The 72,089-nt window shown below is 36.5% G+C and overlaps 1 protein-coding gene and 1 non-coding gene across 2 annotated transcripts; both read right to left on the bottom strand.

Moving 5' to 3' along the window:
• Positions 1-41,021: 41,021 nt before the first annotated feature.
• LOC149822597 (small nucleolar RNA Z122) lies at positions 41,022-41,113 on the bottom strand. Its single transcript, XR_016426261.1, has one exon. It is a non-coding gene; the product is annotated as a small nucleolar RNA Z122 (small nucleolar RNA).
• A 191-nt stretch (positions 41,114-41,304) lies between these two features.
• On the bottom strand, positions 41,305-42,835 carry LOC149822596 (uncharacterized). Its single transcript, XM_089981155.1, has one exon. It carries the CDS (start codon positions 42,682-42,684, stop codon positions 41,422-41,424), a length of 1,263 nt encoding a protein of 420 aa, XP_089837281.1. The 5' UTR covers positions 42,685-42,835; the 3' UTR covers positions 41,305-41,421.
• Positions 42,836-72,089: the final 29,254 nt, after the last annotated feature.

The raw sequence follows: 72,089 nt of genomic DNA, 5'->3' as shown, positions 1-72,089 counted from the left end.
ATCGGAGTAAAAAGTTATAGTCAAAACAATGTGACTTGTTTATTAAGAAAAACCTATTTTTTAGGTAGGTCCCAATTTGAGTGCAATTTTAACCACCAAAATCATCTAATATGATTTTGTACTTCCAATATGAATTAAAGTTGATAATGTTAGCTCTTAAACACAACAAAAATTACCTCAAATAGACACTCAAATAGAAACTTATAGGAAAAGAAAGTTAGCCTATCAGGCCAATTTTACCCGATTCCACTGACGACAACTCAAAATTTATGAATTGTTGTTAGGTCTTTTGACCAGAACCACTGACAACAATTTATGTTCCAACAATTTTCATTAGTGGACTTTCGATTGTCATCAAGATTTTTTTTTCAAGAATTATCGTTAGTGGACCTTAAATTATTGTGAGGACTTTTTTTTTATCAAAATTGTCATTAGCTTAGTTATCATTAACACTAATTATTGTTAATGCACCGCCGCCCTTTTTCAGCGTGCCTCATGAGCGGGATTCACCCTCTTAGCCTTCAACACTCGAAAATGGAAGGTCACCCATTCCCAAAAACCTCTTTTGTTTTAAAAAACACTCATTCAAGGCAACAAACTTTGGACAAATCTCAACTTTTAATTCAAACATATTCATCCAACAATCGTTCATCTAGATAGATTCCGGATACACAAATAATATATATATATATATATATATGGATTTGCTTAAAAAACTATAAATAGGGGTGCTCCCTAACTCCTATTTCAGATCTTGTCTTTGTCACTGCTGGAATCTTGAAAGACCCAAACCTAGCCTAGCTGATTAATGTAGCTCACTTGGCATAGCCAACTAGCGTAGTCTAAGTCTCCACCATACTTAGTCTAGGACCTAGATCCACCAAGTTTCTTATCTTTGGAATTTGTGCCAAGCTCGCGCTGCTTTTGTTCTCATGCTCGCCAACATCGTAGAAAGGGTTATCTAAGCTCAAGGTGAGACTTCAAGTTTTTTTTTCATATTTTATGTATTTTATATATATTTTTTAAGTTTTGATTGATCTAATGTTTTTATATTTGTCATTTTTTTGTGATTTTCTCTAGTTTGGATGGCTCTAGCAGTAGAACTCAAATTTTTTTAGGTCTATACTACAAAGATACACAACTTTCTTCAACATTGTCGCCCAAAATAAAGTTCATGGATTCCTGATTCGGCTGATCCCTACTCTCGAAGGAGAAAATACTCTTTACCTCGAAGAACAATCGATCGATTAACGATTACAATGAGACTGTTCGCTCAATCCAATATCAGAGTTTTTGAAAAAACAACATTGTGTTTTGTAGTTTTTTTTCTTGTTTTTTGGATCTGGATTCACCTTGAATCCAAATTCTATTTTTCTGCATTATGTCATAGCATTTTAAGTTTGTTTTTCATGTTCTTAAGCTCATTAAAAAGTTGGTGTGCACTTTTTTGCAAAGAGGAGGAGATGACAAGTCAGCTATTCGTAAAATGCATGTCTGGTAGCCAATCATGGTTGGAGGAAAACGCTAGAACTATTTGGCAAAAATGAAAGGGTGGAAAGAACCTAAACCAGGTGCTAAGGTGGTGGTATAATGAAAAGATGGATACTACTCAGGTAACAAAAAACTAGAAAGGTGCATGGTAGATCCTATTGTGGAAAATATGGAATATAAGAAATCCAGGCACAGACACTGAAAGAGGAGAGACCATCATCTCAGAGACCGTTCTCGAGGTTAGAGTTCATGTGCTTAAGATGCTAGGACCCTCCAATAACTAGGTTGCTATTAAATGGAGGGAACTTGATTGGTGAAAACCCTCGAAATTAAGCTACATCAAAATCAATATTGTGGGCATCTACCCGCAAGTTTGGCATCTGGGAAGGGTGTTGTGTGTTCTCTCTGAAACACCAATTCGCGTGTTCTGGTGTGTACAGAGAAATATCTTGAGACCCACAATAATTCATATGCCAATGTTGCCCATGATGACTTTATAATAAAATAACATATAAAAAAGGTAGATATGTTTTTGACTGAAATGTCCTATCGTAAGATAGATATGCATTGGACAAAAATTTCATCCCGCTCCTTGTAAATAGATTTGCATGTTCCACCTTTGTTTTTAGCTTGTGCTACAACACATGGTTGCCTTCTCGTTCATGCCTTGTGTTAGATAGAAAACTTTTTCGGGTTTGTTCCTACCTCGTAAAGATAACTATAAATCGAACGATTGGTTCGATCATTGGTGGGCGTCATAGGGGGATTTGTCGGCCATCTCTTTTTACAGTCTTCTCTTCTTCTTCGTTTACGTTAGGCAGTATGAAAAAAAGCAATGATGCACAAACATTTCAACAAGTGCCATTAAAGCGTGGTGAGTACCTTTCCATGTCATCATGCTATTGTTGAAGAACATATAACAGTGTGAGTGTCATTAAAGCATTGTTTTGTTATTGCATGTAGATTTTATCATTTTGACGGTTGAAAACTTGAAGATATTTGTAAAGCGGTGAGATCTGTTGACAAGAATGCTTGGTTATAAATGCGTGCAAGGGCCTCTACCCCATTCGGTATCGTCCATTCATTCAATATATGCAATGTAATGCAAATTTCGGTTGTAGTAACATGTATATCGATTTGTGAGATATTGTTTTGTTGTTAATATCGATTTGTAATATATTATGCTGAATTCTCGTATATCGATTTGTAAGACATTATGTGTTTTCTAGTGTCAATTTGTAAGATATTATTTTGTTTGTTAATATCGATTTGTAATATATTATATTGAATTGTCATATATCGATTTGTAAGATATTATGTGTTTTCTAGTGTAAGATATTATGTGTTTGAATTGTCATATATCGATTTGTAAGATATTATCGTCCATTCACTCAGTATATGCAATGTAATGCAAATTTCGGTTGTAGTAACATGTATATCGATTTGTGAGATATTGTTTTGTTGTTAATATCGATTTGTAATATATTATGTTGAATTCTCGTATATCGATTTGTAAGACATTATGTGTTTTCTAGTGTCAATTTGTAAGATATTATTTTGTTTGTTAATATCGATTTGTAATATATTATATTGAATTGTCATATATCGATTTGTAAGATATTATGTGTTTTCTAGTGTCGATTTATGAGATATTGTTTTGTTTGTTAATATCGATTTGTAATATATTATGCTGAATTGCCGTATATCGATTTGTAAGATATTATGTATTTTCTAGTGTCAATTTGAGAGATATTGTTTTGTTTGTTAATATCGATTTGTAATATATTATGTTGAATTGTCGTATATCAATTTTTAAGATAATATGTGTTTTCTAGTGTCGATTTGTGAGATATTGTTTTGTTTGTTAATATCGATTTGTAATATATTATGCTAAATTATCGTACATCGATTTGTAAGATATTATGTGTTTTCTAGTGTCGATTTGTGAGATATTGTTTTGGCTTTAATATCGATTTATAATATATTATGCAGAATTCTCGTATATCAATTTGTAAGATATTATGTGTTTTCTAGTCTCTATTTGTGAGATATTATTTTGGGTGTTAATATCGATTTGTAATAATATTATGTTGAATTGCAATATATCAATTTGTAAGATATTTTGCTGAATTGCCTTATATCAATTTGTAATATATTATGCTGAATTATCGTATATCGATTTGTGAGATATTATGCATTTTCTAGTGTCGATTTGTGAGATATGGTTTTGTTTGTTAATATCGATTTGTAAGATATTATGTTGAATCTTTAATACTTTGATTCATTCAATCGTTTCTTTGACTTGCTTAACTAATCGGTAGCCGTTTTTATATATATCTTGAATAAATCCTAGTAAACGTATGTGTTGGCTAACCCAAATTAATATTTTGCTTGTGACAGTGTTGAGCATATCAACTAGTTGCAGTGAAGATGATGTATCTTAATCATTGGAAAGTCATGGAGCAACGGACAGACGTACTATCGACGCACCTGAAGAAGTGAATATGTGCACTAATGATGCACATGATAAGAAGGGTGCATGCATTGGATTCATTCTTGACTTGAATATTCTAGCAGATGAAATGCAATTCAATAATAAGGTAGACGATGATGACAGTGCACTTGACAAAGGTGTAAGCACCTCAAGTCTACATGATAGTACACTTGACTATGTTCCCGTAGGATAATGCAATTTAATAATTTGGAAGCTGCATACAAATTTTACAATTATTGTGCCTTAAAACTTGGCTTCAGTGTTAGAAGGTGTTCTTGGGCAAAAAATGCATAGGGTGTCGTGGTGAGAAAGGCATATGTTTGTTCTAAGCAAGATTGGAAGAAGTCAAGTGAAAATCCAACAAGGAGCAAGCCAGATTCAAGATGTGGTTGTCCAGCGAGAATGGTGTTAAGAAGACTTCCGAATGAGAAATATATAGTTCGTACTTTAATCAATGATCATAACCATGAATTAGTCGCTTCATTTATGACTCCTATGTTAAGGTCACATCGTAAAGTAATTGAAGTGCATGCTGCAATTGCTGATAGCACCGACATTGCACCAAGGAAGGCATATAATTTATGCACGCACATAGATGGTGGTCGCAAGAATATGCCATTCACACCTATAGATCTAAGAAACCACTTGAGAAGGAAGAGGTCAGACAACATGAAGAATGAAGGAATATGTTCTTTGGTTGGTTACCTTTTCTTTAGTGCAATGCAACTGTATGTTTTGGGCATATTCAAAGTCAAGAGTAGATTATGAATGCTTTAATGATGTGCTTGTTTTTTATATGACAGTGAAGATTAATACGGAACAATGGTCATTTGCATAGTTTGTCAGAGTGAATCATCACTCACGAAGTTCAATATTAGGCGACACTTTTTTGTATGACCAGACCAAGAAAACCTTTGAGTGGTTGTTCAGAGTATTTATACAGGCAATGAATGGAAAGCACCCTGGAGCTATACTTACAAATGATGATCATGCAATTGCGATTGCAGTGTCTCATGTATGGCCATATGCACATCATCACCTATGTTTGTGGCATATCTTTCAAAATGCAGCAAAGAACATAGGACACATTTTTAATAAGAAGACAGGGTTTGATAAAAAGTTTAGACAATGTGTACTTGAGAGCATAGACGAGGTCATCTTTATGTCTGATTAGAAGCAAATGATTCAGATGTACAACCTTGAAGACTATGTGTGGTTACAACATTTATATGCAGACAAAGAGAAGTGGGCATTGGCATATGAAAGACAATACTTTTGTGCAGGTATGATAAGCACACAAAGAGTTGAATCTATGCATGCCATACTGAAAAAAAATCTTGTATTCATGTTTAACAATGTTTCGCTTCATAGAACAGTATGAATTATTTGTAGATGGTCTTAGACAGAATGAGCTTGAACAAGATGTGAAATGCTTCAACACCCGCCTTGTAACTTTGGGCATGAAAATATTGATGTGACCTGCAGATCTGTATACACTAACTGTATTTGAATGGACTAAGAAGGAGGTTATACATGTCATGAATTGCAACATAGAAGGATGTATACAATATGGGAATATGCATAAATATCATGTTGTATGGGAGGGTGAAGAGCATCCAAAAAAGCAAGAAGCACATGTTATGTATAATATTGACAACGAAACAGTTAAATGTACATACAAAATATTTGAATTTAAAGGTATTTTATGTCGTCATGCATTAAAGGCACCTAATCAAGAGAAAATATAAGAAATACATGAGTCATATATAATGTGAAGATGGATGAGACAAGCAAAGATTGAACTGCTGGATACAAATAATGTCAGTTCATCAAGTGTTGATGAGAAGTACCACATAGCCTCCCATTACTAACAACTATATAAGTCACTTATGCATGTTGTAGATTTGGCATCGAAAAGCGAAGAAGCCTATGTATGTATGAAAAAAGTGTCAAGAAAATTACTTGAAAAAGTGCAGTTAATTCACCATGAGTCTGTTGCAGCTCGTGAAGACCAATCAAATAAAACAGGATCGAATAGCGTAGGTGAAAATCACGCTTCTCTTGACCCTTGCGAGAAGTTGTGTCGAAGTGTAAACATTATCTTCGACAACTCAGGCATAAACATTGTAGATTATGATGGAAATATTCACCTAGCGAAGAGTATAAAAAAGAAACATGTCTCTGATCGCAATCGTCAGAGGACAAAGGGTGCACTGAAATTGGTTGGCAAGAAAATGTCTAAGAAACAACCAACCCCTAAGCAACCAAGCCCTTCGCATGAACATATATGTAATATACTATATTGCTTCCGATGTAAATTATATTAGGTGTAACCTATCAATATCTAACTTGTGTAATTTCCAACATGCATCAATACCATACAGACATGCACTACAATGTTAGAACCTGCAATCCACCCGACCTATTTGAGTGGAACGATGGCATGAGTTTGACAAGTCTTTTGGTATGTAACAATTTTGGGAGGATGTTTGCATTTCTTGTTGAACTTAATGTAGTGCCTGATATTGTTCTGTTTCATGACAGACTCAGTTCAATTCAAAAGTGAGCAACGCAACACAAGAATTGCGTGTAGATTCTTCAGCTACAAAATAGTTGTAGCATTTAACTCTCATTAGTGTAAATCATTGTAATGTTTAGCATTATATAATTCTTTGTTGTAAATCGATAATTCTTTGTTGTAATTCTAAAATTTTTTGTTGTAAATCGATAATTCTTTGTTGTAATGTTATAATTCTTTATTGTAATTCTCCAATAAAAATCATACTACAAATATCATAAAAATTGATACTAAAAAACACATAATATCTTACAAATCAATACACAACAATTGAGCATAATATATTACAAATCAATATGGCAATTCAACATAATACATTACAAAACGATATTAACAAACAAAACCATATCTCACAAATCGACACTAGAAAATACATATTATCTTACAAATCGATATATGACAATTCAACATAGTATATTACAAATCGATATTAAACAATTCAGCATAATATCTTATAAATCAATATATGACAATTCAGCATAATATATTACAAATCGATATTAACAACCAAAACAATATCTCACAAATTGATACTAGAAAACACATATTATCTTACAAATTGATATACGATAATTCAGCATAATATATTACAAATCGGTATACATCAATTCAGCATAATATCCTACATATCGATATACGACAATTTAGCATAATATATTATAAATCGATATTAACGAATAAAATAATATCTCGCAAATCGATACTAGAAAATACATAATATCTTACAAATCGATATATGACAATTCAGCATAATATATTACAAATCGGTATACGCCAATTCAGCATAATATCCTATAAATCAATATACGGTAATTCAATATAATATATTACAAATCGATATTAACAACCAAAACAATATCTCACAAATCGATAGTAAAAAACACATAACATCTTATAAATCGATATATGACAATTCAACATAATATATTACAAATCGATATTAACAACCAAAACAATATCTCACAAATCGACACTAGAAAACACATAATATCTTACAAATCGATATACGAAAATTCAACATAATATATTATAAATCGATATTAACAAACAAAACAATATCTCACAGATTGACACTAGAAAATACATAATATCTTACAAATCGATATGCAGCAATTCAGCATAATATATTACAAGTCGATATTAACAAACAAAATAATATCTCACAAAAATCGATATAATATCCTATAAATTTATAGTAGACATCGTGTTAGGAAGCAATATTTGTAAATCGATGGGAGGGAAATTTCAATTAATAGCTTAGAAATAGATATTAAGAATAAGCATACAAATCGATATTAAAAATCGGTTTGTAATATATTATGCAATATTATATCGATTTATAAGATGTGTCGATTTGCAAGATATTTGTATTATGATTTTGAAACGTGTGCCTGCAGAATTTACATTGTGGCGATTTGCGTATTCAACACACGTGTGCCAGGTTCATAATTTTGGTTTATAGATCAATGTGAATTTTGTACACAGTCTTACAAAATTTGTATACATAGTCTACAAAATCTGTTACAAATGTTTGTACACAAAAAATTTGGAAATTGAAAGTTAAACAAAAAATTACTATCTCTCTCTCTCTCAGTAGTAAAACGTAACCCTCTTCACGTTATCCTTGAGAACAGGTAGACGTTGAAAAGGACTTCCACTTACTTCTGAGGGCCTCGCGTCCTTCATAGCTCTCTAGGTAATCTTGCAGTCTGGGTTTTTGTATCTTCTGCAACTAGAAAATCCATAATTTTTTCGCATAGTTTTGTGCGGAATCCACGTATATCATCATGAAAAAAAACCCGATAGTCAGACCAATATAGAAATGTAGTCACCAATAATATAGGATAATAAAATATTTTTAAGTGTACAACATATAGCGGTGAATTCTGGTGCTCGTCCATAGTATATTGCTTCAATATACTTTTTTACAAAGATGCCACAACCGACGCCATTATTTTGTAAATGAGCATTCTCTGCGACGTGAAGCCTCCACGGGATAATGTTGACACCCAACATGTCTTTGAAAAATCCAACCTGCAGTTTATGCAAAAGCAAGTAAATTCTGGGCCATGATAGAAGATGCAGTAATCTTATAGATAGAAATTTACTAAATGCACAATGTCACAGTCTACACCAATGTTATAGTCCAAGGAGTTGTATAACCATATTTTTTATTTTCGTACATCCAACACACATAAGACCCAATGCTTTTCCGATTGCCACAATATAGGAATCAATAACTGCAAATCAATTATAAAATATCTTAAAAAATAGATATAGAAATGCGTATTGATACAATAAAAATCGATGTTAAGAATTAGTATATAAATCAATATTAAGAATCAAAACAATATCTTAAATCGATATTAGGAATCAGCATAGAAATCAATATTAAGAATCAGAACATCTTAAATCGATATGAAAATTCCTATTGATAGCTTAAAAATAGATATTAAGAATCAACATAAAAATCGATATTAAGAATCAAAACAATACCTTAAATCGATATTAAGAATCAACATAAAAATCGATATTAAGAATCAAAACAATATCTTAAATCGATATGGAAATTCCTATTGATAGCTTAAAATAGGTATTAAGAATCAGCATAAAAATCGATATTAAGAATCAAAACAATATCTTAAATCGATTTGAAAATTCCTATTGATATATTAAAAATCAATATTTAGAATCGGCATAGAAATCGTTATTAAGAATCAAAACAATATCTTAAATATATATGCAAATTCCTATTGATAGCTTAGAAATCGATATTAAGAATCAAAACAAGATCTTAAATAGATTTAACATCTTACAAATTGATATGTCACAAACCTTTTCACTTGAACAAAAGTCTGCCATTTGGTCATCGTTATCCCAGTATTGTAGTCCGTCTAGAAATTCAGCCGCGTATGGCATTCGGCAAACAATACTCTGTTGAACGGAACAGTAATAATAGTAAGTTTAAAACACGAAGGTACATTAGTAAATCAAAAAAGAAAATAAACATATAAGATAACCGATATACTATAAGATAAGGGATGACGACGCAGACCAACATGGTTGTTCCCTTACTTTGAATATACATGACGAAATCATGTACAGTCTGTTTACAACAAATATGCACTTGTTAATATACATACCTATGACATACGTAAATGTATAACTGATAGTGGTTTCATACGTACAAAATTATTGATAGTATGTCCTTCTGCAAATTCATTTCGCATCCGGTCGATGTTCTCTTCGAGCACTTTGTTGAGTTTTCTGGCACCTGATTTTATGGATGTTGCACTGAAATTAGCTGAATATTCAGTAAATGAACTATAGCATTATATTCAGTAAACGAATTGTAAACGACATAAAAAAGATGAAGCAGGTTAAAGGAATCAAAGGTACCCTTTTTGTGGATGTTTGACTGAATCGCAGCGTCCTTCGACATCGATACAGCTTTTGCGATGAAGGAGGTTAAAGGAAACGTTGGGTTTTCTGTTATTTGCTCACGAAGTAGGTTATAGGCAAGACTCATTTTCTTCTTTAAATGAAATGTCGCTTGTTCCATGCTCTTAAAGGAAACGTCTTGTGTTCCTTATGGAACACACTACTGAAGTTATGTGACGCTTCATTCATTTATTCTTCATGTCATTTAATGTCCCGCCAGTTTTCAAAAATCACTCCCAAAGAATATTAACAAATAAATAAATTACATTAAGCATTAATTAAAAGACGTCATTTCATTTGCTAGTATCATCGAAACGACGTTAGTACATGTAAATGAATGACACGTCGCATAACATCAGTAGCGTGTCAGATGGCATTTTCCTAAACTCTAGACCCTAAACCCTAAACTAATGTTATGTGGCGTTCCTTGCACCTAAAGGAAATGCTATAAATAATAAACCCTAAATCAGTAATTGTTTAACGATTGAACAAACCTAAGTACAAATCGTGGTAACTTTATAATCACTATACCTAGTAATCGTTATTATAGGAATCGCTATACAAAATAAACTCAAAACTAGTAATCGCTATAGGATTTAGCAAACGTAAGTACAAATTATGGTAACTTCATAATCGTTATACCTATTAATCGCTATACTAAGTAATCACTATCACAGGAAACACTGTAAGTAATAAACCTTAAATCGGTAATCGCTATACAATTTAGCAAAAGTAAGTATAAATCATGGTAACTTCATAGTCGCTATACTGAGTAATCGCTATTACAGAAATCACTATACATATAAACTCAAAACTAGTAATCACTATACGATTTAGCAAACGTAAGTACAAATCACGATAACTTCATAATTACTACACATATTAATCACTAAACTAAGTAATCGCTATCACAGGAAATACTATAAATAATAAACTCTAAACCAGTAATCGCTATACGATTTAGCAAATGTAAGTACAAAGCATGGTATCTTCATAATCTCTATACTGAGTAATCGACATATTAATTAATCGCTATCACAGGAAATGCTATAAGTAATAAACCCTAAACTAGTAATCGCTATACGAATTAGCAAATGTAAGTAAAAATTATGGTTACTTCATAATCGCTATATTGAGTAATCAACATATTAAGTAATCGCTATCACAGGAAATGCTATAAGTAATAAACCTTAAACTTGTAATCGCTATACAATTTAGCAAACATAAGTACAAATCGTGGTAACTTCATAATCACTATATAGAGTAATCGCTATCACAGAAATCGCGATACATAATAAATCCTATGTTACGACAATGAAGCCATACATGATACTTCAAGTACAAGGTTTTGATGATGAGCAAGTAGAATCAACTGCATTTCAGCTAAGGCTATGAAGAAATTGAAGAATTCGGTGAAGAATCCTTGAAGACTAGTGTGCAAATGTTTAATTCATTAAAAGTCTTAGATTCTTGTAAGAGCCTTACTTAGAGTGTATATTTAGGTTGCATTTCACCTTAAAAGTCTTTAGAAAAACTTTTCTAAAAGAAACTCTTTTGAAAATCTTTTTAGAAAACTCTTTTCTTAAATTTTCATGTTTATTAGTCGACCAATAGACTTATCAGTCGACTAATCCTTTCACGCCATATTTTCTAAAAAGTCATTTTTATCAAATTAGTCGACCGAAGGTTTTATCAGTCGACTGGACAGAATGTCTGTTTTCTAGAAAATTAGCAGCAGTCGACTAATGGTTTTATCAGTCAACTGAATAGAACATGTGTTTTCTGAAAAATTTAGCAGCAGTCGACTAATGCTTTTTATCAGTCGACCGAACAGAATGTTTGTTTTTCAGAAGTTTTTAGCAGCAGTGGACTAAAAGATTTTTCAGTCTACTGATGATATTATCAGTCGACTAACTTTTCTCAAGTCGACTAAGTTTCAAAAGTTCAGATTTTCAAACGGCTCGATTAACAGATCAGTCGACCGACGATAACTGTCAGTCTACTAATAACTAACTATTAGTCGACTAACTGATGTTTCAGTCGACTAATTTTGCCGTTTTTCTGAAACTTCAAAAAGGCGTGTCTTTTCATTTTTCAAACGTTTTGATCGTTCAAAATGGACAGTTTTGACACCCTTTCATACTCTCAACGTATGGAATATTTTAACTATAAATATGAGTGCATTCTACACTAAAAAAAAAAACAATCAAATTCAATAGAATTATATTAAATTACTTCTTGCTTTTCACTCCTATTCATTCAAGTATTTGTTTTCTCACTCACGTGATATTTTCACTTCAGTTTTTCACTCAAATCACTTTGAGAGATAGTGAATTCATGAGTAGAGTGTTTCAACAACCTCAAAAGCCAATTGCATCTCATTTGCATTCAAAAGGAAGGCTCATAGGTTGTATTGTAAGTTGTTATTTCTTTTGTGTAAAAAGAAGGACTCCTTGGTGTAAAGGAGTTGTTTGCTTTTAGTAGGATTGTTACTGAAAGTGGGACCGGTTATGGTCTGTGTGATCTTGTAGTTTACAAGGTTGATAGTGGAAAATCTCAAGCGGGTTTTGCTTGGGGACTGGATGTAGGTCGGGTTTGACCGAACCAGGATAAAATCTCGTGTTCTTTGTGTGTTTGCTTTGAGATTTGCAAAATCATTCAATATTCCGCAGAATTTTTTTTAAAAGCACTATTCACCCCCCTCTAGTGCTCATTGCCTCGATCCTAGTGCACTTTCATTTGGTATCAAAGCACAGGTTTGCTATTACTTTGATTTGACCATCATCTAGCATGACAACTACAACATCTCAGCACAAAGAAGGAAGCTTCTCTGTTCGTCCTCCTCTCTTCGACGGAACAAACTATGGATACTGGAAAGTAAGAATGACAATATTCCTGCAATCCATGGATCTCGATATCTGGAGAGTTGTTTCAGAAAAGTACCAAACTCCATCAACTGATTTCAGCCGATGGACCGATGATGAAAAGAAGACTGCTTCACTTAATGCCAAGGCAATGAATGCCTTATATTGTGGCGTTGACAAGGTAGAGTTCAATCGCATCTCTCAATGCTCTACAGCTAATGAAATCTGGCATACTCTTCTCGTGACACACAAAGGTACGTCAAAGGTAGAAGAATCAAATGAAGAAGTCGCCAACATGTGTTTTGTAGCACAAGAAGATTCGGTAAGTCAATTTGACTATGATGAGTTATTTGAAGCATTTAATGATTAATATGCTAAATTTAAGAGTCATAGTTCTAAAAATAAAGAGTTAAAATCTGAAAATTTAACTCTTGACTCGCAAAATAAAGTGTTACTTCAAGAAATAGAAGATCTCAAGAAGGAAAATTCTTGCCAAGCACTTGAGATAAAAGAAATTGCAGTTAGAACCAATCTCTTACAAAAGGAAATATCTAGTCTTAAAGAAAAGTCAAATGATCTTCTTTCTATAGTGACCAAATTCACAAATGGTCAAGAGAATCTAGAAAAACTTTTTGGTTCTCAAAGATGCTCGGTTAATAAAATCGGATTGGGATATAGCTTCTTTGATACTCAAAATAGACCAAACTATGTGGTGAAAAATCAAAGACATTATTCTCAACCTTTTGTTCATAAAACTAAACTTTCTAGTTCTAATAGAAATGCATCTAGAAATGATTATTCTAGAAATGTTTATTCTAAATCCTTTTATAGAAAGAATATTTATTATCAAAGGAAACCAAAATCCAAATAGATATGGGTTCCTAAGACTAACTCTCATGGACCCAAAAATAGAAAGGGGTCAAATGCTCTGTTTTCTGATTTTGTTGTAGGTACACAACATAAGGAGCAAATGGATATTGGACAGCGGTTGTTCCAAACATATGACTGGAAGGCCGGAGTTATTTTCTACCCTCCAAAATAAGGATGGAGGAACCGTCACCTTTGGTGACAGTAACAAGGGAAAAGTGATAGGTATTGGTAATATTGGTAATCCAAAATTTCCCTTGATAGAAAATGTTCTTTTAGTGGATGGTTTAATGCATAATTTAATATCTATTAGTCAATTATGTGATAAAGGTTTTCATGTTTCTTTTGAAAATGATTTATGCTTAATTTCTGATTTTCAATCTAAAAAGATCATTTTTAAAGATAAAAGAAGAAACAATGTGTATGAACTATATCTAGATGAATTACCCTTTTTTAATGAAAAATGTCTTATTGTTTCAAATGAAATTCAATGGTTATGGCACAAGAGACTTGGACATGTTAATTTTAAAATTATTTCAAAATTATCCAAGAATGATCTTGTAAGAGGCCTACCTAGAATACCATATAAAAAGGATCACTTATGTGATGCTTGTTAAAGGGGTAAACAAATCAAGAGTTCTTTTAAAGCTAAAGATATAGTTTCAACAAAACGTCCTCTTGAACTTTTACATTTAGATCTATTTGTTCCATCTAGAATTCAAAGTTTGAATGGTAGCAAGTATGCTTTTGTTATAGTAGATGATTATTCTCGGTTTACATGGGTGATTTTTCTAAAGAGCAAAAATGATGCTTTTTCAGAATTTTCTAAACTTTGTAGAAGAATTACAAATGAAAAATCTACATTTATTATTAAAATTCGTAGTGATCATGGTGGTGAATTTGAAAATGAATCTTTTCTAAAGTTTTGTGATTTACATGGTATATCTCACAACTTTGCTTTTCCTAGAGCGGCTCCACAAAATGGAGTTGTTGAAAGAAAGAATAGAACTTTGCAAGAATGTGCTAGAACCATGCTTCAAGATAAAAATTTACCAAAATATTTTTGGGCTGAAGCAATTAATACAGCATGTTATGTCTTAAATCGTGTTCTTATTCGACCAATTTTACATAAAACATGTTTTGAATTGTATTATGATCGTATACCAAAGATCTCATATTTCAAAATTTTTTGTAGTAAATGTTTCTTGTTAAATACCAAAGATAATCTTGATAAGTTTGATTCAAAATCAGATGAATCAATATTTCTTGGATATTCTTCTAGAAGTAAAGCATATCATATTTTCAATAAAAGAACATCTTGTATTGAAGAATCTCTACATGTTGCATTTGATGAGAATTGTGAGCAGGTTATTCCTCTAAGCGAAGAAGAAGAAGCAATACTTCAAGAAAAACCCTTGATAGAGAGTACTTCTTAAGAAAATATTCATCTTCAACCGGTTTGGAAAGAAGTTCCTAATCATCCACATGAACAAGTTATTGGTGAAATAAAGAGTGGTGTCCAAACTAGAAGGCAGTTAGAAAAATATATTGCAAATGTTGCTTTCAATTCTAAATTAGAACCAAAAAATATCAATGAGGCATGTGATGATGAATTTTGGCTTTTAGCCATGTCTGAAGAACTTAACCAATTTACTAGGAATAATGTTTGGGATCTAGTTGATAGACCAAAGGATCATCCAGTAATTGGAACAAGATGGGTCTTCCGAAATAAGCTGGATGAAAATGGTGAAGTCATTCATAACAAAGCAAGGCTAGTGACACAAGGCTATAATCAAGAAGAAGGCATAGATTTTGATGAAACCTATGCACCAGTGGCTCGATTAGAGTCAATTCGTATGTTGCTTGCTTTTGCTAGTTACATGAACTTCAAGTTATATCAAATTGATGTTAAGAGTGCATTTTTAAATGGACACATCAATAAAGAAGTTTATGTAAAGCAACCCCCAGGCTTTGAAAATGAGAAATATCTAGAAAAGGTCTACAAATTGAAAAGAGCTTTGTATGGACTCAAACAAGCACCAAGAGCGTGGTATGAAAGACTACGAAATTTTCTAGAACAATCTGGTTTTTCCATTGGTCGGGTAGACTCCACTTTATTTATTAAACATTTTAATTCAGATATTCTTATTGTGCAAATTTATGTTAATGACATAATATTTGGTTCTACTAATGATTCTCTTTGTAAAGAATTTGCTAAGGCTATGCAAGAAGAGTTTGAAATGAGCTTGATGGGCGAATTAAACTACTTCCTTGGACTTCAAATAAAGCAAACTGAAGAAGGAATCTTCATCAATCAGAGTAAGTATACAAAAGAACTTCTCAAGAGATTTGGGATGAACTCATCGAAATCAAGAAGGAATCCTATGAGTACAACTACTTCTCTTGATAAAGATGAAAATGGTAAAAGTGTAGATACTAAGCTCTACAGAGGTATGATCGGATCTCTATTATACTTAACTGCTAGTCGACCTGATATTATGTTTAGTGTTTGTATGTGTGCAAGATTTCAAGCTAATCCAAAGGAATCTCATTTAACTGCAGTAAAACAAATTCTTCGTTATTTGAAAGATACTTCAGATTTCGGTTTGTTTTACCCAAAATCATCTTCCTTTGATTTAGTTTCATATAGTGATGCAGATTTTGCAGGAAGTAAATCTGATCGCAAGAGTACTAGTGGAACTTGTCATTTTGTGGGAAATTCCTTAGTCTTTTGGTTTAGTAAAAAGCAAAATTCAGTATCACTCTCAACAACTGAAGCTGAATATATAGCGGCTAGTTTAGCATGTTCACAAGTACTTTGGATGAAACAGACCTTAAAAGATTTTGGTTTAAACTACTCCACAACAACTATTTATTGTGATAACACTAGTGCTATAAATCTTTCGAAAAATCCTATTCAACATTCAAGAACTAAGCATATTGAAGTTAGACATCATTTTTTAAGAGATCATGTGTTAAAAGGAGATATTTCGTTAAATTTTATTTCCACTAAAGAACATGCCGATATCTTCACTAAACCTCTTAAAAATGAAGATTTTATGAGAATTAGGAGAGAACTAGGTATTTGCTCGTTTTTTGATTTATAAAAATGCTGATTTTTGAACAAAATCTCAAAATCGCACTATATTAGTCGACCGATAAAATTTTAGTCGACTGGTGTTTTATATTTCTGGAATGTATCGCACCATATTAGTCGACCGATATATTTCTAGTCGACTGATGATATTTTTAGAATAAGTCGCACTTTTTAGTTGACCGATAAAGTTTTAGCCGACTAATTTTTTTTAAAAAAAAATTTAAGTGAAGGGACCCGACACCCCTTGGATTTGTTTTAAAACCTGTTTTTTTTAAAAAAAAAAAGAGGCATCGTTTCACTTCGTACCTTTTCGTTTTTTTTTTTTAAAACGAAACTCTTAAACCCCTCTTTCTCTCTTGCATCTCTCTCTTCCGAAAAACCCTCAGAGTGCCGTTCGACTCCATCATCGCCGGGATTTTCTTATCGTAACAGGGAGACGCCGGAATCTTCTGGCCGTGATCTTGAAACGCCAGAATCCTTTTGCAGTGACTGGCGCATCTTCAAAACACGCTGGAACTCTCTTGCCGTGTTTTAAAATAGAGATACGAGTTAAAAGTCTATTTCTGCTTATGCTATTTTTGCCCTTACTCTTTTTTATTCTGACAAAGGGGGAGAAAAAGATAAAGATAGCATTACTTTGAAATTGCAGAGAGATCTTGAGAAAAAGATGATAGCAATTACATTACAGGAGATTTTGCATGAGAAATGCAAAATTAAGAGAAAAAGAAAGCTGTGAATGAATGTATTTCTAAATGCATGAAGAAATGATGAATGAAAATGCAAACCAATCAATATGTGATATATGTGCTTTAAATGTGCTAACTTTTAATGTTTTGCAGCATATTAATAGGGGGAGTAAAATCTCAATCTATGCATCTAAATGCTTCATCTTTGATTAAGTTTGTCATCATAAAAAAGGGGGAGATTGTTACGACAATGAAGCCATACATAATACTTCAAGTACAAGGTTTTGATGATGAGCAAGTAGAATCAACTGCATTTCAGCTAAGGCTATGAAGAAATTGAAGAATTCGGTGAAGAATCCTTGAAGACTAGTGTGAAAATGTTTAATTCATTAAAAGTCTTAGATTCTTGTAAGAGCCTTACTTAGAGTGCATATTTAGGTTGCATTTCACCTTAAAAGTCTTTAGAAAAACTTTTCTAAAAGAAACTCTTTTGAAAATCTTTTTAGAAAACTCTTTTCTTAAATTTTCATGTTTATTAGTCGACCAATAGACTTATCAGTCGACTAATCCTTTCGCGCCATATTTTCTAAAAAGTCATTTTTGTCAAATTAGTCGACCGAAGGTTTTATCAGTCGACTGGACAGAATGTCTGTTTTCTAGAAAATTAGCAGCAGTCGACTAATGGTTTTATCAGTCGACTGAACAGAACATGTGTTTTCTGAAAAATTTAGCAGCAGTCGACTAATGCTTTTTATCAGTCGACCGAAAAGAATGTTTGTTTTTCAGAAGTTTTTAGTAGCAGTCGACTAGAAGGTTTTTCAGTCTACTGATGATATTATCAGTCGACTAACTTTTCTCAAGTCGACTAAGTTTCAAAAGTTCAGATTTTCAAACGACTCGATTAACAGATTAGTCGACCGACGATAACTGTCAGTCTACTAATAACTAACTATTAGTCGACTAACTGATGTTTCAGTCGACTAATTTTGCCGTTTTCCTGAAACTTCAAAAAGGCGTGTCTTTTCATTTTTCAAACGTTTTAATCGTTCAAAATGGACAGTTTTGACACCCTTTTATACTCTCAACGTATGAAATATTTTAACTATAAATATGAGTGCATTCTACACTAAAAAAAAAAAAAATCAAATTCAATAGAATTATATTGAATTACTTCTTGTTTTTCACTCCTATTCATTCAAGTATTTGTTTTCTCACTCACGTGATATTTTCACTTCAGTTTTTCACTTAAATCACTTTGAGAGATAGTAAATTCATGAGTATAGTGTTTCAACAACCTCAAAAGCCAATTGCATCTCATTTGCATTCAAAAGGAAGGCTCATAGGTTGTATTATAAGTTGTTATTTCTTTTGTGTAAAAAAAAGGACTCATTGGTGTAAAGGAGTTGTTTGCTTTCAGTAGGATTGTTACTGAAAGTGGGACCGATTATGGTCTGTGTGATCTTGTAGTTTACAAGGTTGATAGTGGAAAATCTCAAGCGGGTTTTGCTTGGGGACTGGATGTAGGTCGGGTTTGACCGAACCAGGATAAAATCTCGTGTTCTTTGTGTGTTTGCTTTGAGATTTGCAAAATCATTCAATATTCCGCAGAAATTTTTTTAAAAGCACTATTCACCCCCCCCCCTCTAGTGCTCGTTGCCTCGATCCTAGTGCACTTTCATCCTAAGCCAATAATTGCTATACGATTTAGCAAATGTAAGTACAAATCATGAAAGAATTAAGTACAAATCATGAAAGAATTATATAATTACAAACTTAAGTTTATGTAGTCTTGTCGATTTTTCAGTGACACTTCTATGTTACACTTATTAAGAAAAGAATTATATAATTACAACAAAGAATGATCGAATTACAACATAGAATTATCGGGATACACAAATCACATAATATGTTTATTCACTGGCACTTGACGACTTAGATGGACATAAAAATTGTCTCTTTCTTGAACTCGGTGGAGTCTCTTTATTCGGTGGCCTCTTCGTTCCCTTGGTCTTATTAAACCCACTGGTAATCATCTCAACTAGTGACCTAATTTGTCTACTCAAATTCTGCATGTCCTTTTGTAACTCCTTATTCTCACTCTCTAGCATCGCTAGCCTTTAGTCGGACGATACCTTCTCCTTTGGGAGCTGTGTTCGCTCCTTATCATGTATTGCAACAAAGGGAATCATAGTATTCTCTAAAGGGACACGATGGACGTTACGTCTATACTGGAAGACGACATGTTCGGTGATAAGAGTGACCTCACTTTCAGGTTGCTTCTCCTCAATCTGTCAATTTTCATGCATGGATTGCCAATATTGTTTGAAATAGTTGGGGTTATATTGTCGTTCTTTATAATCATATGGTATGGCACAAACGCCTCCTTTGTTTCAACTATCTAATTGTTTCCTGAAGCGTTTGTGTCAATTCATGTTCCTGACCCCACCACTATTCATCTTCCTTTTCACTACCACAGGCAATTTTGGTATCAAATGTCCTAAGCCATCTTGTAGGAGTACTCGACTACCATGCTGCAACTCGGCTTCACATTTGCTAAAGAGCTAGATATCCAGACATACAGTCTCGTAGCCTCGACAACAACCTCATCGTCCTCGTCCTCCCCATCCCCATATGGTCTCCACACAACCTATACAATCAAGATTGTGGTTTAGATATAGACATAATTATTCATGCAAAATGTTGAATGCAATAACGATTTGTACTAAGGAAGACAAAATGTTGAATGCGATGATTACTTAAGAATGCTAAACATTATAACGATTTACGCTAATGAAAGTTAGATGCAAATGTGATAACGATTTGTACTAAGGAATACAAAATCCTAAAGCGATGATTACTTAAGAATGCTAAACATTACAACGATTTACGCTAATGAAAGTTAGATGCAAATACGATAACGATTTGTAATAAGAAAGATAAAATCCTAAAGCGATGATTACTTAAGAATGCTAAACATTATAATGATTTACGCTAATAAAAGTTAGATGCTAAGGAGATAATAATTTGTACTAAGGAAGACAAAATCCTAAAGCGATGATTACTTAAGAATGCTAAACATTATAACGATTTACGCTAATGAAAGTTAGATGTTAAGAAGATAACGATTTGTACTAAGAAAGACAAAATCCTAAAGCGATGATTACTTAAAAATGCTAAACATTACAACGATTTACGCTAATGAAAGTTAGATGCTAAAAAGATAACGATTTGTACTAAAGAAGACAAAATCCTAAAGTGATGATTACTTAAAAATGCTAAACATTACAACGATTTACGCTAATGAAAGTTAGATGTTAAGGAGATAGCGATTTATACTAAGGAAGACAAAATCATAAAGCGATGATTACTTAAAAATGCTAAACATTACAATGATTTTAAACCATTTACCTCATTTAATTGCAGCCCATCTAAAATGAACTGAGCATTTTCCTCCTTGACATTTATTGAAGCCATTGGCCGATCTTAGGAAAACCACAAACTGCAGGGCCACACTGAGGATACAAGGTGACAATATGCTCCCATGTCTAGGCCTACAAAAATAATATATTAGTAATACTACAACTTTCAATGAGCTTAGTTTATAAGCACTAAATATGTAATAAATAAATACCTGAACAAATGGCCAAAACCTCCCGACGGTTTTTGTACTCTTACTCGCACGGTAAAGTTGACTGTATAATTATATGAGCATAGTATCACCCCATGCCCAGTTGTCGACTTCATCTAAGTCTTCTAGAAACTGTAGCCATAAGTAACTTATTCTCAAACCAAAAAAAAAAAAGTAAGTCCAAAAAAATAAAGAAGGAAGCCGCACAACTCTTGTTCAGTTGCTTCAGATGCACATGCAATGGACTGACCTTCTTATTTATTTCAAAAAAAATAAACTTTCATCAATGACGAATTGCTTCCACCAGAAATACACTCACGTCATTCTTCCATCGACATTCCTAGAAGGGCCGTGCAATTGTCCCTTGGGTTATAGTTTAAATCCCGTGTTAGAACAATACTTCCATGGCACTTAAGACCCGTAATCCGTGTCACATCTTCTAGGGTCATGGTGATCTCAAAACCCCCAAACTGAAACATGTTTGTCTTATGGTTCCACTTATTGACCAGGTGGGTCATGGTGTTCCAGCAATTTTCAAAATAATGTTGGTCCAGAAGGCCGCCGAAGTGTATCTTTAGTAATCGGTTCTTTTGATATTCACTCAGCTTTCTGAACCACTGACACCGCCCTTTCAGCTTTTCATTTATTACTCTACTTCTCTTCTGACCTGCCTGTAACATAAAATATTAAATCATAATTAATCGTTATCGCAGTAATCACTATCACATTAATCGCTATCATAGTAATTACTATACACATTAATCGTTATATATAATAATCGCTATACAGAGTAATCGCTATTCATAGTAATTGCTATACATAGTAATTGCTATACATAATAATACCTATAACAATACATCATGACATACAGTAGCGATTAATGTACCTTTGTTATACTTTTCTCCTCTTCATCCCCTCCCTTTGCTTTTGTACTTCTTCCTTTCATCCTTCGCGCCCATCGTCTGCTTTTTCCTTTCCCTTTCCTTCTCTTCTTCCTGCTTCTTCTTTTCTTTTTCTTTCTCTTCTTCATTCTGCTTCTTCCTTTCTCTTTCCTTCTCTTCCTCGTTCTCTTTCTCCTTCATTTGTCTTTCCTTCTCTTCCTCGTCCTCCTTATCCTTTATTTGCCTTTCCTTCTCTTCCTTGTCTGCATTCTTCTTTTGTCTTTCCTTCTCTTCTTCGTCCTCCTTTGCCTTTACTTCTCTTCTTCATCTTGAATCTGCTTTCTTTGCCTCTCCTCTTCCTTCTTCTCCAATTGTCTTTGCTTCTCTTCCTCCTCCTCCTTTTTCAACTGTCTTTGCTTCTCTTCCTCCTCCTCCTTCTTCTTCTTCAATTGCCTTCACTTCTTTTCAACCTTCTCCTTATTTTTCCTTTGCTTTTCCCTATCCTCCTCCTTCTTTTCCTTTCGCTTCTCTTCCTCCTCCTTATTCTTCCTTTATTTTTCTCTCTCCCCCTTCTTCTCTTTTTGCCTTTGCTTCTCTTCCTCCTCCTTATTCTTCCTTTGCTTTTTCCTCTCCTTCTCCTCCTTTTGCCTTCGCTTCTCTTCCTCCTTCTCCTTATTCCTCCTTTGCTTTTCCCTCACCTCCTCCTCCTTTTGCCTTCGCTTCTCTTCCTCCTTATCATTATTATTCCTTTGCTTTCCTCTATCCTCCACCTCCTCCTTCTTTTGCCTTGATTTCCTTTACTTTTTTTCATTATCCCCTTCCTTCCTTTCATTTTGCTTCTCTTCGTCATCCTTCTTCTTCTTTTTCATTTGTACTTCTTCCTAATCATTCTTTGTTGTATTATCATCTTTAATATTTGATGAATTAGGCTTTGTTCTATACTTTACCAACAATTGCTCTCTTTCTTTATCATTCTCAATCTTTATTATTTTGTAGCACGCTTCTAATTGATCATACAAAGATACTGTTCGACGATTTTATCAAGAGATTTCCCTGTTGACGATGAAGTGTTTCTTCTCTTACGAATGTAACCCATTGGTAACCTACACAACACAAAAACTCACCGAGATGGCAAAGGGTACTCCGGCAAAAGAAGATGAAGTGTTAGTTTTTTTGCGTAATATTTAGGGGGAAATATTGCAAAGAGCTTCTTTTATAGCCGAGAAGTTTAATGCTTATGAGACCCGCCAAAGTTTTTTTGTTAGTTCACATTTTTGACGGTTCACATTTTATAATAAAAGTTTTTATAATGACGTCTTTGTCGGCCACAAAGATTTGCCTTTGTTACGAAAATATTGTCATAGTATAACACAATTCAATGATCAAATATCATACAAATCGATATGGAAATTACTATTGATAGCTTATAAATCGATATACAGAATCAGGATAGAAATCGATATTTAGAATCAAAATAATATCTTAAATTGCTATTAAGAATCAAAACATCTTAAATCGATATAAAAATTCCTATTGATATCTTAAAAATCGATATTTAGAATCAAAACAATGTCTTAAATTGGTATTAAGAATCAAAACAATATCTTAAATCGATATTAAGAATCAACATAGAAATAGATATTAAGATTCAGAACAATATCTTAAATCGATTTAGAAATTCATATTGATATCTTAAAAATTGATATTTAGAATCAAAACAATATCTTAAATCAATATTAACAATCAAAACATTTTAAATCGATATGAAAATTCCAATTGATATCTTAAAAATCGATATTTAGAATCAAAACAATATCTTAAATCAATATTAAGAATCAAAACAATATCTTAAATCAATATTAAGAATCAACATAGAAATCAATATTAAGATTCAAAACAATATCTTAAATCAATTTAGAAATTCATATTGATATCTTTAAAATCGATATTTAGAATCAGAACAATATCTTAAATCGATATTAAGAATCAAAACAACATCTTAAATTGATATGAAATTCCTATTGATATCTTAAAAATCGATATTTAGAATCAAAACAATATCTTAAATCGATATTAAGAATCAAAACAATATCTTAAATCGATATTAAGAATCAGCATAGAAATCGATATTAAGATTCAGAATAATATCTTAAATCAATTTGAAAATTCGTATTGATATCTTAAAAATCGATATTTAGAATAAAAAAAATATCTTAAATCGATATTAATAATCAAAACAATATCTTAAGGGTTTAGGTTTAGGGTTAGGGTTTTTAGGGTTTAGGGTTTAGGGTTTTTAGGGTTTAGGTTTTAGGGATTACAGTTCAGGGTTTAGTTTAGGTTAGGGTTTAGGTTTAGGGTTTAGGGTTTAGGATTTAGAGTTTAGGGTTTACGGTTTAGGGTTAGGGTTTAGGTTTAGGGTTAAAGGGTTTACGGTTAAAGGGTTAAGGGTTTAGGGTTAGGGTTTAGGTTTGAGTTTAGGTTTAGGTTTAGGTTTTAGGGTTTCACTACAAGAAAAACTCTAATTAGCGATGAAAATTTGCAACAGATTTTTTTTGTCGCCAATTTGTGATGAATTAGCTAGAAAAAACTATCTGTCGCTATCATTCAAATTATTTACAGAATTAGCGACGGAAAAAATTCTGTCGCAAATCCATCGTGAATTAGCAACAGAAAATTTTTGTCTCAAAATCCGTCTCAACTTCCCGACGGATCAACGACAAATTTTTTTCATCGCTACTCTATCATAAATTTGCGACAGAGTTTGCAACAAAATTTTGCCGTCATGAATCCGTCGCTAAATTTCTCATAAATCCTTAATGTGAGCCCCCTTTCTTTTCCTTTCTCTCGCCCCATTGCTCACCCTTCCTTCTCCCCCTTCCGGCGACCACTTCCCTCTCCGACGACCTCCTCCCTTCTCTTCTCCCCCGTTTGGCGACCACCTCCCTCTCCTGCCACACCGGCTGACACCCATCCCTCTCCGGCCACACCGATCGACACCATCTCCCCTTCTTCCCTCAGTGACCCCGTCAGCGACCCACCATCTATTCCTCCGGCTTTGACAACTCGATCGAAGTCCACTAGCGACCACGCCGATGAGCGTGCCTCCCCCTGTCCCTCTTTCCAACTTGTCGGTAGGGGACCCACCCCCCTGCCGCTGGTATTTTCTGGCAGGGGGGCGGAGCCCCCATGCCCTTGTTTAAGCAACATCGACAAGGGGATCTGCCCCCCTGTCATTATGTTTGTTTGGTCGGCAGAGGGCGGAGCCCCCTGTTGCTGGTATTTTCCGGTAAGGGGGCAGAGCCCCCCTGCCCTTGTTTAAGCAATAGCGGTAGGGGGATTCGCCTTCCCTACCGTTGTGTTTGCTCGATCGACAGGGGGCGGAGCCCTCCTACCGTTGATATTTTTTCTCCCCTTTTTTAAGCAACAGCGACAGGGGGATCTGCCCCCCCTACTGTTGTGTTTACTCGGCTGGCAGGGGGCCTTGCACCCCTACCGTTGGTACTTTCCAGCAGAGGGCTCCGCCCCCCTGCCCTTGTTTAAGCAACAACGACAGGGGGATCCGCCTTCCCTGTCGTTGTGTTTGCTCGGTCAGTAGGGGGGGCAACACCCCTGCCACTGGTACTTTCCGGCAAGGGGCTCCTCCCCCTTGCCCTTGTTTAAGGAACAACAGCAAGGGGATCCACCCCCCCTGCCGTTGTGTTTGCTCGCTCGGCAGGGGGCCCGCCCCCCTATCGCTGGTACTTTCCGGCAGGGGGCTTTACCTGTTTTCTTCTGTTTCTCTTTGTGTCTTTGTCTTTGGCCAACAAGAGTAATGTACATTGCAGGTGCGTAACTGAGCAAAATGCGTGATGCTTAATCCTAAGCATCGCATGCGACTTAAAATGCTATGTGAAAATAAGCAAGCAAAATGCAAATTAGGTAAATGCCCGTGGTGAGTAAGTGATGCAAGCACATCATAGGTTATTTAATTTCTTGGATGCAACACTTTTCTATTCACACACTCACTTAGTTGTGGATGTCTAGGACTGCTTTGATCGAGTTCAGAGATCATGCTGAGCATGATTTTAATGTATAAAAATAGAAGTGTTCTTATTTTTGGAGTTCAGATTTTATGCTAGTCATGATAGTAGTTAGCGGAATATTGGAGTGTGTTTGTTGCAGATACATGTTTGACATTGTTTTGATATGAATGATTTGAATGTATTGCAATGTTTAATGTGACTGTATCCAAGCTTGCATGAAGATATTTTCAATTTGATTATGCCTTCCATGTGACATTGTATCATAAAAACATGCTTCAAATGAATGTATCATGTTATGAATGGGTTTGCATATGAAATGAATGATAAGTTATCAATGCTTCAAACGTGCTTCAAATGAATGGTTTTGCACATGAAAATATTAAGTTATCAATGCATGCGTCATAGTTCTTGTGATTGAATGATATCATATATATATATATATGTGTGTGTGTGTGTGTGTGATATATATCAAATCATTACATTCACCACGAATGCATGATAAATTAGACATTTTCTTTATCATAGCATTTTTATGATTCTCTTTTAACTTGTTAGGATAATATTCATACTATCATAGGACAAAATGGCTGCAAACCGTGAATGGATGTACCGTAGGATAGTTGACAATGAGGTATCACTTGAATATATAGATGGTGTTGACAGTTTTATTAAATTTGCAATGGCAAGTGTCAGTACAGTAAATCCTACAGGTCGGATTGTCTAAATCACTGCATGCTGTATTTCAAAGATCAAGAAAATAGTAGATCATGTCCGTCATGTGGGCATCCTCGGTTCAAGCCAAAGACAAGGGGCAATGGTAGCACGAGGTCAAAAGAAGTGTCATACAAATCACTCTACTACTTCCCTCTCACCCCTAGATTGCAACGATTGTAAATGTCTTAGAGGACAACTATACACATGAGATGACATGCAAATAAAGTTTGACATGATGAAGATAAGATCACGCATCATGTTGACACAAAAGCTTAGAAGAACTTTGATCATACTCATCATACCTTCGCAATGAAAGTGAGAAATATTAGGCTCAGTTTATGTACAGATGGATTTAATCCATTTGGGGGTAGATCAACCTCATACTCGTGTTGGCCAGTATTTGTCACCCCATACAACCTTCCTCCAAGCTTGTGTATAAAGCGTCAAAATCTTTTCTTGTCTCTATTGATCTCTGACCCGACGTCTCCGGGCTAAAATCTTGATGTATATTTAAGGCCATTGATTGATGAACTGAAAATATTGTGGGATGACAGTGTTCTCAAGTACGATACTCATAAAAAAACAAAACTTCAATATGAAGGTTGTTGTTCTATGGACAATTAGTAATTTTCCTGCATATAATTTCTTATCTGGTTGGAGCACACACGGGAGGTTGACATGTCCGTACTGCATGGAGGATACAAAATCTTTTAGATTGATGCATGGAAGGAAGCCGTGTTGGTTTGATTGTCATCGTCGATTTCTACTCAGCAACCATCCGTTCAGACGATAAAGGAATGTGTTCAAAGCAAGGACAACTGAAATAGAAGGTCCACCTACACGGTTGTCTGGCATAGAGATTTTATGACGATTGTGATACTTTCTATATGGACGGACAGATGGTCGTAGTGCGAGGCCCTTCCATAGATTTGAAAAGGATCACAATTGGATAAAGAAATCTATATTTTGAGAACTACCATATTGGCCAACCTTATTGATACGATATAATTTGGATATGATGCATGTGGAGAAAAATGTATTTGATAATATGTTCAATACGGTAATGAATGTCAAAGGAAAAACAAAGGATAATCTGAAAGCCCGTATGGATTTAAAAGTAATATATAAAAGACCAAAATTGGAACTCAAAGAGTATAACGACAAAGTACTGAAATCAAAGGCAAAGTACGTGCTTGAACCAATCAAATAAAGCAGGTATGCCAGTGGTTGAGACAATTGAGATTTCCAGATAGATACGTCTCTAACATTGCTCAGGTTGTGAAGATAGACGAGGGACAATTATATGGGTTGAAGAGCCATGATTGTCATGTTATCATGCAGCGGTTGATTCTCCTAGCATTCCATGATATGTTAGACAAACCTATATGAGGGGTATTATCCGAGTTGAGCCAATTTTTTAGAACATTGTGTGCATCGGAAGTTGTAGTAACTGAGGTAAAAAATCTAGAGGATTCTGTCGTCACTACTATTTGTCAGATAGAGAAGATATTTTCTCCAGCATTTTTTGACGTTATGAAACATATGATTATACACTTGACATATGAACTTAGAGTTGGTGGTCTTGTGCAATATCGGTGGATGTACCCATTTGAAAGGTAATTTTTTTTTAAATTTTTTTTCTCTAATGCTATTAAAAATTTATTGTATTACGAGATGTATATTGTTGACAGATGCATATTTGATCTAAAAAAAAAGGTTCAGAATAAAGCAAGAGTGGAGGGTTCAATTTGTGAGGTGTACACTTTAGAAGAGATTTCAAATTTCTCATCTATGTACTTTGAGCCTCACATTCCAACACGTTACACTTGCCCACCTCGTAATGATGATAGAGAACAAGTTATTGTTGCTGACAAACTATCGATATTTAAACCACTTGGGAATGCCTTTGGCAGTTGCCGATCAAGACTCTTGGAAGATCGAGAGCAAGACGCAACACAAATCTATATCCTTTTTAATTGCTCAGAGATCGACCCTTACATCGAGTAAGTATACATAATATATTACACTAAGTTTTCTACATACATGGTTCGGTAATATAATTATTTGTTAAGTACAGACGATTTGATTTAGAGTTGCGAAGAGAACTTTCTCATCTCACTGATTCAGAATTACAAAAAGAATGTGAAAATAAGTTTGTAGCATGGTTGAAAGAGTTGGTAAGGACGATGACATGCATTGTTTTCATGTAAACAACAATATGTTACTTAATTGGTCGTGTTTACAGTCATTGTTTATGCTTGTAGGTGCGTCATGGTGATGTTAATGACCAAGGAATATGTGATTTACAAAATGGTCCGACCAAAGTTGTGCAATGTTACAACGGATACATCGTAAATGATTATCGATTCCATATAAAAGACTATGGTGTAAACAAGTCAACGATGAATAGTAGCGTGTGTGTCAAGGGTAGCAGTTACAGTGAAAATGAACTTGACTACTACGGTGTTATAGAAGAAATAATGAAGTTGATTTACTTAGGCATAAATGACAGGGTAACATTATTCAAGTGTCATTGGTTTGATCCCACAACAACAAGAGTCGACAAAGCCTCATGCATTGTGGAGGTGAATCATAAATCAAGGTTTGGAACATATGAACCATTCATATTAGCATCACAAGTTCAACAAGTTTATTATACTTTATATTTCAATACAAGGAAGTTAGATAGAAATGAATGGTGGGCGGTTTGAAATGTGGAGTCTAAACTATACCCCGAGTATAATGAGTTATAGGAAGACAAGATTGTTGAAGAGGGTGATTACTATTAATCAGATGATATGTATGACTTCGCTTATAGTCACGATGTCACACAATGTCTGCATGTCACATCTCTATTGTCCAATGACACACGTATGAAAGAATGTGATCCAAATGATATACTAAGTGGATGGGCGCCCAATGAAAAAGAAGAGGACAAAGAGGAACAGGAAGAAGAACAAGAATATGAAAGTCAAACAAGTGATGAGAAAGCATACTCGAGCTAGTGAAATATATTTTGTAATACATACCTTATGTTTGATGTGAATAATTTAAATTATTTAAATGTATTGAAATGTATTACAATGATTTGAATGTATTGCAATGTTTGATGTGAATGATTTGCAATGTATTGCAATGATTTGATGTAAATGATTTGAATGCTTTGAATGTATTGCAATGATTTGAATGTATTGCATGAAGTTATTTTCGATTTGATTATTTATCCATGAAGATATAGAGTTATGTAACTGATCCAAATAAAATTTTTATTTGTTAGAATATGGTTCATGGAGGTCACAATGGTCGAGAACCTAGCGATAGCCAGTCTCAGACTTCATCTTCACAGGTTGCTTCGATAGGTATATCATTTAACTAATTGTATACTTGATTAGTTTAAGTATGCATTATGTGAATTTCTAACTCAATTTTCTATAGATGATGTTTCGCCTACACATGACCCACCTACACCATCTATTCATACACATCATGAGACAACGCCGAATGTAGGGTCTTCTTAGTCTGACACACGATGACTAATTCAAATAGTGTATATCGATAGTCAACCATAAGTATTTCATTGTCACGTGTCTAATACTTATCTTATAAATAGTGTATATCAACAATCGATTATTAATGTGTATCAATTTATGTGCAGTGTGAGATTCGAGCCACAAGAAGTAGTAGAAGAAATTAAGAAGTCACTACTGCAGCATCTGCCAGGATCGGTTGTTCAATGTAAAGAGTACCCGAAGGAGGTGTTGGACAGATTATTGTCCTCATTCATGGTATGCAATTGTTTATCATAACTAATGTGTTTCATATTTAATTTTTTGTTATAGTCATGTGTATTAACTTTCTGAAAGTATTTGTAGGCTTCACATCGCTTCGCGACTGTAAACGAGGAGAAGGACGCGAGAGTAGTGTAGCATAAGGTGACTTCAATCGATTTGCCGACATGTTGCATAATATAAAGACTGCAACAATAAAAGCAACTAGTGGGATAGATGATCCACTGCAGTAGAAGAGTCATGACCCTTCTACTATAAGGAGAGATTATTGGGAGGGAATGTGCGATAAGTGGGCGAGCAATGAATTTCAAAATTGCTCAGCAAAGGCTACACAAAATCGAGTGAAGATGCTTGATGGCCATCTACACACAGGTGGATTTAGGACTTTTGGGAGCCACCAGAAAAAAATGGTAACTCATCAATATATATTGTCAAATTTATAAGTATTTTTGCATACTTTTTAATTGATTTTTTTATCATTTAACCTTGTAGGAAGAAGAAAAATGAGGCAGTGTGCCTTACAAGGATGTGTTTGTTGAAACACATAAATGTAAGAATACAAGAGAGTTTGTATTAGAAAAGGCGAGAGTGACATCAGTATGTATTTATTGTATTAATAAATATTGTAATATACAAGTTATTATGAATTATATTATCATAAATATTATAATTCTTAATTATTAATTTATATTATAATCATTACTTTGTAGAAGTCATACGAGCAGTAGATGGTAGAGCGATATGGCAATGACAACACTCAGCATCCGCCTTTTGATCCTGCAACATGGGTGACTGCAACCGGTGAACCCAAAAAGGGTTGTGTGTTCGGGTTTGGGAGTAACATGAACACCACACCAATCGTTGTCTCCTGCAGCTAGGGCTCTCAAAGTTCTCTCGCCAGCATCAACTCTCACCGTCTGATTGACCCTGCTATGTCTTGGGATGGTGTCTGTCAGCGTCTTGAGGATAAAATATGTGACTTTTTACATGAAGTCATTCCCAACCTTGTCCATAATGAGTTGTGAAACTTTTTTCAGGACAGGAGAACTTCGTCTGAATTCAACATGAGCTCTGGTGCCCATCAGGTATAAAGATTCATGTAATTTGTTTTATGTCGTTAGATTTCAAACTAGTGTATGCATGATTGAACACATATAAGCATGATTTCATCACTATAAAATTTTTTGACTGCCTTATAATACATATGTGCATGATTGAATCACTATGAAAGTTTTTTGACAACCTTAGAACACATACAAGCATTCTTTCATCACTATAACAACTTTAGAACACATATGAGCATGATATTAGCATATATGAAAGTTTTTTGACTTCCCTATAATACATATATGCATGATTGAATCAATATAAAAGTTTTTTGACAACCTTAAAACACATATATGCATGATTGAATAACTATGAAAGTTTTTTGACTGCCTTAGAACACATATGAGCATGATTGAATCACTATGAAAGTTTTTTGACAACCTTAGAACACATATGAGCATGGTATTAGTATATATGAAAGTTTTTTGACTGCCTTATAACACATATATGCATGATTGAATCAATATGAAAGTTTTTTTACAACCTTAAAACACATATATGCATGATTGAATCACTATGAAAGTTTTTTGACAACCTTAGAATACATATAAGCATGATTTCATCACTATAAAATTGTTTTACTGCCTTAGAACACATATATGCATGATTGAATCACTATAAAAAAAATTTACTGCCTTAGAACACATATATGCATGAATGAATCACTATAAAAGTTTTTTAACAACCTTAGAACACATATAAGCATGATTTTATCACTATGAAAGTTTTTTTACTTCTTTATAACACATATATGCATGATTGTGATACATAACACATTTATTTGACAACCTTATAAACATTATATGCATGCGTGAATCACTGTGACATTTTTTTTGACAACCTTAGAACACATATCTGCATCATTGAATCACTATAAAAAAAATTTGTCAGTCTTAGAACACATATCTAAATTCTGTTATTATCCTTCACTTTATTGTTAGTCTATGTGTCATTCAGCTATATTTACTTTGATTGCATTAGACTAGGTGCGTTGCATATAATTTATTTCATTATATTTTGTTTATCAATACTAACCTTTCGGTTCTCTTGTAGGATGCTGGAGATGATCAACGTAGAGGAGCTGCTGGAGGCATGAATGGAGAGGCAGATCGAGACAATGAAGAGGATGATGCCCTGAATCTTGGCGAGGATTAGATTCTTTTGTTTAATTTGTTTCACGTACTTGTAACTAATTAGAACTTGACAAGGACTGCACTGTAACTTATAACTTGTGTTAAATTTGTTTTACCTGCTTTGTATATATATTTTTTATGTGTACTTTGTTTTTTATACATAGGTTATATAAATTGTATAACGAGAATTTTTTTTGATATTCATATTTCAAAAAAAATATATATATATTTTTTAAATTTGTGACGGATTAGCGATGGATATTATCTATCGCTAATATATGTCACCAATTTAAATTAGTCGATGTTTTGCGATGAAATTTATTTCGTCGCTAATCCCTCACTTAATTGGCGGCGAACATTAATGACAAATATGTATTCGTCATTAAATTTTAGCGACAAAATATATTCCTTCGCAAAACCAAATCAGTCCTTATTTAGCGATAGATTAGCGACAGACATGATCCGTCGCTAATTAGTGATGAATTGGTGATAGATAAATTTTGTCGCATTTTAGCGACTAGGATTATGCGACGGCCGATTTCCGTCGCTAAACACGTTAGCGATAGATTAACGACGGATAGCGTCCATCACTAATCCGTATTTTTCTTGTAGTGTTTAGGGTTTAGGGTTTAGAGTTTAGGGTTAGGGTTAGGGTATAGGGTTTAGGGTTTAGGGTTTAGGGTTTAGGGTTTAGGGTTTAGGGTTTAGGGTTTAGGGTTAGGGTTTAGACATTAGGGTTTACGATTTAGTGTTTAGTAATATATTATAGGTTTAGGGTTAGGGTTTAGTAAGATATTAAGGGTTTAGGGTTTAGAGTATAGGTTTAGGTATAGTAATATATTATGGGATATATGTATCGATTTGTAAAATATTAAGTGCTTTCTAGTGTCAATTTGTTAGATATTATAGTATGTAATTGAAAACTGTGCATGAGGAATTTACATTGTAGCCACATGAGGTGGTCATTTGCATGTTCAAATTGTTGCTCATTTAGCAATTTCAATGGAAATCGCTTCAAAGCTTCGTACCTGTAATTAAATAGATATCACATGAATCACTATCGTTAACAAGTATACATCACTATTTTATCAAGCATATAAATTGTTCCTGCTTTAAACGTACAAATTGTTGCTTCAAACATACAAATCGATATAGAAATCACACCCTTCATAAGTACATATCATTGTAACATTTGGGATTCAACAGTAAACGTCGTTCTACATCCCACTCGTCAAAAATTGATATGCCTTGTGAGACCTGAATTTTGGTTGACAATTTTTGTGATTTATGCAATGACATATATGTCAGCCACAACGATTTACCTTTGTATAGAAAATATTGGAATAGTATAACGCAAATCGCGATTTGTAAGCTATTATGCTAAATTTTCATATCGATTTATAATATATTATGCGATATGTATATCGATTTGTAACATATTATTGTTTGCCAGTATCGATTTGTAAGATATTTGTATTATGATATTGAAACGTATGCGTGCAATATTTATATTGTTGCGCGATTGCGGTGGTGATTTGCGTATTCAAATCGATGTTCATTTAGCGATTAAATTTGAAATTGCTTCACAGCGTTGTAGCTGTCATTAAATCGTTGTCACGTGAATCGCTATCGTCAACACACATATAGGATAAGTCATTTCTTTAATTGGCACGGTAAATAACAACTCGATGCATAGTATAGTGTGAAGCAACTGACGATCATGATAGATAACATGAAGAATGACGTTCATGTAGATTTAATTTTGCATGGTCGGCAGGAAGAAATCCTTTGGCCTCATAAGTGCGCGTAGTTTTCATTCTCCTCCTCTTCATCATCCTTATTCTTCTTATTCATCCTTAGTTCTTCCTTATCTTTTTTGTTTGCTTTTCATCTTTAATATCTGATGGATCAGGCTCCGCATAATAAATATCCAACAATTTGTTCCTGTTTTTTTCATTGTCAATGTTCATTATATTTTGGTACTTTACATAACCCTATTATATATCGGATTGGCAAATGATTTCTCCAAGAGTCATCCCCTCCAACGGCGAAAGCTTTCTTGTCTTACGAATTGTAGTCATTGCTAACCTGCGCAACACATAAATTTAATTGCAAATCATTATAGAAATCGAACCCTTCATAAGTACATATCGTTGTAAATCATAAATCGCTACTACATTAAATATACAAATCGTGGCTACTTTAAATATATAAATCATGAATCATAAATCGGCTAAATCGCTACTGCTTGAAACATATAAATCGTTGCTACATCGAACAAATCGTTACTGCATTAAATGTATAAATTATTGTTAAATTCAAACTTACAAATCGTTGTAGAAATTTAGCGCTCATAAGTATATATTGTTGTAATGTTTGACCTTCATAAAAACAAATCGTGCCAACTATTTTTCGACAAAGGTGGATATGTACAAATCAATTTGGTTCAGTATGAAAATAGGTAGTATTTAGCATGAATAGTATAACCAGTTGTAAGATTTAGCAGTCAGATTTACATAACGAAAATCGATTTGTTTACATAACGAAACCTTACACAAAACTCACTGAAAGAACACAAGTTTTGCTAATCCGATAGTGGAGGAGAAAACACCTAGAAGGTAGATGCAGTTGATAGTGGCAACAGTGCTCCGACTATGCTCCGACGACAGCAGACAATGAAAATGGGTGCTCCGATGGCAGCAGACGACGACAAAGGGTGATCCCGCGACAGCAGGCGACATCAAAGGCTGCATCGTCAAAGGGAGCTTCTGTTACAACAGATGGTGCATCGTCAAAGGGTGAACCGGAACGTTTAGGGCGACATTGCGAGAAGCTCCTGTTAAAACAGAATCTGTTAAAGCATAATCGTTTACTCCTTAGGGCAAAAACGATGATGATTTTAACCCTTTTTCTCTTTTGGTGGAAGGACATTTTTGTCCTTTACTCAAAACATCTTTTCATGGCACTAATGGCGAAAAAGGGTACTTAAGTCTTTGCAAATAAACGGGACTTCGATGCTAAGTGATGCCGACACACACGGAGAAACGAGCCCCACGTGCTTACATACGTTGTGCTCATTCAGACCCGAGAACACGCACCTGCGTGTTAGGAGGGGGGGGGGGGGGCATATAACCTGCTTCGTGGCATCTGGGTTCAAGTATGACACTGGTGGTTTCTTGGAGGCGGGATGCTTCACATATCTGTAACTATTGAAGAGAGAGAATTGTGTGGATGGGCTTCAATATTCCAAGGAATTGGATTGGAGTCTAAGATTTATGTGGAATGAATAACAGATTTGGTAGCTAAAATTAGAAATCAAATGGAGGGTAGATCCTTGGGTTTAACTCTAAGGCCTTGATCGAATTGTTGGGAATGCCCATTTCCAAAACGCTCATTCAGTATCTACATCCAATATCAGTAGGCGACATTCTTTCCAATGATGATATCATCAAAGATTTATCTCCATTATTCAGCATACCTTGTCCAATGTCTGAAACTCAGTCTTCTCTAACAATAGATGCAGCTGAGGAAGACGAAGTTCTGATGGCCGATTCCCCAGCATTTGCAACATCTGTAGCTTGGAAGGTCACTTGGAAAAACTCTCCAAAGCATCCCCTTATGAAGTCCGTATGGTGTAAGGGACACCACCATCCCATCAAGCAGCTTTGCGTCTGGCCATGGAAGGCCGTCTTCTCACTCTGGACTGCCTCCAACATCTTGGGTTCTCCATGGCCAGTATATGTGTTCTCTGCAAGAAGCAGACAGAATCTCCGGGCCATGTTTTTCTTTCCTGCTCTGTTGCTCAGCAGAATCTCCGGGCCTCCAACATCCTTCCCGCTCTGTTGCTCAGCAGGTCTAGAAACTAATTTGCAGAAGATTTAACAGATGGTGCTTACCCTCAAGTTCCCTTTCTCACTTTTTGAAATGCTGGAGTAATCATCGTTTCAAGGAGAAGTAAGTGAACCAGGCATGGTTAGTCTCCTTCCAGATCGCCATCTGGAAGTTATGGCAGATAAGGAATACAGTTACGTTTGAAAATATGCAGTTGGAAGCGCCTGTCATCCTCCACCGCTGCATCAGAGCCATTGGAGAACACATCCTGCGGTTATGTAAGAATTCTGCTCATCCCATTGTCTGTCTCTGGCGTTGTGATGGTCGATGGGATCCCCCTCCTGACTGGTTAAAGATTAACATATCTAGCATTTTCAGAACTCGTTGGTATATAGGTTTCACTGTGCGTGATCATCAAGGCCACTTTCTTTCAGCAGGGTGCTATAGCTCAAATTCAAGAACCAGGAACAGAGGATGCGACTGTTGGGTTAGGATCATAAGGGACCTTCCGCCTCTTTGCAAGCTGATCATAGAAACTACTTGGAAAGATCAAGGGCGTGAACTTTTTCAACATATGGAGAACAGGGGATGTCAGAGTGAGGACCTCAAGCAGGTTATCGATATTCTGCTAAATTTTACCAAAACAGAGTTTAACTGTATTCCTAAGGAAATGAATAGTATGGCACGCTTGTTGGCCATTCTTGGTTCCTCTCATTCGGATCTTATCTGGCATTATAAGAGCCCAGACTGAGTTCCTACATTGTAAATTCTGTATCTATTTCCAAGTCTGCAATAAACTGGTAGGGGTTTCTACAACTCCCTAGTCATGTGTCTATAGGCTACGCATAGGCGCTGGACATAGGCCATGTTCAAGCCAGATCAGATGGGCCCACTTAATCTGAACTACAGAGGACCAGGTTGAGGCCCGTCAGGGCCTAAAATATTAGGTATGGGACTGCGCCTGATAGGTCTGGTCCGCTGATGAGCATGTTTGTTTCAAAATCGTACTGATAGACCCACACTTAAAATTACCCATACGCAGTCGTCATCCATCTCCAAGAATAGTTTCTCTTGAATCAAGTCACATATTACATACACAACAAGACTCTTTTTTCTCCCTCCCTCCCTTTTCTTTGTACACTAAAACGAAATGAACCAAAGAAGATCATCATGCATAATCCGGACAGACAGCTACACATTTTTTTTTGTGGACCTACCAACCCGTGCAAAGCTCCATCGCCCCCATACCAACGGGGGCTCCGCTTGTTTGGTAGGAGCTGTTAATGCACGTCACCTTGTGCAAGTTCAAAAACCCAATGGTACCTTGTGTAACAAGTGGGGGTCTGCCTAACCCCAGCTTGCCTTTCAAAAAAAAAAAAGCTCCATCGGCCCATACCACTTCCAATATAGCTAGTCAGCTAATAGCCAAGGTCATACCCAAGCACCACAGGATGAGGAGCAAAAGCAAAGATGATCTGTACTAGCTACTAACCTGAATCATGACCCCACCAACCTGCTTTCCTGCACCAACCTGGTAAGCAGCCAGGAGAACAGAATGGGGCAGTCCAAAGATGAAGCACCTTGGTTGACACAAAGGCCCTCTGTGGGACCACACAACAGGAGGGGTACTGTCAGTCCAAGCGAAGGAACTCGAAAAATTTACCTGGTTTTATCTTTGTTTGAATGACATGGTAAAATAAAATCACATCAACCAAGTTTATCATTGGTAAATATTGGTCTAAGGAGCCCTACAGCGTTGACACATGGCGTAGAAGGGGTCAGTTCTGGAAAGCAAAAGCCCATAATATGGGGGGGGGGGGGGGGGGGGGGGGGGATTACAGAGGCAAGAGTACCAAAACCAACAAAAAATGGTGCTGTGGGTGGTCAGAGTGTAATTGCCAGCAATCGATACCTGCTGAAAATGGTAACAGATGCAGACGTTTCCTTCTGTGCGTTTTTTGGAATCCCCAGTGTCACATCCAGAGCAATAATGCGATCCCCTCATCATCCACATTTGAAAAGCAATCAAAAAATACAAGGAGGGTATTGCCCCAAAAAACAACGGGCAGCAGACCACCAAAACCCTTCAAATGCTAAGCACAGATTATGTACCTGCCACTTGAAAAGATGGGTCATCTTGGACCTGTTCTCTCTGTTTTGTTGTGCAAGCACCACTAGAGGACTTTGGGATGGAGAGAGTACTAAGTGGAGTCCCGTAGGCAACAAACCACTTACTCAGGCCAGCTAAATGCATCTAATCAACCTGTTTTCACTCTCACTGCGCTGAGAAATCAATCTCAACATTTTCCACTCTCCTGAAAAAATTTAGCCTATCCCTATGTCCACATCAAGATTACGTATTTCACCAACTTCATTGAATCATGGCAGCTAGAAGAGCTCAGCTAGACTAGGAAATGCCTATATATACTTGAGCACAGACTGCTTGTTTCATCCTATCCCTACCATGTTAGATTTAGTACAGGAGCAAAGAAACCTACAAAAATGGCCGAGTTCAAGTGTTGACAAGGTCACTCAGCAGTCGCCAGAGTATAATCACAAAAGGTGACCCTAGTCAAGTTTAAGCAATCAAAAAGACCCCGTTACCCACCCATTCAATTGATTCTAGACTCGGCAACTCATGAGTCATGCAAGGGCCCTGAGCAGACTAGTAGGCTCAAGCAACTTTCACCTAACTGGGGAAAGTCCAAGACCGACTAGAGAAACGATGCACGTTTGACCAGGTCCAGGGGACCACTCTCTGTGTTTGCTAAGCGGGTCAGAGCACCATTTAAACTATGACATACGTCCACGGTTCACTAGATCCAAGAAGAGGTTTAATTTTTTTCAATTGAAAATTGCAGAAAATGAACAGAGCAAAGTGGAAGAGAATCCAGCAGCCAACTTACGAACGTGATCTGGAGAGAAAAGACTCGATTTTTTTAAATGGTTATCCAAGGGAAGATACAAAAGGACTACTACCAAATAATGATACTACTGCATTCTACAGAACTGCACACCACATCCCATCCAAAACCCCCAGCATTAAAATAGTAAGGCTTACAAATTCCTTCACGGATACAGAAAACTTGGCAAGCCTATCAAAAGTTGGATGTATAGAGAGTGACCACCAAATCGAATCTACATGTGCATATAAAAAGATAACAGAAACTTTATCAATAGATAAAAAACACCAAAATGGCTTGACTAACTCCAAGAAACTAAAAATTGAAAGCTGGGGAGAAAAGAGAAATTATAAATATGTATGGAAAAGGGAGACCAATAAACTAATGAGAGCCAGGACAGCTCACAGGGAAGGCAGCTTTGACCAACCGTTGTTAACCCCATTGAAACTTAAATAAGTAGAATGTCAGGCAGCTACCCCTGCACCCGGACTTCTCAAGAAAATAAAAGCGAGAGAATTAATTATTCACTTCACATTCAAAACCATAAAAAACTTACTGAAATATATATATATATATATATATATATATATATATATATATATATATATATATATAAAGACATTGGAATTCCCAGTAAAAGATGGCTTGGAAGAAATTAGTTATCCAGAAAACTGGCACAAGTTGGAATACTGTGGTATGCTCTGGCATTCAAATTTGCCAACTTATCCCAGTTTTTTAGATAAGTAGTTGCATCCATGCCCCCACCTCAAGGATGTTCAGGGAGTTTTTTTATGCACCCACATATCCAGGTAAAGGGGATAGCTGAAGAAATTACATTCTCAACTCAGTATGATATCCCAACTACCTCATTATATCCCGATAAATGTTATAAACCGGAAAATTACACTATGAATCAACTTACCCCATTAGTCGATGCTCCCAAAGGCTTCTCGTAAGGGAAGGATAAGAACCACCACCCTTACCGAGCCCTTTTGTCAGAACCGAGCTCGCCTCAATGCCAGCAGATAAAGGAAATGGAAAATAGAGGCGGATTATGAGCAACACTATAAATAAATAGTAAGATAAAAAAACTGAATAGCCTCACAGTATAAACAAATAGTAAGAGACAAGGAAAAAAATTAACGAAAGTTTCGATGTGGGGCTGCCCTGTCACTCGCAAGCCATTTGTGGATGAGAATGGGAAAGCGAAAGGTAGACAGGACAAACCCTAATCTGTTTAGCTTACGATAAAGTTGAGGACTGATGCTGGAATCCCATCAGACCTCGACCGTCGATAAGCACATGACCTCCTACGAAACAACAAAATGACTTTCTTTTTAGTGAGGTGAGATTCCTCGATGAAAGAGAAAAAAACAAATATGAACCATTTATTAACAATAACCAAGCTTAGATAAAGTATATCAAAATTACAAAAATGAGTAAAAAGGAGAAGGGGGAAAACAAAAAGTGGTCATTAAGAATAACAGAGGAAGAAAAGGATCAGACTGACGTGCAAAACTATTCAGCATAGCACCGTAACTACAGTGCCTCTGATAAGAGTTTTCATATCTCATCATTTCCTGTTTACTTCCTCAGAAATAGATATCAGAATGTAGCACCAGGAGCCAGGAAAATTATTATATAGCCCTAACACTTGGACCAAATCAAACGTAGAGCACCCAATCAGCAGAAGCTCTGGTGAGCCAATCTTTAGGGTTGATACTCACGCATTTTAAGTTCAACAATGAGAAAAAATAAAAATAACAAGGCATCAATCGAACAACTCCCATCTATTTAAAAATAAAGTTATATTTACATGAAAACTGTCAAACTAACAAAGGAAAAGCAGAAACTCAAAAAGATTAGTGGGTCAGAAAGAAACATATTCCAGCCTCAAACCCTATCGTTCCTGCCTCGACTCGACCTGACCGGTTCCTTCTTCTGCTGCGAAAACAATCCAAAGATCGTGCCTTTCGACCCGGAAGCCCTCAACGAGCAAACGGGAACGTTCAGGACCGGCGTGACCCGGACATTCGCGGAGTAGGACCTTTCCATCCCCCTCCAGCTATCCCTGTGCCTGTAATACGGGTCTTTCACGCTCTTGGGCCCGCCATTGAAGCTACTCGGGCTACTCGAGCTCCGCTCCAGACCTTGGAAGACGATCTTCCCGGACGAATTCATCCTTGGGCTATCGACAGAAGCGCCACGAGCCGGAATGCTGTCGGGCTCCGGCACACGGCGGATCGGACTCCTCCCGATCCGTGACCTGGCGTTGGCGGTGGGGTTACCGTTAGAGCTCACCCTCACCCTGGGAGGGGTCCGGTTGAGGGCATTGGAGCTCGGGATAGCGTTTCCGTTAGGGTTAGGTTTATGGCTCGCCTTCTCCGAGTCGATCGAGAACCTCGACGGCTCCTCGTGTTCCGGGCACGAGGACGAGCTCGAGGAGAGGGAGATTCGGGAGGAAACGACCGAGACGGAGACCGATTCTACGTCCGAGTCGCCTGCTGCTACCGCGGCGGAAAGGAGGGGAAGGCTCAGAGAAGAAGCGTCGCTCGAGCAGGATTTCTGATCGGATCCGCCGCGCAGGAACTGCTTCAGCGACCTTGGAGCCCTTGTCGTCGATGTCGCCGTCGCCGGGATCTTCGACGCGGATGCTGTCTCCAGTGGCTTTGGGCTCTGCATCCGCTTCAGGCCGAGGAGCTCCCGCCACCGGCTGGAGCACCTTGGCGCCTTTGGCGAAAGCGCGCAGAACTCCGACATGCTGATCTCCGATCCGCAGCGAGGCTTTTCCGGCGTGGTAGACTCGCGGATCTGCCCTGCCGATGTCAGGGAGGACGCCGGCAAAGACAATGCCGGAAGGGGCGTCTGCAACGGCATCAGCTTTCCGTCGGAGAAGAGCTCGTCGGCAGGGAGCATCGCAACCGGATCGTCGAGCCGGAACTCGAAATCCTTGTCCGAGGAAAACTCTGGATCCGGATTTTCCGGCATCTTCCTGGAAGGTGAGTCGCCGGACGAAGTCTTCATTCCGTCGCCATCGAAGTCACGGCTGAAGGAGATCCGTGGGCTGAGCCAACCGTAAGAGGGGTAGGACGGGAGGTCCATGAAGCTCTCCGGAGGCACACCGATGGCGTCCACGCACGCCGAAGCCATCATCATCCCTATCCGACGGTATGGGATTTCGGTAGGTCCGAGATCGGTTGGTCAGGGATGGCTATCATAGAACGGTCGCCGGAAACGGGGGATAGATGTACCGGAATATTCTGCGCCGGCCGGCCAGGGATCGCCGTTATCTGCTAGGGTTTTCTTCTTATCTGAGAGCGGAGGCGCCCAGGCGTTGATATTTAAGCAAATTCCGGACGCCTCCCCTTTGTGATTGCAACAAATAGTAGATTGCCACGTGGATATACGTGGAAGTGCTACACCATGACGTTTTGAGAGGCGTTGTTAGTAGGACTATGAGAATGGGCTCATCTTTGCAAGTATTAACCGTCCTGCCACCATCTCGGACACCGCTATCGTCGGAGGAAAACCGGTGTTTGACTGCACAAAAGACGGATTTAGATCTCGGTTCGGATCTCCACTAAATGGGACCGTCATTGGACATTGCGTGGGGATCCGACCCTGACAGATTCGGATCCAGGCATGCCACGATGACAATTTTTCATGATAAACATGGGGATGGTGTTCGGTTCCTAGGGATTTATATGGGTGGGGCTGGGGTCAGTTATGGTCAGAGGTAAGATAATCGGCTGCTTCATACTCGAATGCATAGAGTCCATACCGAACCCGGATCCAAAACACCTAACAGATACATGTAACCAGGTCGGATCTTGTTAGATTATAAGTTGGATGTGAAGTCAGTTTTGAGAATGCTACAATGAATCCGATTGTGAATAGCGATGGATCTTGTTTTGCTTACTGAATTCCACTAAATGGACTTGGATTTGGTTGGATATCCATCTCAATCCCAAACTGTTTACATCTCTGTTTGTTCCGTATATCCATCTGACCACAAATGGTCGTGTTCATGGATTCATTAAGTGCCCTTCCCTGATCCAATTACAAGATCCATACCTAACAGCTGGATCTGTTAACGGTTCTGATATATCTGACCCGTTGGGGTGCACCTAGATTCACTTTGATGGCTTGGGCTTCGGTTTTGGTTGGATTGGGTCAAGTTCAGGTCACATTGGGTCGAGAAAATGGGAACCCACACAAATCCTCATCATTTAAAAAGTCTATAAAAATGCTATACTTTTTACTTAAATTCAACAAATAGAATGGCTAGGTTGGGTTTATTTTGGCTGGTTGGAACAAAAAAACTAACCCAAACCGGACCCGAATACTGGGTCGCATTCGGGTTGGTGTTTTTATGTCTATGCCAGTGAATTCAGATCAAATGGGGTCAATTATCTTGTACAGGCCTAACACATTGACAGCCATACTGATAGGTGAATGATTGGATCATTATAGGAGCTTTGGCCTTTTGGATTGACATTGCAACCGGATTAGATGGAAAATCACATACAGTTGCCGTAAAAGATCAGCAAACATGGATCTGATAAGGACCTCCACTATCTGCTTTTTAATCTGAATCAGTTTTGAACAATTGGATAATACCCATATCCGAAACTGCACTAGGACTGTTTATTCCCCTATTTAATTGTAACCGTTGTGTCTATGATTTTGTATACAGATGAACAAGGCCCAGTGAGGTGTGGTCCTTGAGCATCTTCTTTCATTATTCAACTAAAAGCCTATAATGTTATACCTTCGTTCATCCTTAAATATGAGAGGGTGTTGCGTGTTCTCTCCCGAACACACTCAGTGCATGTTCAGGGGTCTCGACTGAGCGCCGCGTGGTACTCAATTGGGTGTATGGAGTGTGGTACATTGTTGTACACCAGGCTGTGGGCTGTATGGTAGTGCACAACGCCCCGTACACCCGACTTAGTGCCACGCAAAGCTCAGTTCGGATCCAAACATGGGGCTGTTACGTGTTCAGGGGTGCACATGTAACAGCCCCCTTAAATATGAGTACTTACTCAAAAGCTTGAACAAGAATAAATTAAGTTTAGGTTTGAAAATGAGTACTTGAAGAGAGAGTTAATGCATTTGGAAAAGAGGGAACTACCCATTTTTAAATTTGGAAGCTATAAGTCTAATCGCATCTAGCCCCAAAGGTGTTTTTGGGGTACTAGAATGGGGGACTAGGCTGTTAGGTAGGTAGTCTAAGTTCAAATCTTATGGGCGTCACTCCTTGGGCAAGTCAAAGCATGGTGATTTCTTTCGGGCAAGGGGGTAAGCCCACCGAGTTTTACGTTGTTAGGACAATGATTGTAAGTATGGTAGGCAGAGCCAGTGCGATTAGGTCTTTGTTCTTGAGGGCAGTTTCTTCGTGTAAATAAAAAAAAGTCTACTCACATGTAAGAGGTGGTAGTTGCCAACATTCAAATGTGATTTGAATCTCATCGATAACCAAACAAGTGATTTGAAATCTCATGCAAACAAGAAAAGGTGACTCTCATGTGATTCTAAATCACATGGTGGAATATTTGAATGAAAATATAACTTCAAATCACATTTGATTTCATCTCATGCCATTCCAAATCACTTGAGATGCAACCAAACATAAGAATGTAAATACAAAAGGGAAAATGGTCTAACCTTTTTTTTTATTTGTACTCGGAGAACTTTCTTGATGTTAGGAATGTGCACTTTTAATGTTAGAAAAATAATACATTTTATATGAAGCGTATTTTGGGTAAAAATTCTAAAAATTACATTTATGTAAAGCAGCACATTTTAGTTACTTCTTTGTATCGCTTTCTAATCACTACAATTTGTTAATATCTTGTTTACCTTTTTTTATGCAAATCCAACGCTCGATTTTCAAGAAACTATGCTACCAAAATGTAGGAATATCTAACTTTATCTAGAAAAGCAAAAAAATTTGAAAATGATTAGAAAATAGCAAGAAATTAAAATAACTAGAAAAAAAAAGAAATTAACTGGGTTTATTTTATCTCTACTCTCAATTAACAATTATATCTCATCTCCTTTTAAAGAATGAAGATTTCCCTAAGATAATAAAAACAAACTGCCTTTTAAGATAACCTTTTAAAAAAGATAAAATCTATCCCAAAATGTGTATATCCCATATAATGTTCCAAATACATAAAAATATCTAAAATAACAAATAAATATCCAAAATGCAAATAGATCTAAATAGAACCTTATGGAATCAGGTCTTTTGTTCTGCTCCTGCAATATTTTCCCGTGTTTGAAGAATACTTGCCTTCAAGTTTGGATCCTGGTTGCATTTTTTTCAATTTTTTATGGGCCTATAATATGCAACTGGGTCTCTTTACTGCTCTAGAAAGAAAATGAGACTTGTCGTTTTTGCTCTAATATTCAAGGCTAAGAATATTGTTTTCAAACTATTCATAGTCATATGTTATGCCTCCAAAGTAAAACGGGTCAAATGGATTTACAGCAAATGATTTGGACAAAATCTGGACCCACTTGAAAAAACCTCATCCATAACTAATTGCAAAAATGCATGTTGATCCAATCCAAGCAAGTCAAAGGTCTGGAGTAGACTTGGGTTACGGAAGATGAATTTATATTGCTTTTGGATCTGGTTAATGGGTAAGATATAGGAGGGTTCACTTTCGATTGAGTCTAAATGAGTTTGGTTCAGGTTTGATAGAGGTTGGTTTGGAGACAAGGTTATGGATTCTAAAGTGAGTTTGAATAAATCCAACAAATTGGATTTGGACTCATTACTAGATTTTAGATTCAAATCTATAATATCTGGATCTCGGTTCTTAGGAAGATCTTGGACAAGTCTTAAGGTAGGGTTGTTTGGATTGGACTTTGATTGGGTTTCATCTACTTGATCCTGGACGGTATTGAAAATATGAGCACAAGATGGATGCGAATATTCAACAAATCAACATACTTGAATAAGTTGAGATATTGGATTAAGAAGCTTATTACTGAGTTTCCAATTATTCCATTTTTCTTACAGTTGCAACCCGTTCTCAAAATTAACCCCCATCTGACCCAAATCCAGCTCCTATCATCAGTTATATATATCTGGAATTGGGTCGTATCTGAAACAAATATGGTTAGGCATGGTTAGATTTGCATCAAAATTTGATAAACAATAGGGATCCAATATGCCACTGTTATGATTTTTGGCTGTTTTGACTCAATCCGGATCTAACTTTCCTATGTATTAAGCTGATCAGGATCCGATACGTTTGCATCCCTAATAAACAAATATGAGTGATAGGGTATCGGGTTAGAATAAAGTCCAACCGAACTGGTTCTAAACTTTCACATGCAAATCAGTAACTTTCTCTCATTTATCCAGCGCCATGGAGACTCGACTTGCCCGTTTTCCAGATGCAGGACTCCACTATTAAATCCATGCCAAAACTGGATTCATGGTTCAAAATCTGGATCCAATATCGGGCCAAGCATGATCGCGGTCATATCCAACCCGCGTCTCTAACTTTTCTGGATAAAGTGGATGCACACTCTGAATCTGGAAATTTGTGGAAATTATTCAAATCTGTTTTGGACCGGTGAAGTGGCGATTTTGTGCTTTTTAAATTTATTTAAGGGTAGTTTGGTAAACTGTGAGTATTTTATATTAGTATACTTGTACTTTGTCATTATCTCATTCATAGTAGTTTGGTATTAATTATTTCCTTAAAAACATGTTCTTTGTCCTTTTCTACTTCGTCATGGAAGGTCATAAGTGCCCTCTCATTTTATGAGTATGACCATGAACTCTCATATTTTTCTAAATGACGAACGTATCCTTAGTAAGGCGTGCTGCCATTCTATGGGCCAAAGCTGATGACTTTGTTCTCCTCGTTTTTTCTTTCACAGGCATTGTAATAAAGTATTAAACGTAAAAAAATAGCAGCCAATATCGTGTGAAAAATTAAATATTTTCATATTTTTTTCATTTCATTGGCAAATAGAAAAACTAGCCATATATATTTGAAAATAAATGCAATATTAAGAAAGGGCAGCCTTTTCATATATGATCGACAAAATGTAAATATCATGACAAATCCTGATAATTTTGGAAAACAAGAATATCACGACTTTTTCAATATATCGTGAGATTCTTGTGATAGTTTAGATAGTCTTATCTTGTGATATTTAACACTGTGGTCAAATGTAGATCCAAGCTCAATCACGTATCTAATAATTCCTGCAATTTTATCTGCAAGGGAAAAAAATCTTGATAATTAAATTAAATTCAAATTGTACCCGGAGTACCACTTTTCTAGCCTACACACAGCCTCCCAGGCTTTGGAAGGTTTTTTATTTCTCTAAAATCTGACTATAAATGCTTGATTTTATAGGAATGACTGTTGGATGGTCTGATTATAACACACATATAGGTTTTTTATAAGATTTAAAAATCAATGGTTTATAATTTTTTAAATATTAATTTTATTTTTTATCAAGAACATGATCCAAGTATCAATTCCTAGTAAAGCCGCATGCTCAATACATCTACATAGTCAAATTTGCTAAAATCAATATAAAAACATCTATTTACTAGTAGTAGGGTGCCATAAGGCTCAAAAAGTACTAGGCAACTACCACTTTCCCTCTCTCTCTCTTTCTCTCTCTTTCATAGAGACAGAGATAATGTAAAGTCCATGAATTTTTTGAAAATTTCAAAAGTAATAAGGGATTACTCTCAGTATTTTTATGAGAATCCATTAATAATTTAATAATCAATGAACTTTTGGATGATTATCAAGTAATTTGACTAATACGAGCTTTTAAATACTTTTGGATCCGAATCTCGATAGAGGATCCACGAGGATCAGCCCCCATGAAACCCAGTTTAGAGATATACATTTGACATACGTAGGATCCACTAAATTTCCTAAACAGGTTTCGATCCAGTGTGTGACCTAAACCTATGAAACATCATAACAAGGACTCGAATTCATTCAGTGGACCCGATCCAGGTTTAAAATAACTCAAACAAGATCTCTAAAGAGATTTAGATCATTCAAAACCTTTAAGTCATAAGACTGGATCGATTAGGTATATCCAATCCCCTCTGCCGGCCACTGTCTTCCTCTCGGCTGGGCACCCAACCTCTCTCTCTCTCTCTCTTCCTCTTCTTCTTCTTCTCTGTCTCCGCTGAAGACAATGCCTCTTGAGGGCATGGCATTGCTGTCACCCTCCTATTCTTCTATTTTTGCAGCTACCCATGACAACAACCATAACAACAACAAGAGCTCCTATTGTCGACCACTACCTCTTGCAGTGCCCCAATTAGAAGGGAGGGTCATGTCGTTCCCTCTCTCACTCTCTGGGTTTTTCGACCACCCCCCAACGGTTGTTGCCAATCTCGGGTTCCCAAGCCCCTTGTCATCCACCTGAGTCGGGTAGGGGCCCTTGCCTCCTGGGTTCTCGTGGAAGCCGGTGATAGTAGCATTGTTGTTGTTGTCAATGTCCAGTCGAAAGGGGCTAGTCGGAGATGACCCAAGTCCGAGAGCCTCTCTCGCCCCCTATCATCCTCATCTTCCCTTCGTGGCGGCAAGCCGCCTATGGCAGTGGGCCACTGTGTCCACTGCTCCATGAGCCCACCTTGGGTTCTCCCAAAAGCTGAGTTAAGCTCGGTTTCCTCAAAACTGACCCTAACTCGGTCCATCACGACCAAGCTCAGCTTAGCTTCCACGGACCAAGTCGGCTCAACCGATGACCCCAGCCCGATGGCTTCCCTCTCAATGTGTGGCTCAACTTGAGCCCAAACGAGCCTGGCCTGGTTGAGCCTCAACCAAGCCAAGCCCTCATTCTCACCTCTTGAGAGCTTGGCTTGACCTCAGCTGAGCCCGACTCGGTTGAGCCTTAACTGAGCCAAGCCCCTTCTCTTGTTTTTTTAGAGCTTAGCTCGAGCTTAACTAAGCCCGACTCAGTTGAGCCATAGCCGGGCCATACCTTCCCTTTCTTTTTTAGGATATATTTTTTTTTAGCTTGGCTTGAGCTCAACTGAGCCAGACTCAGTTAATCCCTAAGCCATGCATCCTCTTGTGAACTCAAACTGAGCCAACTTGGGTTAAGCCTCAACGAGCACAACTCGGTTCGGTCAACTCAAACAGGGTTTACCCTGGTAACACAAGAGTCGCCTCTTTCGCTAAAGATAGGTTTTAACCTTTGTTCTTTCCACAGTTCACTAAAATCTTTTGATACACTCAACTTATGAGATTTTGTACCTCTAGCATGAATACCAAGGCATGAGCAAGCTAGCACCTATACTCGAAATCGTCAAAAGTTTGGACTATCTCCGAGGTAGGGAAAAAATACATGCGATGATGGCGGTTGAACACCTATAATATATGTGTTTATATTTATGCCAAATATATACATATATTATTATATATACATAGATACGTACATGTTTACTTTAAGTATGCAGTTTTACATACTTTGGCCTTATTTAAATTATGCATTTATTTTAAGTGTACAATTTTACGCAGTTCTACTTTATTTACGATGGCCTTTTGACAAATGATACTCTGATATATATGCAATTATATATGTATATATTTATTTAGAGTATGTAATTTTTCATGCTTTTGCTTAATTTAAATTATGCATGCACTTATTTAAAGTATGCAGATTTGCGAACTTCTGAATTATTTATGATGGCCTGTTAGTGGACCTTGATTTGTTATATGTGTAATTATATATACACATAATAAGTACAATTTACTTAGAGTACGTGATTTTGTGATACTTGCACTTTATTTAAATTATTCATGCATTTATTTAGAGTCATAGTTTTGTGTACTCCTGCTTACTTTATATTATGCGAGTATTTATTTAAAGTTTGTAGTTTTTGCATACTTCTGTTTTGATTCAATTTAAAAAAAAGGTTACATACAAGACTCTGCCCGCATATGTTTCGCAGAATAAAACAAGTATTTTATGTTCACATGCATGATTTTTTTTGCATTCACATGCACTGCCTATCTTGTAAATAAAATAGGACTTTCGTGGTTGCATGCATCAAAGATCCTATGTTTGTATGCATTGGACATCCTTTGAATATTGGAGTGTTCTTCAAAACATTGTTCTTATCATATTCGAACTTTAAAAAGATGAGACTGCCACAATTCAGATATTTGAAACCGAGTCTACCCTTTAAAAAGATGAGACTTCGATCACGTAGACTTCGGTCGTACTTACGTCAAGTCTTTTCAGAGATGACATGGATATGCCCCCCTGTCTGAAGGTTCAGAAAATCATAAATTTATAATTTTTTTGGTTGCTTCTCTTTTTGAAAATTGAGATTGATTCTCATTGCATTTGGTACTATCATACATGTGAGATATGCTCGTACATCGATGAATGAATAGAGGTTTATGACAAACCTTTTTGTGCAATAATGTACAATATTACAGAAAAGTGACATGCAAATACAGAGATCACCTTCACATGCAAGATGATCGATTCAGTTTAAAAGACTAGAGCATGTTAAATGGGTTGCTTTAATAAAAGAAGACTCGATAAACTCATTCAACTTTGAGTTCTATTAAGAGAGAGGATATGAGGTATAAACTTCGATGAACAATTTTGTTAACAACAATGCTCCTCGAGTGGCAATGACTCGACGTTCCCGGTCATCGGAGTTAGGAGACATGACTATCAATTATTATCCTAGATGGTAGATCATACAACTTATGCAGAAGTTATGATGCATCCCCCGTTTATTTCTGTTTCTAAAGAATTCTCTTTCGATTACTACAACTTTCCCTTTGGATAGGACTTGGCTAGTCATTCGGATTATCAACTTACATAAAATAATAAATTTCTGAATGATCTCAGTTGTTTCTATAATATCATCTTGTGAGTACTCACAAGTATGCCATTATAGAAACAATAACATGATGCATACACTGCTTATTCAAAATAGAAATGATACCTTGCTTAAAAAAATTTGCGGATCGTTCGATTGTATGCGGTACAATATTTTGAACTATGATAAATACTTACAATTGTGTAACATCATTATAACTACTAGACTTTTATGAGTTTGACCTGTTTATGCGATGATTACTGCTTCAGGCGATGATGCAATGGCATAAAAAAATCATTCGCTTTATTGTTTACTCTGGGCACATTTTGACATTTTGTATAAGGACTTTTGTATAAAACTTTTTTTATCCAACTTCTTGTTCGGATTTTTGTGGTTTCGAATGATTGTGTAAAAATGCAGGCCCAAATCTGAGACATTTGGAGACTTAATTCGTTTGCTGAAAATTTTGTAGGGTTCATTGACATGGTTTTTTCAAGCTACTATTCTACTAAACTATCTGTCTTCTGAAAAATAATTGACTAAAAAATTTGTTAAATTTTTTCTAAATTTCACAAGTTAAAAATTTTGAGGCATTACATATAAGGTTAATATTTGAGATTCATGGCTTTACAAATTTGATGACCTTTTATTTTTTCATCAATCATAAAGATTATTCTTTTAATAAGTACAACAAATAACCTAACTTGTGTGTATTTTAATCCAATGTAACTTAGTCTCTCGTTGGAGGCTTGGATTAGAAATGACACCCCAATGACCATTGCAACATTGGTAACTTCTATATCCAAAGGGGGGACTTGAAACTATCATATATTGGCAATACCACACCTTTTTATTTTGTTTTGTTTTTCTTTCAAGGAAGAAAAGCACCCACAAAAAGTTGGACTTTTGTAGATAGATACATGGACATGACCAGGATTACGGAAACTCTACTTGCATGTAGGAAACTCATTTCTTAGGAAACTGTTTCTAAAATGTTAAACTCAAGGTTTTGAAAACTTGTGAGAAACTCATGAGAAACATGCTTCTCACCAAACCAGAAACCTCTTTTCTATCACATGAAAAATCTATTTACTTTGTATAATAAACAAATTTTCTATGTATTACTTAAATAAGAAATTTTTTCCTTCTATAAGTTGAGACGTGTGCCATTTACATTTTAATTACTTTTTGTAAAAAAAACTACTTATTTTAGACACGTGCCATTTATATTTTTAATTGCTTGTTTCTAAATTTGGTTTTTTAAACATATTTTATATGTTAAAAAGAAGCAATATGGTAGATGAAAATGGGAAAACCGTATAATTTAATGTAACCATTTCATGAATATATTCTATATATTGTATTTAAATAACTCATTTATGATATCTATTACTTGATTAACATGGACTTAATTGTACACTAATTTACCTGAAGTATAAACTTTTTTTTTTGATATTTGGTTCTCTTATAGTTCTAATTAGTGTATGCCACATAACCAATGTGTGTGTCTGTGTTTTCCCATTTTACATGAACCTAAAAAGTCCCGAGCAGGTTATATGTTCTCCCCCCCCCCCCCCCCCCCCAAAACACACAAGTGCGTGTTCTCGGGTCTGAATGAGCGCCACGTATGTAAGCACATGGGGCTCGTTTCTCCGTGTGTGTTGGCATCACTTAGCATTGGAGTCCAGTTTGTTTGCAAAGACTTAAGTACCCTTTCCCGCCATTAGCGACATGAAACAATGTTTCAAGTAAAGGACAAAAATATCCTCCCGCCAGAAGAGAGAAAGGGTTAAAATCATCATCATTTTTGCCCTAAGAAGTAAACGATTTTGCTTTAATAGGAGCTCATCACAATATATCGCCCTAAACGTTCTGGCGCACCCTTTGACGATGCACCATCTGCTGTAGTGACAAATATTATTTCATCACAAAATATGTTAGAACTTAGCGACAGCGTAGTGACAGATATTATTTCGTCGCTAATTAGCATTGGTGTTGGCGATAAAATTGTTCAATCACTAATCCATCGCTAATTTTTTATGTAAAATGCCCATCTAGGGCACAAAATTGTGTTTGCTCTCTCTCTCTCTCTCTCTCTCTCTCTCTCTCTCTCTCTCTTTCTCTCTCTCTCTCTCATCCGCGCTGCTCGCCCTGGCCACCTACCACTCTTCGATGACCGCCCCAGCCACCTCCCGCTCTCCGATGACCTCCCCGACCACCACCCTCTCTCCGGCAACCACCCCAGCGACCTCCATTTCTCTGACGATTGCCCCGACCCTCTCCACACCAGATATTCCACCGATTGCCCCTGCACTGCTCGCCCCGGCCACCTACCGCGCTCTGGTGACCGCCCCAGCCACCTCCCACTCTCCGATGACCGCCCCGGCCACCTCCCGCTATCCGGCGACTGCCCCGTCCACCTCCCGCTATCTGGCGACCACCCCGGTGATCTTCTCACCTGCTCTTCCGTTGACCACCCCCATGCTGCTCTTTGGCGACCGCTCTAACCATCTCCGCCACCGCTCTTTCACCGACCGCCCCTGCTCTTCCGCCCCCGCTCTTCGGTGACCCACCGACAGGAAAGTACACTGGTGAGCTTGTCTCCCATACTCGTGCCTCCCCTCTGTCCCTCTTTCTAACTTGTCGGCAGGAGACCCGCTTCCCTGCCACTGGTATTTTCTGATAGGGGAAGTAATATGAGAAATTAGGAAGTCACTACTGCAACATCTTCCAAGACCAGTCACGCAATTAAAAGAGTACCCGACAGAGGTGTTGGATTGATTAATGTCCTCATTCATGGTATGCAATCGTTTATCATAACTAATGTGTTTCATATTTAATTTTTTGTTATACTCATGTGTGCTAATTTCCTGAAAGTATTTGTAGGATTTCCATCGCTTCACGACTGTAAACGAGGAGAAAGATACGAGGGTAGTGTGGAAGAAGGTGGTTGCCAATCGATTTGCCGACATGTTGTATAATATGAAGACTGCAGCAAAAAAAACAACTGGTGGGATAGATGATCCACTGCAGTTGAAAGGCCATGAGCCTTCTACTATCAGGAGAGATTATTGGGAGGGCATGTCTGACAAGTGGGCGAGCAGTAAATTTCAAAATCGCTCAGCAAAGGCTGCACAAAACTGAGCGAAGATGCCCGATGCCCATCTATACACAGGTGGATCTAAAACTTTTGGGAGCCACCAGAAAAAAAATGGTAACTCATTAATATATATATATATATATATATATATATATATATATTGTCAAATTTATAAGTACTTTTGCATACTTATTAATTGATTTTTTTATCATTTAACATTGTAGGAAGAAGAAAAAGGAGACATTGTGCCTTACAAGGATGTGTTTGTTGAAACACATAAACGTAAGAGCACGAAAGATTTTGTATCAGAGAAGGCGAGAGCAATATTGGTATGCATTTATTATATTAATAAACATTATAATATACAAGTTACTATGAATTATGTTATCATAAATATTGTAATTTTTAATTATTAATTTATATTCTAATCATTACTTTGTAGGAGTTATACGAGCAGCAAATGGTAGAGCGATATGACGATGACTCCGCTCAGCATCCGCCTTTTGATCCTGCAGCATGAGTGACTGCAACCGATGAACCCAAAAAGGGTCGTGTGTTCGGGTTTGAGAGTAACATGAACACCACATCAGTCATTGCCTCCTGTAGCCATGGCTCTCAGAGTTCTCCCGCCAGCATCAACTCCCAATGTTTGATTGACCCTGCTATGTCTTGGGATGGTGTCTGTCAGTGTCTTGAGGACAAAATGCAGTACTTTTTAAATGAAGTTATTCCCAACATTGTCCATAATGAGTTGTGCAACTTTTTTCGGGACAAGGAAACTTCGTTTGCATTCAACATGAGCTCCGGTGCCCGTCAGATATAAAGATTCATGTCATTTGTTTCATGTCGTTAGATTTCAAGCTAGTATATGCATGATTGAATACATATATGCATGATTGCCTCACTATGATTTTTTTTTACACCTTTAGAACACATATATGCATGATTGATTCACTATACAATTTTTATGACACCCTTATAACACATATACGCATTATTGAATCACTATGAAAGTTTTTTTACAACTTTACAACACATATATGCATGATTTCATCACTATAAAATTTTCTTAGTGCCTTATAACACATATATGCATGATTGAATCACTATAAAAGTTTTTTGACAACCTTAGAACACATACAAGCATGCTTTCATCACTATGACAACTTTAGAACACATATGCGCCTGATATTAGCATATATGAAAGTTTTTTAATGCCCTATAACACATATGCATGATTGAATCACTATAAATTTTTTTGACTGCCTTAGAACATGATACGCATGATTAAATCACATATAAAGTTTTTTGACTACCTTAGAACACATATGAGCATGATTGAATCACTATGAAAGATTTTGACTGCCTTATAACACATATGAGCATGATATTAGCACATATGAAAGTTTTTTGACTGCCTTATAACATATATATGCATGATTGAACCAATATGAAAGTTTTTTGACAACCTTAGAACACATATATGCATGATTGAATCAATATGAAAGTTTTTTGACAACCTTAGAACACATATATGCATGATTGAATCACTATAAAAAAATTTTGACAACCTTAGAATACATACAAGCATGCTTTCATCACTATGAAATTTTTTTACTGCCTTAGAACATACATATGCATGATTGAATTACTATAAACTTTTCCTTAGAACACATATATGCATGATTGAATCAATATGAAAGTTTTTTGATTGCCTTAGAACACATATGAGCATGATTGAATCACTATGAAAGTTTTTTGACAACATTAGAACATATATAAGCATGATTTCATCACTATGAAAGTTTTTTTACTGCCTTGTAACACATATATGCATGATTGTGATACATAACACATTTATTTGACAGCCTTATAAACTATATATGCATGTGTGACTCACTGTGACATTCTTTGACAACCTTAGAACACATATCTGCATGATTGAATCACTATAATTTTTTTTCCAGTCTTAGAACACATATATGAATTCTATTAATGTCCTTCAGTTTATTGTTAGTCTATGTGTCATTCAGCCATTTACTTTGTTGCATTAGATTAGGTGCATTGTATATAATTTATTTCATTATATTTTATTTATAAATACTAACATTTTGGTTCTCTTGTAGGATGCTGGAGATGATCAGCGTAGAGGAGCTGATGGAGGCATGGAGGGAGGGGCAAATCAAGAAAATGAAGAGGATGATGCTCAGAATCTTGGCAAGGATTAGATTCATGTGTTTAATTTGTTTGACGTACTTGTAACAAATTATAACTTGGCAAGGATTGTATTTGGTTGTTAAAGTTGTTTAACTTAGAACTTGTGTTAAATTTGTTTCACCTGTATATGTATTTTTTATATATACTTTGTTTTTTATAAGCAAGTTATATGAATTGTATAACAAAATTCTTTTCTCGAGTTTCAGAATATTTAAAAAAAATTTATTTTTTTAAAATTAGCGACAAATATTAGCCGTCGCTACTCTGTCGCCAATTTAAATCAGTCATTAGTTTGCGACAGAGTAGCGACGGCTAATATTAGCGACAGTCATTAGCGACGGATACATATCCCTCATTACAGATTAGCGACGGATTAGCGACGGATTAAATTCTGTCGCATAACCAAATCAGTCTCTATTTAGCGACAGATTCGCGATGGACATGATCCATCGTTAATATGTCACTAAATAGCGATGGATTGGCGACAAATAAATTCTGCCGCAGTTTAGCGACTAGGGTTATGTGATGGACGCTATCCATCGCTAAACATGTTAGCGATAGATTTTGCGACGGATAGCGTCCGTCGCTAATACACATTTTTCTTGTAGTGTAATATCTTACTAAACACTAACGCGAAACCCTAAACCCTTAATATATTACTAAACCCTAAACCTTAAACCCTAAAACCTAACCCTAAACCTAAATTCTAAACCCTAAACCTAAACCTAAACCCTAAACCCTAACCTTAAACCCTAAATATCTTACTAAACCGTAACGCTAAACCCTAAACCCTAAACCCTTAATATATTACTAAACCCTAAACCTTAAACCCCAAACCCTAAACCTTAAACCCTAACCCTAAACCCTAAACCCTAAACCTAAAACCTAAAACCTAAAACCTAAAACCTAAAACCTAAAACCTAAAACCTAAACCTTAAAACCTAAACCCTAAACCCTCGATTTATATGTTGATTCTATATATCGATTTATAAGCTATCAACAAAAAATTCCATATCGATTTGTATGATATTTGATCATCGATTTGCATTATACTATAACAATATTTTCGTAACAAAGGCAAATCGACTAAACATTACAACGATTTTTAAGATATCAATAAGAATTGCCATATCGATTTAAGATATTGTTTTGATTCTTAATATTGATTTAAGATATTGTTTTGATTCTAAATATCGATTTTTAAGATATCAATACGATTTTTCAAATTGATTTAAGATATTGTTCTGAATCTTAATATCGATTGCTATGCTGATTCTTAATATCGATTTAAGATATTGTTTTGATTCTTAATATCGATTTTTATGCTGATTCTTAATATCTATTTTTATGCTATCAATAAGAAATTTCATATCGATTTATGATATTGTTCTAATTCTTAATATCGATTTCTATCGATTTAAGATATTGTTTTGATTCTTAATATCGATTTATATACTGATTATTAACATCGTTTTTATGCTATCAATACATATTTTCATATCGATTTTGTAAGATATTTTATAATCAATTTGTAGGTATTGATTCCTACATTGTGGCAATCAGAAAATCATTGGGTCTTATACGTGTTGGATGTATAAAAACAAAAAATATGGTTATACAACTCTGCAACATGCCAAATCTGCAACATGCATAAGTAACCTACATAGTTGTTGGTAATGGGAGGCTATATGGTACTTCTCATCAATACTAGATGGACAAACATTATTTGTATCCAGCAGTTCAATCTTTGCTTGTCTCGTCCATCTTCGCATTATATATGACTCAGGTATTTCTTGTATCTTCTCTTGATTAAGTGCCTTTAATGCATGACGACATAAAATACCTTTGCACGTACATTCAACTATTCCATTTTCAATATTGTACGTAACATGTGCTTCTTTCCTTTTTGGATATTTTTCGCCCTCTCATACAACATGGTATTTGTGCATATTCCCATATTGCATACATCCGTCTATGTTGCAATTCATAACTTGTATAACATCCTTCTTAGTCCATTCAAATACAGTTATTGCATATAGATCAGCAGGTCGTGTCAATATTTTTATACCCAAAGTTACAGGGCAGGTGTTGAAACATTTCACATCTTGTTCAAGCACATTCTGTCTAAGACCGTCTACAGATAATTCATACTGTTTCATGAAGCGAAACATTGATAAACATGACTACAAGGTTTTTTTCAGTGTGGCATGCATAGATTCAGCTCTTTGTGTGCTTATCTTACCTGCACAAAAGTATTGTCCTCCATATGCCAATGCTCACTTCTCTTTGTCTGCATATAAATATTGTAACCATACACAGTCTTCAAGATCGTACATCCGAATCATTTGCTCCCAATCAGACATAAAGGTGACCTCGTCTATGCTCTCAAGCATACACTTTCTAAACTTTTTATCAAACTCTGTCTTCTGATTAAAAATGTGTCATATGTTCTTTGTTGCATTTTGAAAGATATACCACAAACATATGCGATGATGTGCATATAGCCATACATGAGACACTGCAGCCGCAATTGCATGATCACCATATATAAGTACAACTGCATGGTGCTTTCCATTCATTGCCTGTGTAAATACTCTAAACAACCACTCAAAGGTTTCCTTGGTCTGGTCATAAAAAAATGCGCCGCCTAATATGCAACTCGGTGAGTAATGGTCCACTCTGATAAACTGCACAAATGACCATTGTTTTGTATCAATCTTCACTATCGTATAAAAAATAAGCACATCATTGACACATTCATAATCTACTCTTGACTTTGAATCTGCCCAAAATATATTCACAGCATACCCATCTTCATCCAGTTGCATTGCACTAAAGAAACCATGGTCATTGCTTGAATTCTTTTGTAGGTAATCAACCAAAGAACATATTCCTTCATTCTTCATGTTGTCTGACATCTTCATTCTCAAGTGGTTTCTTAGATCCATAGGTGTGAATGGTACATTCTCGCAACCATCATCTATGTGCGTGCATAAATTATATGTCTTTCTTGGTGCAATGCCGACACTATTAGCTATTTCAGTAATTGTAGCATGCACTTCAGTTACTTTACGATGTGACCTTAACATAGGAGTCATAAATGAAATGGCTAATTCATGGTTATCATCATTGATTAAAGTACAAACTACATATTTTTCATTTGAAAGTCTTCTTAACACCATTCTCGCTGGACAACCACATCTTGAATCTGGCTTGCTACTTGTTGGATTTTCACTTGACTTCTTTCACCCTATGCATTTTTTGCCCAAGAATACCTTCTAACACTGAAGCCAAGTTTTAAGGCATAATCACTGTAAAATTTGTATGCAACTTCCTCATTATTAAACTACATTCCCTCTACAGGAACAGAGTCAAGTGTACTATCATGTAGACTTGAGGTGCTTGCACATTTGTCAAGTGCACTGTTATGATCGTCTATCTCATTATCAAATTTCATTGCGTCTGCTGGAATATTCAAGTCAAGAGTGAATCCAATGCTTGCACCCTTCTTATCATGTACATCATTAGTACACATATTCACTTCTTCAGGTGCGTCGATAGTACAGATGTCCATTGCTCCATGACTTTCCAATGATTGAGATACATCATCTTTACTGCAACTAGTTGATATGCTCAACATTGTCATGAGTAAAATAATAATTTGCGTTAGCCAACGCAAACGTTTACTACGATTTATTCAGGATGCATATAACAACAACTACCTCTTAGTTAAGCAAGTCAAAGAAACGATTGAATGAATCATAGTATCAAAGTAACAACATAATAGCTTACAAATCAATAATAACAAACAAAACCATCTCACAAATTGACACTAGAAAATACATAATATCTTATAAATCGATACATGATAATTTAACATAATATATTACAAATCGGTATATGGCAATTCAACATAATATCCTATAAATCGATATACGATAATTCAACATAATATATTACAAATCAATATTAACAACCAAAACAATATCTCACAAATCAACACTAGAAAATACATAATATCTTACAAATCGATATACAATAATTTAGCATAATATATTATAAATTGATATTAACAACCAAAACAATATCTCACAAATCGACACTAGAAAATACATAATATCTTACAAATCGATATACGACAATTTAACATAATATATTACAAATTGATAATAACAAACAAAACAATATCTCACAAATCGATACTAGAAAAAACATAATATCTTACAAATCGATATACGACAATTCAACATAATATATTACAAATCGATAATAACAAACGAAACAATATCTCACAAATCGACACTAGAAAACACATAATAACTTACAAATCGATATATGACAATTCAGCATAATATTTTACAAATCGATATACGACAATTCAACATAATATATTACAAATCGATATTAACAACCAAAACAATATCTCACAAATTGATACTAGAAAATACATAATATCTTACAAATCAATATACGGTAATTCAACATAATATATTACAAATTGGTATACGACAATTCAGCATAATATCTTATAAATCGATATACGGCAATTTAACATAATATATTACAAATCAATATTAATAACCAAAATAATATCTCATAAATCGATACTAGAAAACACATAATATCTTACAAATCGATATACGACAATTCAGCATAATATATTACAAATCAATATTAACAACCAAAATAATATCTCACAAATCGATACTAGAAAACACATAATATCTTACAAATCGATATATGACAATTCAACATAATATATTACAAATCAATATTAACAAACAAAACAATATCTCATAAATCGATACTAGAAAACACATAATATCTTACAAATCGATATACAATAATTTATCATAATGTATTACAAATCGATATTAACAAATAAAACAATATCTCACAAATCGATATACATGTTACTACAACCACGATTTGCGTTACATTGCATATACTAAGTGAATGAACGATAACGGATGGGGTAGAGGCCCTTGCTCGCATCTGTAACTAAGCATTCTTGTCAACAGATCCCACCACCTTACAAATATATTCAAGTTTTCAATCGTCAAAATGATAAAATCTACCTACAATAACAAAACAACGTCTTAATACCATTCACGGCGACATGCGTTCTTTAACAATAGTATGATGACATGGAAAGGTAGTCACCACGCTTTAATGGCACTTGTTGGAATGTTTGTGCGTCATTGCTTTTTTCCATACTGCCTAACAAAAACGAAGAAGAAGAGAAGATGTAAAAAGAGATAGTCGACAAATTCCCCTACGACGCCCACCAATGATCAAACCGGTCATTCAATTTATAGTTATCTCCACGAGATAGGAACGAACTCAGAATTTTTTTTTATCTAACACAAGGCAGGAACGAGAAGACGGTCATGTGTTGTAACACAAGCTAAAAACAAAGGTGGAACATGCAAATCTATTTACGGGGAGCGAGAGGAAATTTTTGTCCAACGCATATCTATCTTACCGGAGGACATTTCAGTCAAAAGTATATCACGAGTCTCAAGATAGTCCTCCGTACACACCCTAACACGTGAATTTGTGTTCCGGGGAAAACACACAACACCCTCTCTAAAAAGTCTCATTTCTCGTTTTAGTTTCTCAAGGCATTTCCCGTATCCGTTTTTCTTCTTGATGGCAATGACCTTGGGATGCCTCAGTGCATTTAAATTTCCAGTGAAATGCACAGCTTTTGATGCATTTTCACGGTGCTCCTAGCGGCAACGCAAATGTGGTCCTCAAAATCAACGTCGGACCCCCTTTTCTACGGTACTGGTTTCCGAGGTGGGGTGCTGTGGGTCGGACACCAAAGATTACATTTTCCTTCTACTTCAGCCCTTGCTGCAAGGGATATGTATTATAAGTCGTGACGTCGTTTAATTTGGATAGAAAAAAGTATGTTTTCATCTTAATGCAAGCTCTCTCGTTCATAGCCTTAAATTCGCCTGAATTTGTTGCTCACAAAGACACGTCAACGCTCGCAACAAAAATTTGGTTACAGCCACAATGCCCCCAAAGGTATGTTTGATGGCTTGTTGAGGGTTGGACAAAATGAACAAAAAAGACAGAACAGAAAAGTTCTCTTCATTCAGTAATAACTGTTTGAAGTATAATGTTTGTTTGAACCGTACTCAAATGCTATGTTCCAAATGTTAATTGTTTGATGAGGAACAACCCACAGTGACATTGAGGGTGGAGATATGGAGGGCCAATACCTAGAAGTCCGACTAGAGGATGCCGAGCTCTCCGCCGCTCACCTGGACAGAACCAACACGAAATCCCCATTTTCGTGCCTGAAACCAACATGAAATCCTCATTCGAGTTTATCAGAGAGGCTCCGGCAAGCCGCTCCTCGACGTCGGCAACGGCCACTGCCAGACCCAATCGACGCACGGTGAACTCGAAGGCATCCTGATTCTTCGCCAAGACGTGGGCCCAAGGTAAGTTTGGGCTCGAACCAGGGTCGAAAACCCCAGAGAAACGACACAACCCCTGCCAGAGACCTGATCATTCATCAACCGGTGGAGCCCTCCTTATCACCTCGCTTCTCTTCGAGTGGTCCACTGCCAGTCAATGAGGCGTTCGAGCGAGAGCTCAACGACGTCGGGTTCCGACAGCCCCCAACAACGCCTCTAAAAGTCCGTCCACCTCCCCGAACCGATAGCCAACGCCTCGATGTTTTGTTGCCTCCATGGCCGTCCGGCCGGCCGATAGCCGACGGCTGCTGCGTTCCACCCGCACATCAGAGAGAGTGTCGAAGGCGTCCGACAAGGTAATTTGTTTTCAAAATTCGTCCTGTCCGTTTATTTTCTTATTGTAACAGGGCAGGTGGATCGAAAATAACGTATCGTTTGTTCCAAATATTGTTCTCGACATATCCAAAAGAAGCCCTTATCGCACAAAGGGCACCCAACAGGTGGACATAAATTCTGGTTGGCTGCACCCCCCACCACTAATCATCATGCTTTCCCCAAACCAAACAAATTCCCCGTGTAAGCTCATCGATTTGGCATCACCTGTTTGGTCTCCTCCTTATGTTGAGTCAGAGCCATGCTCGTCCTAAGAAACACAAAGGGGAGGGTATTATGGTAGTTTCTGTTCTGTGTACCTTCACCCTCCCTCTGGTACCGCATTTGACGCCTCCCTTCCGCTTTTCGTTGAAACTCCGTCCTCCGTTTGAAAAGCTCAGACACCGACACCTCCTCGATTCCGCCACCCAGCACGTGACCTAAAACCCCGTGTTAATCTAGTTTTCGCGTATCTTGACCGTCCGTACTCCACCCATCGGACGGCCAAACGCTGCCCACATCTCGCGGTAGCGTGAAGGCGCAGCGGTCGTATGTCTGCCAGCTGTATGCTTCAGGGCACTCTCTACGCATGTATCCTGGACGTAGGTATTAATGGAACAGCAGATCTGCGCCGTGGGATTCTCGGTGCAGCGTATCTCACGCAGATCATAATCGTTAGAATAGGAAGGCGGACAAGTTCCATCATGTCACAGCCAATACATATGAGTGCGAGCCTCATTACTTCGTAACTATGAAACTAAGACCCATCGGCCATCGGTACTAACTCAACTTTTTGAAAAGACATATACGCCCCAAGGAGAACCCTTTTAGAGAGGGCCTGTTTGTAGAATAGTTAAGGGTACTTTGGACTAAATCGTATCAGAAATGGATAGTTCCATTTAATTTATTCTACTTGTTTAATCCGTAAATTATTTTAATTGGTGTAGATGAAGGACGAACGACCGTACGATCAAGGAGCGGGACAGCGGGGGAAGCCTGGTTTGATCCCTCCCTCCTGTTCCCTGTCTGCTATGCAGAATTTACTTTTCCTTTTTCTTATTTTTTTAAAAGAAGCTTTTTTGGTTCGTAATAGGGTTATCTTCATTGCTGATGTGGACAACTCTTATTGGCTCTTATTTAGGGATGGCAGTGGACTGGGAGACAATGGGCTTGCCCCGCCTCGTCCCATTTGGACCGGGGATGAAAGTTAAAATCTATCTCCGTGCAGGCATGGAGGCGGGGAAGGACTTACACTTTCCCCTGCCCCGCCCCATCTCGGTCCCAATCTCTGCCTTGCCCTGCCCTGTCTTCAATCCTTCAAGGGATGACCATAAGATCAAGGAGAAACGCGTCACGCCCCGCCTCGCCCCTGTTTGGACCGGGGATAAAGGACATGAAACAGGGATGGAGGCGAGGGTGGAGGTTAAAATCCATCCTGGTACGGGGATGGAAGTTTGAATTTTGAAATGGGCCGGGGGTGGAGGCCTTGTCCCCCGCCCCTCCCCGATCCACTGCCATCCCTACTCTTATTGCCCAGAAATGCTGAATGAACAAACTGTGAAGCTGTTTTCTGGGTTGGGGAAGATTTTTGAGGTTTGAATATTTGGACCTGGTTGTCAATATTTGGGATGGGAAACAACATGAGCAGCTCACAGTTCAGCTCTTCTTTGTTGCTGAAAAGGTTGGATCCACTTAAAAATTATGGTTTTAGGTGTTTTATGCTTGATCTAAACCACTAGAACATTTATAATCACATATTTATTAAGAAATAAACTTTTTTTTGAATTGGTTTGATGTAACATGAATATTTCATAATGAAATTTTTGTAACATATAATTTTTTATTACACATATGAAAATAAATATTTTTAATCAAATACATGTTCTTTATTATGGAGTAAACAATGATATAAACACATTCAACAGTTCACATCAAGCATAAAACATCTAAAACTATGATTTTGGAGGGTCATAACAATGACCTAATAAAAAGGGGCAAGATAATCTCCTTTCTCTCTACATATTTGACACTAATGAAGGTAAGAAACTAATGATCTAAAAACTATAGGTGCAAGTTGTATCTACTCAATCTAACCGCATATATGGGTTCAACATAGTTTGTTTATTGAGGATCAAAGCCTTGGGTCATGCTTTTCTGATATAAAAATATGATCTTTTGAGTTATAAATTTTTGGTACATTATAGGCCATTGATATTTGAACCCCTTTAAAAACCTAATTAGTTGTTATAATCACATGATTCAAAACAAGTTTCCTACTAAACAAACCACGTAGATCACATCATTTACAAAAAATTAGAAATTTTTAAACAAAATAGTGATTTCTACTCATTAGTTCCTTACCTTCATTAGTATATATATATATATAGAACCGAGTCAGTGCTAAATGAAATATTCTAAATGAAACATGCTAAATGGTTTTTTTCTGCTCTTTCGGTATATTTTTTTCGTAATTTTGACCCTATAAATGTGTTGGGCATGATTGATTTACAAAAAATCCACACCTAGATCATGTATTTTCAATGAAAAAAATGATATTTGGAGCCTAAAAAATTTATAAAGATTTTTGGATGGTTGATTTTTTGAACGTTATAAAAACCCACCCATGTGTTAGAATCGAATACTTCAAGAGCTGATCCTTATAAAATCAAGTACATAGATCACATATGTATGGTTAAAATTTAAAAATAAAATGAAAAAACCTTGAAAAACTCATTTAGCACATTTTATTTAGCATATTTCAATATTTACGACAGACCCATTACTTTATATATATATATATATATATATATATATATATATATATATATATATATATATATATATATATTGACACCCAAACTTTTTTTGGGTTCTCAAACCAACCTCTCGTGTTGGTCCTCAGTACATACTCATGCAATGACTCATCACAAGTTGAGATTCTGTTATTCACACTCAATGAAAGTCACAGTGTGAATTTGTATTTGAGGAAGAAAAGAATTCTACATGTGCATATTATTTTCCCAACCATGTCCAAGCACACTCATCCAAATTTTAAAGGGTATTTCAAAGATTCATTTGATAAAATATATTTTAAGATATACTTTTCAAGGTTTTCGGTGTTTTTAGGTATTTTTGAAAGACAATTTGATTTTACCAAACTTTTGACCCACGAAATAACATCATCAACCACTTTTAACCAAAAGTAGAAGTTACTATCTTTCCAATATGAAGAGATACGAATACATACCTTTCAGGTTGTTGCGGAAGCGGAAAAAACAGCGGATCGATGATGCTTGCTTTGCTCAACGAGTTCGTGCTCTTACTTGGAGAGAACGATTATCCACAGACCAAATGCCCACTGATTCACTATCACCGTTTTCTTCTTCTTTCTTCTACTGTGCACATTTAATCACTGTGTACATACACAGCCAATGTGCACAGCCACTCTTTCTGCCTGTTTCCCTCTTTTTCTTCCTGTGTATTCAAATGAGAGAGACACAAAAAAAAGAGGAGGAATCGGTTTCCAAAACCGTCCCCTCCTTAAATGGTGGGCCGGGTTCGGATCTTGCCCATCATGGGCGGACCCGGTACCCAACCCAACATTCTCCCACTCGTACATAATGGGAAGAGATATAAGAAGAAAGAACACCAAAGGTGTTCATATGGTGAATAACATCAGGTATTCATACTGGCAAATGGACCGTGCAACCCGTGAGCTTAGGAAGTGGAGACATATTATGTAGCGGTTAGTGTAACATAATAGTCTAAACCTGCAAACAATAAGATAACACAAGGTATACCTGCACAAGCCAAGTAAGAAGCTCACTGTGTCCTAGATCAAATACATTTTTCATATTCTAGCATATTGAATCCCTCTGCACATATTATAGTGCTAAGCTATGCTAGACAAGGCCTTTCATTATGCCACATGTTTCATCATAAACTCATAAACATCCCCAGGATGCGAAAAAAAATAAGCTAGCTTTTAACATGTGCATAATCTAAAAATGTCAAATGATCTTCCTTTCCAACTCTTATTCTTTGAATCAAGATAAGTTGCTTTCCCAGACATGTTCTTTTAGACCGAATCATACATGGCCTTAAGCAACATGCTAAAGTAGCAACACTCATCTTTTTCCTTAAAATAAGGTTAAAAGTCAATAAGGACATCAAAATATATATATCTATATCTATATATATATATTAAGGACTCACACAATGAAGAAGTAGGGACCATTCTTCATTTCCTTTTATGGTCGACTTATAGTCATGGTGTGACATACATGGTATGACTCATGTATTACAGCAAGACTTTCTCACTCCAGTGAGTGTATGCATACACCATAAATTCTTTGCCGTACAGATTTTTATTAGTTCAGTTTCTCCCCGAGAAACTAACTTGAGTTCTTCAGGATGCACATTCCCATGCAATGTCTATCCAAGTCCTCAGATCTGGTCAACCAGGTTACCCTTGATATTTAGATATCAAGGTCGGTCTCTCCATATAGTTAAATATACACAAGACCTCATCCTAACCCGGTTAGGGCGATGCATCCCATATACGTATATATGGCGGATATCATAACTCATTGTACTCCCACTCTTTTAAGTTATAATCACATGATATCCCCAAAATCCGACATGCTTTTTAATTCAGCAATCCTGGATTTTGTTACATCTCATCTCAGCCCGCCCACAAGCAGCGTCTGAGGCGATAAATCTGTGTGAGAAGATTTATCTCAAACCTGGTAGCATACTCATATAGATGTGCAACATGCTATACAATGATCATAGAAAAAAAATATGAATAACATTAGCATATCAAATCTTACAAATACCCATAGATTTTACATGTTTAACATAAGAATCCCTATTGATTGTCTTAGTAAAGGGATCTGCCACCATATCTTGGGTATTAACATATGCCAAGGCAACCTTGCCTTTAGATACAATATCGCGCATATACTTGCATCTCGTATCAATATGTTTGGTTCTATTGTGAAACTTGGGATCCTTAGCAAACGCAATTGCCGCTTGATTATCACAGAATAAAGTCACTGGCAGTTTTGTTTCAGAAGAGAGTCCCAAATGTTTGATGAATCTCCTTAACCAAACACATTCCTGCACTGCGAACGATCCTGCAACAAATTCAGCTTCCATTGTGGACAAGGCTACACACGTCTGCTTCTTGCTACACCAAGATATAGCTCCATTGTTCATCAAGAACACATAGCCAGACGTAGACTTACGCTCATCAGGGTCCCCACCCCAATCTGCGTCAGTATAGCCTACCACACGCATGTTACCACCATGGTAACAAAGAACTGAATCTGATGTGCCTTTAAGATATCTCATAATCCTCTTGACAGCCTTCCAATGGTCTTGTCCTGGATTAACTTGATATCTACTCACCAACCCTACTGCATAACATATGTCAGGTCGGGTGCACATCATAAGGTACATAAGGCTGCCTACTGCACTGGAGTAAGGGACTTTGGACATAGCTTCTATTTCTTTAGATTCCTTTGGACACATCTTAAGACTTAAATCATTTCCTTTTGCAACAGGAGTATCTATGGGTTTACTATCTTGCATATGAAATCGTTCTAAGACCTTCTTTATATATGACTCTTGTGAAAGAGAAAGAAGTCTTTTTGAACGGTCTCTTTTTATCTCTATGCCCAGCATAAAGCATGCTTCACCCATGTCTTTCATTTCAAAATGAATGGACAACCATTCTTTAATGGTTTTTAGAAACTCCAAATGATTACTAGCTAATAAAATATCATCCACATATAGAGTTAGAATCACAAATTTTGGACCTTGACGCTTAAGATAAACACAGAGGTCCTCATCAATCATAGCAAAGTTATTGCTCATGATAGTTTCATGAAACCTTAAATACCATTGTCTGGATGACTGCTTTAATCCATAAATGGATCGTTTGAGCTTGCACACTTTGCGCTCAAAACCAGCAGTAACAAACCCCTCAGGTTGTTCCATATATATTTCTTCATCCAGTTTTCCATTAAGGAATGCAGTTTTAACGTCCATCTGATGTAATTCTAAATCCATATGTGACACTATGGCTAACAAAAGGCGAATAGAGGTCAATTTGACCACAGGTGAGAATGTTTCATCATAGTCTATCCCTGCCATCTGTGTGTATCCTTTAGCAACCAAACGAGCTTTATATCGCTCGATAGATCCATCAGCATTTCTTTTAATATTGAGAACCCATTTGCTCCCAATAGGTTTTCTTCCTTTTGGAAGATTAACAAGATCTCAGACCTCGTTGGATGCCATGGATTTCATTTCCTCTTCCATTGCCTTGTGCCATTCATTTCTTTTAGGACAAGATAGAGCATCTCTAACACTCTTAGGTATATTATCATCTTGGGGCAAAACCACAAAGGCTTCCCCTTCGATTTGGAATCTCCGACGAGGAATTCTCTTCCTCAGACTCTTTCGAGTTGTCAGATCATCATCAAAATCAATATCCACTTGAGTGTTACTCCCACTATCCAATAGTGGTATAGACACATCCTCTTGTGTCTCTAAAACATGATGATCAATCTCTTTAGATTGATCTTCATCATCCAATTCATAGAACTGGAAGTGACGCTCTATCTCTCCCCTTTTAGGAAATTCACTTTCAATAAATGTGGCATCTCTAGAATCTATTTCAGAAATACTCCCATCAGTATTCTCTCCTAAGAATACATATCCTTTTGAATGTTCACAGTATCTTATAAAGATACACTTTTTTCCCCTAGGACCCATTTTTCCATATTGATGAGAAAGATTATGGACATATGCAGCAGACCCCCAGGGTCTGAGATAAGCCAATTCTGGCTTTCTGCCTTTCCACAATTCATAGGGAGTTGAAGAAATAGATTTAGATGGTACACGATTTAATACATGAGCGACAGTTAATAAGCAATCACCCCAAAAGGAAATAGGTAAATTTGCCTGCGCCATCATGGACCTGACCATCTCTAAGAGGGTCCTATTCCTCCTTTCTGCAACACCATTTTGTTGCGGAGTTCGAGGAGTAGTTAATTGTCTATCTATCCCTTTATCATCACACAATCCCTTGAATTGTTCGGATAAATATTCACGTCCACGATCTGTTCTCAAAGCCTCGATCCTACGATCAAGTTGATTCTCTACCATGTTCATAAAAGATCTAAAGCAATCCAATGCTTCAGATTTATGCATAATTAAATACACATGGCTGAATCGTGTATAATCATCAATAAAAGTAATGAAATATGAAGCTCCATGCCTCGTTGCCACATTCATTGGCCCACATATATCTGAATGAATTAATTGAAGAGGATAGGTTGCTCTAATTGCCTTTCCAAAAGGTAATCGAGTTGCTTTTCCAGCAAGACAATGCTCACATATAGGCATTTCAATCTTCGCATGGGATCTCAAAAGACCCTCTCGTGCGAGCCTATCTATTCTCTTTTGCCCTATATGTCCAAGCCGAGCATGCCATACAGATATATCCACATCCATATTATTAGCAGTTGAAACAAGTGAAAAACATTCATCATTAACATTCAAATTAATAAGTTCTGTGTCCAACACATAGAAACCATTCATCAAGAAATCAGAAGTAACTGAAGTTTGTCCACAAATGATGTCAACATTGACATCCCCAAACACAAGTTTATAGTTTAACATAGACAAAGCAGAAACTGAAATTAAATTTCGTCGAATCTCTAGAACATGCAGAACATCATATAATAATAGAGATCGTCTTCCTCGCAAATCCAATTTGCAAGTCCCGATTCCTTTGACTTATGCTCTAGTGTTATTCCCCAGGAACAACCACTTCGAACCAGATGGCATCTTCCTATATTCGACGAAGTTTGTGCGGTCTTTGGTCACATGGTCAGTGGCTCCTGAGTCTACAATCCACATAGGATTAGATTCAATAATTAGTGCACAACTACAAACATTTGTACAAAAAACAGGAGTCATAAGAGAATATACCTTCTCCTGCTCATGACATTCACGAGCATAGTGACCCAAATTGCCACACTTAAAGCATTTTGCATTTGCCTTATTTTTCTTACTTTCACGCTTCCCAGAGCGCTGATAAGGCTTTTTTTCTTGCTCTTTGTCTTGTCCCTTCTTATTATCCTTCTTGAACCTTCTTGGTCCATAGAATTTCTTCTTAAAAGATTTTTGCTTTTTCGAACTTTCTGCCACATATGCCCTCATGCCAGATTGTTGAGTCGCTTCAAGGCGATCATTTTCCAGTTCTACATGACAGGCGATATCATCGAAAGTCTTAATACTTTCGTTATGAGTCATATTAATTTTCATATGTTCCCAACTGTGTGGCAGAGAACGAATCACAGCCTGGACCTGTTGTTCATCTGTAAGGGTATGCCCTGCACTATTGAGCTCTCTAATCATGTTTGCCATCTCCCTGAGATGCTGGCTCATGGTGTGCTGATGAGACTTTCTGTATGAATCGAACCTGATGGTCAGCCTCCTTAGTTTTGTGGCTGATGTTCTCCCAAACTTATCTTTAAGGGCCATCCACATCTGTTGAGCAGTCTTATAATGC

This window comes from Nuphar pumila, chromosome 11 (genome assembly GCF_984573655.1).
Source record: "Nuphar pumila chromosome 11, dmNupPumi1.hap1.1, whole genome shotgun sequence".
NCBI lineage: Eukaryota > Viridiplantae > Streptophyta > Magnoliopsida > Nymphaeales > Nymphaeaceae > Nuphar > Nuphar pumila.
The sequence above is the reverse complement of the archived record's forward strand: the minus strand, read 5'-3'. Positions and strand labels throughout refer to the sequence as shown.

Excerpts from the sequence above, each read along its gene's own strand:
- LOC149822596 (XM_089981155.1), bottom strand. The coding sequence starts at position 42,684 with ATGATGATGGCTTCGGCGTGCGTGGACGCCATCGGTGTGCCTCCGGAG.